Source organism: Oncorhynchus nerka, linkage group LG28, assembly GCF_034236695.1.
Source record: "Oncorhynchus nerka isolate Pitt River linkage group LG28, Oner_Uvic_2.0, whole genome shotgun sequence".
In the NCBI taxonomy this organism is placed as follows: Eukaryota; Metazoa; Chordata; class Actinopteri; order Salmoniformes; family Salmonidae; genus Oncorhynchus; species Oncorhynchus nerka.
This window is the reverse complement of record NC_088423.1, coordinates 78,889,850-78,961,938: the sequence shown is the minus strand read 5'-3', so window position 1 is coordinate 78,961,938 and position 72,089 is coordinate 78,889,850. Positions and strand designations below refer to the sequence as shown.

At 44.2% G+C, this 72,089-nt stretch overlaps 1 protein-coding gene across 1 annotated transcript; it reads right to left on the bottom strand.

Moving 5' to 3' along the window:
* Positions 1-45,569: 45,569 nt before the first annotated feature.
* Positions 45,570-47,276, bottom strand: LOC135565520 (elastin-like). The gene has a single exon (XM_065012574.1). It carries the CDS (start codon positions 47,274-47,276, stop codon positions 45,570-45,572), a length of 1,707 nt encoding a protein of 568 aa, XP_064868646.1.
* Positions 47,277-72,089: the final 24,813 nt, after the last annotated feature.

The window sequence follows — 72,089 nt, the reverse complement described above, 5'->3', positions numbered from 1 at the left end:
TTTGCATACCGCTCAAACAGATCCACAGATGATGCAATCGCTATTGCACTCCACTCTGCCCTTTCCCCCTTGGACAAAAGGAACACCTACAGTATGTGAGAATGCTATTCATTGACTACAGCTCAGCGTTCAACACCATAGTACCCTCAAAGCTCATCACTAAGCTAAGGATCCTGGGACTAAACACCTCCCTCTGCAACTGGATCCTAAACGTCCTGACGGTCCTCCCCCAGGTGGTAAGGGTAGGTAACAACACATCCGCCACGCTGATTCTCAACACAGGGGCCTCTCAGGGGTGCATGCTCAGTCCACTCCTACACTCCCTGTTCACCCATGACTGCACGGCCAGGCACAACTCCATCACCATCATAAAGTTTGCTGATGACACAACAGTGGTAGGCCTGATCACCGACAACGATGAGACAGCCTATGGGGAGGAGGTCAGAGACCTGACCGTGTGGTGCAAGAACAACAACCTCTCCCTCAATGTGATCAAGACAAAGGAGATGATTGTGGACTGCAGGAAAAGGAGGACCGAGCACACCCCCATTCTCATCGACAGGGCTGTCGTGGAGCAGGTTGAGAGCATCAATTTCCTTGGCGTCCACATCATCAACAAACTAAAATGGTCCAAGCACACCAAGACAGTCGTGAAAAGGGCACGACAAAACCTAGTCCCACCCTTCCGCTACCCTCAACACCTTCCATCTATCCAGTTTGGATTTCTATTTGCCATCTATTTTTCAACTGTGCCGTGATGTTTCACAAAAGTTCTGAACCTATACATTTCTGGAACACAGTATATCTTACATTAGTTATGTTGTTTTATTTTTAGTCCCTCCTCAGCTCCCCTCAAATCTCTGAACACCCTCCAGTTTTCATTTTTATTCCCATAGTTTCTACAGATTGTAAAGTAAACATTTTTGCTAAGAGTATTATTAAATTATTGATCGATTGACTATGACTTTTCAAATTACCCAGCAGTGCTGTTTGCAGAATTAGCTCCAGGCAAATGTTGCAATTTTTCAGCCATTCCTGAACCTGCGACCAAATACAAGCTACATATGAAGCTACATGTGGACAGTAACAAAACAAATGATCTAATGATTCTGTCTCTTCGCAGCAAAATCTGCAGAGCTGGGATGGTTGTATCACCCGTATATATATCATTCTGATCATTTTAATTGAAAAACTCTACGTTTTGAATCCATGTCATTTTGTGTATAAGTTCATAAACCATGTGCCCTGGAATCATGTGCCAACTTTTTAGAGTTATTGTTAAAGACTTTTTGAGAACACGTATGTCGAGTCCTGGTGCCTTTTACATCCACAAAGACATATGACATGTTAGCTAGCTGGATGTATAGTACTGTGATTGGTTGTCTTTGACGCTAGGGAGATGAGGGTGGACATGCATTGAGACAAGCAGAAAGGGGCCTCTACTGTTTGATATAGTGTACACACCTTACACTTAAGCAGAGACATTTCCATTCTTCCATTATTGTGAGCACAATGCTAAAGTCCAATATTATCAGTCATTACACAGACAAGAAAATAATATTATTTTCACCCAAATTTGAGGCTATGGGATCTGGAGCCATGGTGCTTTCTGGAGTCATGATTGAAATCGACTCAGTAGTGAGTAAGTCAGCGCGCTAATCAGAGCACCAAATCAGACACCAAATCAGAGCAACAAATCAGAACACCAGAAATGGAGGAACATTACCTTCTGAGTATTCTGGAAATTCCCAGTGTTATGACTGGATGGGAATTATAGATGGTTATGATTTTATGGAAGTCTGTAGGTTATTCAAGGTAACAGTGTCTAAAGTACAAACTACAAAATCAATATCCTGAAGACACAATGGATGTACACTAGCCATGCCTCCTGTTAATGTTACAGTGTGAAAAAAATGGATACAACCTCATAATTACTGAGTGAGATGCACAGTACCATTTCGTAAAAGAGCCTTGTAAAATGGATATACAGTATGTGCTAATTGGCACATTTACTGTAAACAGCAATGCTGTCATTTCTCTACCGCAGGATGTCATTAGCTAAATGGACTACAATAAGTCTTCACCTCCATGCCTCACTGTTGGAGAATAGAAAGACCTAAACTGGATCGATCAGTAAAGAAAGCAGAATTAAGTTGCGAGCACTTAAGATAATCACAAATATGATCATTCTGGCTGGCTTGACACTGTTACTGCAGTTTATATTAATGAGGCAAAACATAGACCTATACCATTACTCCATATACAAATGTATACATACAAACATCAATTTACAGACACACACAAACAATGACTACATCTAATCTGCCCAGACCCACATGCTCACACCTCCATCCCAAGTGCCTGCATTATTGTTTGCCACTTGGCCTTAAATTGTTCTAATTTATTTTTCTTGGTCGCCCATGCTATTTTTGAAGGCCTTCAGTTGTTCAACTGACTATGTATCCCCCTATCCCTTTCCCTTTCAAAGTTGAAATAATAAATCATTTGATTTTTCCATTGTGTCAATGATGGCAGGTTGATTGACTTCCAAGTTTTTAATATACGTTTTTTCAAGATGACTGATGAGAAGAGAATCGTCCAGCCTCCCATTGGGTATCTCACTACCCCACCATATGCCATGTCTTGAACAGTGGAGGCTTCTCAAAGAAGGAAGGGGAGGACCAACCTCCTCAGTTCATTTCATTTTTTAAAAAAGTCAAACATTTCAAAAGTTATCATTTTTTTAGATAAAACTATACTAAATATAATCACGTCTCCAAATAACTGATTAAAACACACTATTTTGCAAAGAAGGTCTACAGTTGGCTCATAAGCACTCTGTTGAGTAGCACCATGGTGTAGCCGGAGGACAGCTAGCTTCTGTCCTCCTCTGGGTACATTGACTTCAATACAAAACGTAGGAAGCTTATGGTCCTTCCATAGACTTACACAGTAATTATGACAACTTCCGGAGAACCTCCTCCAGCCTGTCAGAGTTGTTTACCTAATCAAAGGATCAGAGAATTAATCTAGTACTGAAAGCATAAGATACAGCTAGCTAGAACTGCAGTGTATAAAATGTGGTGAGTAGTTGACTCAAAGAGAGAGAAAGACAATAGTTGAACAGTTTGAACAAATTATGTTTTTCCAAAATGAAGGAGAAGAAAGAGAGAAATAGAGAGAGATTTCTTTTTACTTTCAGTTTCACTTACTTAGCTTGCAAATGCAGCTGCTCGAACAGAGGGATGCTATGTTAGCTAGCTGACTATGACTATCCAACACAACACTGGAACTCTTCCAAGTCAAGGTAAGCTTTTGATATGACTAATTTATTGGCACCGGGGCCTGCCGGTGTAACTGTACTGACTGTACACTAACATTACTGACGGATGATTATTATTAAGACGGAGCTGCTCTTCCTCCCGGGGAAGGACTGCCCGTTCCATGATCTCGCCATCACGGTTGACAACTCCATTGTGTCCTCCTCCCAGAGCGCTAAGAACCTTGGCGTGATCCTGGACAACACCCTGTCGTTCTCAACTAACATCAAGGCGGTGGCCCGTTCTTGTAGGTTCATGCTCTACAACATCCGCAGAGTACGACCCTGCCTCACACAGGAAGCAGCGCAGGTCCTAATCCAGGCACTTGTCATCTCCCGTCTGGATTACTGCAACTCGCTGTTGGCTGGGCTCCCTGCCTGTGCCATTAAACCCCTACAACTCATCCAGAACGCCCGCAGCCCGTCTGGTGTAAATTACTGCATGATTGTAGCGAGTTTACTAACATGTTATTTCTATTTGCTATGCTGACTATGACGTTACTTTAGCTAATAGGGTGACAACGATGTATGCTGTGTGCAGCATTTTTCCCCTGGTCACTTAAAGCTGATGTGTGGTGCATTGAAGTCCACAAACAAATGGAGGAGATGAGAGGAGGAGAGGGTATAGATGTGAAAATGTATACAATGTGGCTGCTATGAAAGTGAACTGTGTTTACGCATGATCAGGGGTGTATTCATTCCACCGATTCTGTTGAAAAACTTTTCTTAAACGGAAGCAAACGGAACAAAACGGGGATAAACCTAACTGCATTTGTCAAATAGAAACTCTCATTTGCAACTGTTGGACAAATGATTACACCCTATATCAACTAGATGCAGGCAAGAGTGTACAAGGCAGTATTGTAATAGTCTGTCCATGTGTGGCAGGTAGCCTAGTGGTTAGAGCATTGGACTAGTAACCGTGAAGGTTGCAAGATCAAATCCCCGAGCTGACAAGGTAAAAATCTGTCATTCTGCCCCTGAACAAGGCAGTTAACCTGCTGTTCCTAGGCTGTTATTGAAAATAAGAATGTGTTCTTTACTGACTTGCCTAGTTAAATAAAGGTAAATGTGTTTCTTGACCTGTGTGCATCTACGTTGTAATCTTCATTCATTCATTGTCGCAATCTCATGATGGTTATAGGGACAATTCTAGTATCATGTAGTAGCCTAAACCTATCGCTGTTACATTGAACTGGGTGAATGAGAGTCATTCAATATGCTGTAATATAAATAAGGCCAAGCTCATTAATTTTTTTTGTCCTCCCTCATCTTAAATTACACTGACTGCCACTGGTCTTGAAGTATGCAGACAGACGGATTAAAAGTATGTTTACATTGTAATACTTCTCACAGCGAACTTTCAGACTATTCTCTTTTATCTATTCCTCGAAAGAAAATACCATTGCCTTTAATTGGCACTGTAACAGCAAACACACTTTAGCTTCTGTAATGTCTATGCTGGTCCCTGTGCAACAGTGATCTGTATACCAACATGGATATACTCTATGTCTGTAGTTATAGAGCATACAGCATGGGGTGTTGTAAGATGCCTGTGGCTTTAATAATGTTGACTCAAACATAATTACACCAATGATGAAGAGATGAATGTCTGTGTACTATGGTCAAATATGATTATGTTTGGTCGTGCAGATCTCAGCTATACTGTGTCTTTTAGTCGACACTGAGGTGAAGACAAATTTGTGATAATTGTGTAATCATGTCATCCTGGGCTTGGTGGATAGCCTGACCGCCATACCACATCTCTCACTGCAATCAAGCTGTGTCATCCAACGGTTTCTAGCATACTCTCAGTGATCCCATGGTGCTGTCGAAAAGGAGTCATCCAACAGTTTCTACCATACTCTCAGTGATCCTATGGTGCTGTCGAAAAGGAGTCATCCAACAGTTTCTACCATACTCTCAGTGATCCCATGGTGCTGTCGAAAAGGAGTCATCCAACAGTTTCTACCATACTCTCAGTGATCCCATGGTGCTGTCGAAAAGGAGTCATCCAACGGTTTCTACCATACTCTCAGTGATCCCATGGTGCTGTCGAAAAGGAGTCTTCCAACGGTTTCTACCATACTCTCAGTGATCCCATGGTGCTGTCGAAAAGGAGTCATCCAACGGTTTCTACCATACTCTCAGTGACCCCATGGTGCTGTCGAAAAGGAGTCATCCAACAGTTTCTACCATACTCTCAGTGATCCCATGGTGCTGTCGAAAAGGAGTCATCCAACAGTTTCTACCATACTCTCAGTGATCCCATGGTGCTGTCGAAAAGGAGTCATCCAACAGTTTCTACCATACTCTCAGTGATCCCATGGTGCTGTCGAAAAGGAGTCATCCAACAGTTTCTACCATACTCTCAGTGATCCCATGGTGCTGTCGAAAGGAGTCATCCAACAGTTTCTACCATACTCTCAGTGATCCCATGGTGCTGTCGAAAAGGAGTCATCCAACAGTTTCTACCATACTCTCAGTGATCCCATGGTGCTGTCGAAAAGGAGTTATCCAACAGTTTCTACCATACTCTCAGTGATCCCATGGTGCTGTCGAAAAAGAGTCATCCAACAGTTTCTATCATACTCTCAGTGATCCCATGGTGCTGTCGAAAAGGAGTCATATTAAACAAGTCCTACTTTATTTGTTACAGTATTGATTTGTTTTCTATTTTACGTGGAATAATTGAAACCACAGTTAGCTACTCGAATAATATTCATAACGATATACAAACTCTCTAAACCCAAGTGGTCTTCTTAATGAGTAGGAGTCTGAAGCTGATCAACATAACTGTGTAGTATTGGCTCCTTCAGCTATGCTTCTACATGTATACTGGTTGGCTGTTGATAATTGTTTTGATTGAAGCAGAACATGGTACACATCTCCTAACGAGATCAGAAGAGGAATATATAAAAGTTAATATAAGTAAGCTCCTCTTTCCTGAATGGTACCGAGGGGCAGCTTGGGAGCGAAACTAATTAATTAATTTTTCATGTTGGTATCTGTAACTCGTGTTAATAGAAAATGAAATGGAAACGTTGGCCCAAAACCAGATGACACATTGCTGCCTGGCTACACAAACAGGAACTACATCAATTCCAATGGGTGGTACAAATGTATTTTTTATTTTTTTTATTTAACCTTTATTTAATCAGGTAGGCAAGTTGAGAACAAGTTCTCATCTACAACTGAGACCTGGCCAAGATAAAGCAAAGCAGTTTGACACATACAACAACACAGAGTTACACATGGAGTAAAACAAACATAGAGTCAATAATACAGTTGAAAAATAAGTCTATATACGATGTGAGCAAATGTGAGCAAATGAGGTGAGATAAGGGAGGTAAAGGCAAAAAAAAGGCCATGGTGGCGAAGTAAATACAATATAGTAAGTAAAACACTGGAATGGTAGATTTGCATCCAATTTATTGAGTAGGGTATTGGAGGCTATTTTGTAAATGACATCGCCGAAGTCGAGGATTGGTAGGATGGTCAGTTTTACGAGGGTATGTTTGGCAGCATGAGTGAAGGATGCTTTGTTGCGAAATAGGAAGCCAATTCTAGATTTAACTTTGGATTGGAGATGGTTGATGGGAGTCTGGAAGGAGAGTTTACAGTCTAACCAGACACCTAGGTATTTGTAGTTGTCCACATATTCTAAGTCAGAACCGTCCAGAGTAGTGATACTGGACGGGCGGGCAGGTGCAGGCAGCGATTGGTTGGAGAGCATGCATTTAGTTTTATGTGTATTTAAGAGCAGTTGGAGGCCACGGAAGGAGAGTTGTATGGCATTGAAGCTCGTCTGGAGGGTTGTTAACATAGTGTCCAAAGAAGGGCCAGAAGTATACAGAATGGCGTCGTCTGCGTAGAGGTGGATCAGAGACTCACCAGCAGCAAGAGCAAGTGTATCAGTTGAACATCCAGAAATAAAGTATTGATCTGTTTTCAAATATTTTGTTACTTTTGAGTGTGTAGTCTAAGATGTTAGAGTGAATTATCATGAAAGCTGTAGACACGAAAAGACCGATTTTCACCTATTTACAGCCTGTTTGTCAGTGTCTTCATGGAGAATATACTGTACGTAGGCCTACTTGGGCAAACAAGATGAATAATGAAGTATATTCTTCCTTGTAAAGCCAAAGTATGGGCGCTATGAAAGTGACTAGGAATGTTACGAATTGTTTTCAACGTGTCCCTGTTTCACAGACACATAAAATCATTAATACTTCACCCTTCAATGCTATCAGGGTGACAGCCTACAGTGTAGAATTGCAATCTGTTCAGTGGATAAAATGGGATCGTGTTTTTGATACCATCTTCAACTGAACGCCGCTGAGCCCACACAGAGTGGATATCAACACAAGCCCATGCAACTAAACTGAATGTAATCCCAGTTAAACTAAAGTCTCATCAGACCTGAACTCTACATGGAGGACCTCGCCAAATCACTACCTGTTCAATAAAATCACACACATGTCCATTCCAAACTATAATTGGTTTGTTCAGATTGACTTAAGAAACATTTTTTATTTATTGAAAATGGATTCATGTTGCGATTGTGGCATTGCATCATTGAAATATTGTTCTTAATGTGAAGTTCACACACAATCCTCTGGTTATAGAGCGATTTCCTAGGTTAGCTAGCCAGCTATTGTCGTTCTTTTAACGCAACGTAACGTAATCAACACTGCTAGCTAGCCAGCTAGCCCCGAATAGCAGCACAGTAGAAACTATTACACTCAACGGAACGACTTGATTAGTGTAGTGTCAACAACGCAGCCAATGCCAGCTAGCCTACATAGTCAACAACGCAGCCTCTGCCAGCTAGCCTACTTCAGCAGTACTGTATCATTTTAATCATTTTAGTCAATAAGATTCTTGCTACGTAAGCTTAACTTTCTGAACACTCGAGACGTGTAGTCCACTTGTCATTCCAATCTCCTTTGCATTAGCATAGACTCTTGTGTAGCCTGTCAACTATGTGTCTGTCTATCCCTGTTCTCTCCTCTCTGTACAGACCATACAAACGCTCCACACCGCGTGGCCGCGGCCACCCTAATCTGGTGGTCCCAGCGCGCACGACCCACGTGGAGTTCCAGGTCTCGGGTAGCCTCTGGAACTGCCGATCTGCGGCCAACAAGGCAGAGTTCATCTCAGCCTATGCCTCCCTCCAGTCCCTCGACTTCTTGGCACTGACGGAAACATGGATCACCACAGACAACACTGCTACTCCTACTGCTCTCTCTTCGTCTGCCCACGTGTTCTCGCACACCCCGAGAGCTTCTGGTCAGCGGGGTGGTGGCACCGGGATCCTCATCTCTCCCAAGTGGTCATTCTCTCTTTCTCCCCTTACCCATCTGTCTATCGCCTCCTTTGAATTCCATGCTGTCACAGTTACCAGCCCTTTCAAGCTTAACATCCTTATCATTTATCGCCCTCCAGGTTCCCTCGGAGAGTTCTTCAATGAGCTTGATGCCTTGATAAGCTCCTTTCCTGAGGACGGCTCACCTCTCACAGTTCTGGGCGACTTTAACCTCCCCACGTCTACCTTTGACTCATTCCTCTCTGCCTCCTTCTTTCCACTCCTCTCCTCTTTTGACCTCACCCTCTCACCTTCCCCCCCTACTCACAAGGCAGGAAATACGCTCAACCTCATCTTTACTAGATGCTGTTCTTCCACTAACCTCATTGCAACTCCCTTCCAAGTCTCCGACCACTACCTTGTATCCTTTTCCCTCTCGCTCTCATCCAACACTTCCCACACTGCCCCTACTCGGATGGTATCGCGCCGTCCCAACCTTCGCTCTCTCTCCCCCGCTACTCTCTCCTCTTCCATCCTATCATCTCTTCCCTCTGCTCAAACCTTCTCCAACCTATCTCCTGATTCTGCCTCCTCAACCCTCCTCTCCTCCCTTTCTGCATCCTTTGACTCTCTATGTCCCTTATCCTCCAGGCCGGCTCGGTCCTCCCCTCCCGCTCCGTGGCTCAACGACTCATTGCGAGCTCACAGAACAGGGCTCCGGGCAGCCGAGCGGAAATGGAGGAAAACTCGCCTCCCTGCGGACCTGACATCCTTTCACTCCCTCCTCTCTACATTTTCATCTTCTCTCTCTGCTGCTAAAGCCACTTTCTACCACTCTAAATTCCAAGCATCTGCCTCTAACCCTAGGAAGCTCTTTGCAACCTTCTCCTCCCTCCTGAATCCTCCTCCCCCCTCCCCCTCCTCCCTCTCTGCAGATGACTTCGTCAACCATTTTGAAAAGAAGGTCGACGACATCCGATCCTCGTTTGCTAAGTCAAACGACACCGCTGGTTCTGCTCACACTGCCCTACCCTGTGCTCTGACCTCTTTCTCCCCTCTCTCTCCAGATGAAATCTTGCGTCTTGTGACGGCCGGCCGCCCAACAACCTGCCCGCTTGACCCTATCCCCTCCTCTCTCCTCCAGACCATTTCCGGAGACCTTCTCCCTTACCTCACCTCGCTCATCAACTCATCCCTGACCGCTGGCTACGTCCCTTCCGTCTTCAAGAGAGCGAGAGTTGCACCCCTTCTGAAAAAACCTACACTCGATCCCTCCGATGTCAACAACTACAGACCAGTATCCCTTCTTTCTTTTCTCTCCAAAACTCTTGAACGTGCCGTCCTTGGCCAGCTCTCCCGCTATCTCTCTCAGAATGACCTTCTTGATCAAATCAGTCAGGTTTCAAGACTAGTCATTCAACTGAGACTGCTCTTCTCTGTATCACGGAGGCGCTCCGCACTGCTAAAGCTAACTCTCTCTCCTCTGCTCTCATCCTTCTAGACCTATCGGCTGCCTTCGATACTGTGAACCATCAGATCCTCCTCTCCACCCTCTCCGAGTTGGGCATCTCCGGCGCGGCCCACGCTTGGATTGCGTCCTACCTGACAGGTTTCTCCTACCAGGTGGCGTGGCGAGAATCCGTCTCCACACCACGTGCTCTCACCACTGGTGTCCCCCAGGGCTCTGTTCTAGGCCCTCTCCTATTCTCGCTATACACCAAGTCACTTGGCTCTGTCATAACCTCACATGGTCTCTCCTATCATTGCTATGCAGACGATACACAATTAATCTTCTCCTTTCCCCCTTCTGATGACCAGGTGGCGAATCGCATCTCTGCATGTCTGGCAGACATATCAGTGTGGATGACGGATCACCACCTCAAGCTGAACCTCGGCAAGACGGAGCTGCTCTTCCTCCCGGGGAAGGACTGCCCGTTCCATGATCTCGCCATCACGGTTGACAACTCCATTGTGTCCTCCTCCCAGAGCGCTAAGAACCTTGGCGTGATCCTGGACAACACCCTGTCGTTCTCAACTAACATCAAGGCGGTGGCCCGTTCCTGTAGGTTCATGCTCTACAACATCCGCAGAGTACGACCCTGCCTCACACAGGAAGCGGCGCAGGTCCTAATCCAGGCACTTGTCATCTCCCGTCTGGATTACTGCAACTCGCTGTTGGCTGGGCTCCCTGCCTGTGCCATTAAACCCCTACAACTCATCCAGAACGCCGCAGCCCGTCTGGTGTTCAACCTTCCCAAGTTCTCTCTCACGTCACCCCGCTCCTCCGCTCTCTCCACTGGCTTCCAGTTGAAGCTCGCATCCGCTACAAGACCATGGTGCTTGCCTACGGAGCTGTGAGGGGAACGGCACCTCAGTACCTCCAGGCTCTGATCAGGCCCTACACCCAAACAAGGGCACTGCGTTCATCCACCTCTGGCCTGCTCGCCTCCCTACCACTGAGGAAGTACAGTTCCCGCTCAGCCCAGTCAAAACTGTTCGCTGCTCTGGCCCCCCAATGGTGGAACAAACTCCCTCACGACGCCAGGACAGCGGAGTCAATCACCACCTTCCGGAGACACCTGAAACCCCACCTCTTTAAGGAATACCTAGGATAGGATAAAGTAATCCCTCTCACCCCCCTTAAAAGATTTAGATGCACTACTGTTCCACTGGATGTCATAAGGTGAATGCACCAATTTGTAAGTCGCTCTGGATAAGAGCGTCTGCTAAATGACTTAAATGTAAATGTAAATGTTATTCATATATGCCTATTGTTCGATTAAACCAGATGATCTAAAATAGTGTATAAGAGATCATACAAAATATTTGTGGCTCTTCTGACAATATTTGTGGCTCTTATGTGGGTGATTTTAAAAATATTTGTTGGTCTGATGTGATTTAAAAGAAACATCCAGATGCTGCACTTGATTAATTTATGCACCTGTTAAGAAACTGTTCGGAACTGTTAAGGCTCCATGGATTGATGAGGGATTGAAAAACTGTAAGGCTGAAAGAGATGGGGCAAAAGGAGTGGCTAATAAGTCTGGCTGCACATCTGACTGGTGGACTTACTGCAAATGTAAGAAATTCTGTAACTATACTTAACAAAAAAGAAGAAACTGTATTATGAAGCCAAGATCAATTATATAAAGAATTATGAAAAAAAACATTCAATGAAATTATAGGCAGAAAGACAAATTCAACTCCATCTTTCATCGAATCAGATGGCTTATTCTTCACAAAACCATTTTATGTTGGCAATTATTTGAATGAAAGTGCAAAGTGTGCAAACTTAGGCAGCAAATGCCAACAATGAACAGTGAGCTATTGTAGTCATGTTTAAAAACAATTGTTAAAGTTAGTGTGGGAGAGATGGAATATTTATTTTTACCGATCAATAATGACAAACCTCCTGGCATTGACAACTTAGATCAAAAGTTACTGAGGATGGTAGCTGACTCTATAGCCACTCCTATCTGTCATATCTTGAATCTGAGCCTAGAGGAAAGTCTTTGTCCTCAGGCCTGGAGGGAAGCAAAGTCATTCCACTACCCAAGAGTGGTAAAGCGTCCTTTACTGCAGACCTGTCAGCTTGCTGCCAGCTCTTTGTATACTGTTGGAAAAAATTGTGTTAGACCAAATACAATGCTACTTCTCTGTAAACCAATTAACAACATACTTCCAGCATGCTTATAGAGAAGGGCACTCAACATGTACTACACTGACACAGATGATGGATTTTTGGTTGAAAGAAATTGATAATAAGAATATTACAGGAGCTGTACTGTTAGATTTCAGTGGAGCCTTTGATATTATTGACCATAACCTGTTGTTGAGAAAACATACAGTATGTGATATGGCTTTTCAACCTCTGCCATATTGTGGATTCAGAACTATCTATCTAATAGAACAGAGGGTTTTCTTTAATGGAAGCTTCTCTAATGTCAAACATGTAAAGCGTGGTGGACCGCGGGGCAGCGTAAGTGAAAAGCAAACCTGGTTTAAAAAACAAACAAATAAAGCAACACCTCACAACACAGCACTCTCTCCCATGTGGCCTACTTGTTGTGTGTATGTACTGTGTACCTGATAGATGTACACACACACACACACACACTACACTACATGCAAATTGTAAAGTAAAGTCTTTTGTCTGTAATGTCTTTTACGATATATGCCGGACCCCAGTAAGACTAGCTGTCAACATTGACATTGGCTGATGGGGATCCTAATAAATCAAATCAAAAACCGCAACCAAAAAGGGCATCCCCAATATGACTTATACTGTACACAATCAATTGACAGGACCTTTTTACCAAGACACCTCCATGGTATGTATTTATCTGTCACACCCTGACCATAGTTTGCTTTGTATGTTTCTATGTTTTGTTTGGTCTGGGTGTGATCTGAGTGGGCATTCTATGTTGGATGTCTAGTTTGTCTGTTTCTGTGTTTGGGCCTGATATGGTTCTCAATCAGAGGCAGGTGTTAGTCATTGTCTCTGATTGGGAACCATATTTAGGTAGCCTGTTTTGTGTTGGGTTTTGTGGGTGGTTGTTCCTGTCTTTGTGTTTGTTACACCAGATAGGGCTGTTTTCGGTTTTTCACGTTTCTTGTTTTTGTATATTGTTCTATTGTCATCTTTATTAAAGATGTATCAAAATAACCACGCTGCGTTTTGGTCTGCCTCTCCTTCACCAGAAGAAAACCGTTACAGAACCACCCACCGCAACAAGACCAAGCGGCGTGGTGACAGGCAGCGGAAGCAGGAGCAGCGCAAGGAGGAATGGACATGGGATGATGTATTGGACGGCAAGGGTTGCTACAGATGGGAGGAGATCTTGGTGGGAAAGGATCGCCTTCCATGGGAACAGGTGGAGGCAGCCGGAGAGAGGAGCCAGTGATATGAGGGAACACGGCTGGCAAGGAAGCCCGAGAGGCAGCCCCCAAAATGTTCTTGGGGGAGGCACACAGGAAGTATGGCGAAGCCAGGTAGGAGACCTGCGCCAACTTCCTGTGCTTACCGGAGGGCGAGAGAGACCGGGCAGGCACCTTGTTATGCGGTGGAGCGCACGGTGTCCCCAGTGCGGATGCATAGCCCGGTGCGGTACATACCAGCTCCGCGTTTCGGCCGGGCTAGAGTGAGCATCGAGCCAAGTGCCATGAAGCCGGCTATACGCATCTGGTCTCCAGTGCGTCTCCTTGGGCCGGCTTACATGGCACCAGCCTTGCGCACGGTGTCCCCGGTTCGCCTGCATAGCCCAGTGCGGGCTATTCCACCTCACCGCACTGGCAGGGCGACCGGGAGCATTCAACCAGGTAAGGTTGGGCAGGCTCGGTGCTCAAGAGCTCCAGTGCGCCTGCACGGTCCGGTCTATCCGGTACCACCTCCACGCATCAGCCCTCCGGTGGCAGCTCCCCGCACTCGCCCTGAGGTGCGTGTCCTCGGCCCAGTACCACCAGTGCCGGCACCACGCACCAGGCCTATAGTGCGCTTCGTCTGTCCAGCGCTGCCAGAGCCTTCCTCCTCTCCAGCGCTGCCGGAGTCTCCCGCCTGTCTAGCGCTGCCGGAGTCTCCCGCCTGTCCAGTGCTGCCAGAGCTTTCTTCCTCTCCAGCGCTGCCGGAGTCTCCAGTCTGCCCAGCGCCACCTGAGCTACCCCTCTGCCCAGCGCCATCAGAGCCGCCAGTCTGCAAGGAGCCGCCAGTGCCGCCAGTCTGCAAGGAGCCGCCAGTGCCGCCAGTCTGCAAGGAGCCGCCAGTGCCGCCAGTCTGCAAGGAGCCGCCAGTGCCGCCAGTCTGCAAGGAGCCGCCAGTGCCGCCAGTCTGCCAGGAGCCGCCAGTGCCGCCAGTCTGCCAGGAGCCGCCAGTGCCGCCAGTCTGCCAGGAGCCGCCAGTGCCGCCAGTCTGCAAGGAGCCGCCAGTGCCGCCAGTCTGCAAGGAGCCGCCAGTGCCGCCAGTCTGCAAGGATCCGCCAGAGCCGCCAGTCAGCCAGGATCCGCCAGAGCCGCCAGTCAGCCAGGATCTGCCAGAGCCGCCAGTCAGCCAGGATCTGCCAGAGTCGTCAGCCAGTACGGAGCTGCCCCTCTGTCCCGAGCTGCCCCTCTGTCCCGAGCTGCCCCTCTGTCTCGAGCTGCCCCTCTGTCCAGTGGGGTCATTTAGAAGGGTCACCGTGGTTAGGAGGCCGCGGAAGCGGACAATGAGGCGGACTAAGACTATGGTGAAGTGGGGGCCACGTCCAGGGGGGAGGGGGGTACTGTCACACCCTGACCATAGTTTGCTTTGTATGTTTCTATGTTTTGTTTGGTCGGGGTGTGATCTGAGTGGGCATTCTATGTTGGATGTCTAGTTTCTGTTTCTGTGTTTGGGCCTGATATGGTTCTCAATCAGAGGCAGGTGTTAGTCATTGTCTCTGATTGGGAACCATATTTAGGTAGCCTGTTTTGTGTTGGGTTTTGTGGGTGGTTGTTCCTGTCTTTGTGTTTGTTACACCAGATAGGGCTGTTTTCGGTTTTTCACGTTTCTTGTTTTTGTATATTGTTCTATTGTCATCTTTATTAAAGATGTATCAAAATAACCACGCTGCGTTTTGGTCCGCCTCTCCTTCAACAGAAGAAAGCCGTGACATTATCATTTATTGTTGTGATTGTAAGAGGTTTTATTTATAATATAGCTATACTTAAACAGAGTCTGTAGACCTACAGTCATGACATGTCTCAGTGAGTACCTCACTCCCTTTGCTTTACCAATTGGCTGATCTGAGAATGCGCTCTGAACTCCTGAACCATTAAATTGCAATGACTCATAGTTTGTCCATCATCCTTCAACAATTCATATTCTGATTACCAATAAGCCATGAAATGGAGGAGAATAGACTGTCCATGTACCTTGATCAAATGCACTCTGAGTAGGAGGAACTAGTGTTGCATGAGGAACATGACCTTAACAAGACTTTATTCCTCAAATGGCTTTAAAAAAAATCTTTGCTAGTTGCATTGGATAATCTCATTCTGAATTCAAGGATTAATGGTCCATATCAACCATAAAACATGTATTTTACAAACCAATGAAATAATGCTTAAATTCATTACTAACTGGGGTCGTCCCCATAGCCTTAGGCATTAATGTGTAAAAATTGTAATGGCATGCTCTAAAATGCTCATCACATTTGCGTTAGCTTTACTTCGTGGTAATACTTGTTATCGAAATGCCACAGGGTGCTAGGAGCAAATTACCAGTAAAATGATCTTAAAAAATCCCATCCGAATCATTTACATCCATTGCATACTTAGTCAATTTATGCAGGTTCTGGTTTCGTAGGGGTTAAGAACTGATCATGTTAGAACAAGACATTTGGAGTTACACAATCAGTCTTTATTCTGATTCATGTTCTATAGCATTTAACACACAAAACCTTCAGGATCTGAATATAGATATAAAGTTGAAGTCGGAATTTTACATACACCTTGGCCAAATATATTTAAACTCACAATAAGTTGGGTGAATTTTGGCCCATTCCTCCTGACAGAGTTTGTAGGCCTCCTTGCTCGCACACGCTTTTTCAGTTCTGCCCAAACATTTTCTATAGAATTGAGGTCAGGGCTTTGGAAGTATGCTTGGGGTTATTGTCCATTTGGAAGACCCATTTGCGACCAAGTTTTAACTTCCTGACTGATGTCTTGAGATGTTGCTTGAATATGTCCACATAATTTTCCTGCTCATGATGCCATCTATTTTGAGAAGTGCACCAGGACCTCCTGCAGCAAAGCACCCCCACAACATGATGCTGCCATCCCTGTGCTTCACGGTTGGGATGGTGTTCTTCGGCTTGCAAGCCTCCCCCTTTTTCCTCCAAACATAACGATGGTCATTATGGCCAAACAGTTCTATTTTTGTTTCATCACACCAGAGGATATTTCTCCAAAAAGTACAATCTTTGTCCTCTTTATGGTGGTTTTGGAGCAGTGGCTTCTTCCTTGCTGAGTGGCCTTTCAGGTTATGTCGATATAGGACGAGTTTTACTGTGGATATAGATACTTTTATACCTGTTTCCTCCAGCATCTTCACAAGGTCCTTTGCTTTTGTTCTGGCATTGATTTGCACTTTTTGCACGTTCATCTCTAGGAGAGCGGTATGAAGGCTGCGTGGTCTCATGGTGTTCATACTTGCGTACTATTGTTTGTACAGATGAACGTGGTACCTTCAGGTGTTTGGAAATGGCTCCCAAGGATGAACCAGACTTGTGGAGGTTTACATTTTTTCCTGAAGTCTTGGCTGATTTCTTTTGATTTTCACATGATGTCAAGCAAAGAGGCACTGAGTTTGAAGGTAGGCCTTGAAATACATCCACAGGTACAGCTCCAATTGACTCAAATGATGTCAATTAGCCAATCAGAAGCTTCTAAAGCCGTGACATCATTTTCTGGACTTTTCCAAGCTGTTTAAAGGCACAGTCAACTTAGTGTATGTAAACTTCTGACCCACTGGAATTGTGATACAGTGAATTTTAAGTGAAATAATCTGTCTGTAAACGATTGTTGGAAAAATGACTTGTGTCATGCAGAAAGTAGATGTCCTAACCGACTTGCCAAAACTATACATTTGTGGAGTGGTTGAAAAACGAGTTTTAAATACTCCAACCTAAGTGTATGTAAACTTCCGACTTCAACTGTACATGTCCCAAAGTATGACAGGCTATGTCACCCCATGGGAAAGAAAAACACACAAAAAACAAATGTTTCCTGAGCAGGCGAGGAAGAGCAAGCTGGACATGATTAATCTATTATACGTGTGACACATGAAACAGCCAGGAAATGTTTAGAAGAGGAGAAGCCGAAGAGAATACCCCCATATTCATATAATATCATGTCTCCACTTACTGGAGATGTGGTGTCTCCTTCAACAGTTTCTGACAAATAGTTTCCGTTCATCCAGGCTCTCTGTTTGGATAAAATATATACAAAAGAGCATTTGCAAGTAAATAGCAAGTGTGGTTTCTTTATTGATTTATCATTTTTAACAACACTGATGTTGATCACTTACTAGAAATAATGATAAAAAGACAGATGTTGTTTTCCTCCAAGTTATATGGAAATGTCAGTGGACTAGGAGCAATGTTCTGTCAACCCCACCCAAATGCCCAACATATCACATCATGGCCTTTCAATGACCAGCTAATACAATTACAAAGAATGTGAATGTTACAGACATACTTTTAAAAAATATTGCCTGACCCCACAAAAAAATCTTGACATGACCAAATCATAAGCTTGTGCCACCAATGAAAAACTTAAGGAAAACATTAGTATGGAGCCCCGTGATGCTCTCACACACAGAATATAAAACATGTGAATTATGAGATCTGAATGCTTTCACACTAACCATGTCTGTAAATAGTAATGTTACTACATGTAAATGAAATAATTAGTGGCATATTTTTTAAACATTTTAAAATATGGGTGTTAGAAGTGAATGTGATCCAAATGTAATCAGATACATTTGGATCCCTGCAAATAATCATACATACTTGTTACTAAAAAAATATTATTTTGAACTATTTTACTGTGGAGAGTTAAACACTTAGACAAGGGACTTGTGATTATTTGATTTAGTATCATTTTATTTAAAGAAATGAACACACATTGAATTAGTTTGATGGTTCGAAAACAGTTCAGGCCTAATTGTATAACAGTTGAAATAAGACTCCATTAGTGTGGTTGGTCCCTTAAGTTCTGATGACACTATAACGATTAGGGAAAGATTGGTGCTGCTCAGTAGAACTGTACATACTTGTGGGGTGGACGGCAATAATTCACATTTTCAGTTTCCAGCACTGTTTCTTGCGTCAACTACTTCTCGTCTGTTTTGGAAGTCTTTGCTCAAATACATACACATTTCACTGAGTTCATAAGCACAAGATATACTGCCCTGTTTTGGCTAACAGACAACAATTCTCTCAGGTCTTTCAGGCGAGCTATGGGCATAACTGTCAAATGATCCAGCCATTACTCCTAAAGGAACAGGGACAGTACGGAGGACCAAAACAACATCTGTCCTGCCATCAAGCGACACATGTGCATGGCCAAAGAGCTGTTTTCTTGGCAGCCAACAAATGTAAATGCCTGGAATTTATGAAACAGCATTGGCACTTGGATTGCTTTAGTCACATGACATGAAAATAGAGCTCTTTGGCCATGCACACCAGTGGTGGGTTTGGCGTGGAAATGAGTATGCATGCATGAGCAGAAAATATTTTGCTTCCACTGGTCATGGTGCCCTTGCAGATGTCAGTTGCATCATGAACTTTACCCAGTACAAGGACATTTTTGCTAAAAACCTGAAACTTGACCGCAAGTGGATCTTCCAGCGAGACAGTAACCTCAAGCAGACATCAACATCTACAAATAATTGGGCACAATATCAACATTTTGCAATGGCCATCTCAGTTGAAACCCATTAAAAACCTGTGGTTTGAATTGAAGAGGGCAGTTCATAAGTGCAGACGAAGGACATCATTGATCTGTATGGATTCTGTATGGAAGAATGGTCTAAGATCCCTCCCAATGTGTTCAACTCATAAAACATTTTAGAGAAAGGCTCAGTGCCATTATCCTCGCAAGGTGAGGATATTGAAAACAGGGGTGTCAACCCACTACCTTTTTGAGAGAAAAAAGTATTACTTGTTAAACAACATCTCTTTCTTTGAGCAATAGTATAAGAACAAAAATAAAACAATTTCCATTTTTTTTGCGTACAATACAGCTTAGTATTTGTATTAATGAATTTATACAGTAATTTTTGCTCATCTTTATCTAGGGTGTCAATCATTTCAGACCCCACTGTGTATAGCAAGACGTAGGGTTGATTTCCTCACGGATCTATAGATTCTAAGAATGAAGTTTTGGGTGCACACCGTCTACACACCACTAGTCCGGCTCGCTCTGCTGAACATATAAATATAAAGTCAGGAGCATCACTCAGCCAGGATACTGAAAAGAGACTATTCCCATACATTATTCATCCACCCTTAGACTGAGATAGAAACGCAAAAATCAAATCAAATCAAATTGATTTATATAGCCCTTCTTACATCAGCTGATATATCAAAGTGCTGTACAGAAACCCAGCCTAAAACCCCAAACAGCAAGCAATGCAGGTGTAGAAGCACAGTGGCCAGAAAAACTCCCTAGAAAGGCCAAAACCCAGGAAGAAACCTAGAGTGGAACCAGGCTATGAGGGGTGGCCAGTCTTCTTCTGGCTGTGCCGGGTGGAGATTATAACAGAACATGGCTAAGATGTTCAAATGTTCATAAATGACAATGATGGTCAAATAATAATAATCACAGTAGTTGACAAGGGTGCAGCAAGTCAGCACCTCAGGAGTAAATGTCAGTTGGCTTTTCATAGCCGATCATTAAGAGTATCTCTACCGCTCCTGCTGCCTCTAGAGAGTTGAAACCAGCAGGTCTGGGACAGGTAGCACGTCTGGTGAACAGGTCAGGGTTCCATAGCCGCAGGCAGAACAGTTGAAACTGGAGCAGCAGCACGGCCAGGTGGACTGGGGACAGCAAGGAGTCATCATGCCAGGTAGTCCTGAGGCATGGTCCTAGGACTCAGGTCCTCCGAGAGAAAGAAAGAAAGAGAGGAAGAGAAAATTAGAGAGAGCATACTTAAATTCACACAGGACACCAGATAAGACAGGAGAAGTACTCCAGATATAACAAACTGACCCTAGCCCCCCGACACAAAAACTACTGCAGCATAAATACTGGAGGCTGAGACAGGAGGGGTCAAGAGACACTATGGCCCCATCTGATGATACCCCCAGACAGGGCCAAACAGGAAGAATATTACCCCACCCACTTTGCCAAAGCACAGCCCCCACACCACTAGAGGGATATCTTCAAGCACCAACTTACCATCCTGAGACAAAGCCGAGTATAGCCCACAAAGATCTCCACCACGGCACAGCCCAAAGGGGGGATGCCAACCCAGACAGGAAGATCACGTCAGTGACTCAACCCACTCAAGTGACGCACCCCTCCTAGGGACGGCATGAAAGAGCACCAGTAAGCCAGTGACTCACCCCCTGTAATAGGGTTAGAGGCAGAGAATCCCAGTGGAGAGAGGGGAACCAGCCAAAAGAGAGATCAGGGTCCAGAGTAACGCCGAGGTCCTTCACAGTTTTATTTGAGAGGACTGTAATAACCATCAAGATTAATTGTCACATTCAACAGAAGATATTTTCGTTTCTTGGGACCTAGAACAAGCATCTCTGTTTTGTATGAGTTTAAAAGTAGAACGTTTGCAGCAATCCACTTCCTTATGTCTGAAACACAGGCTTCTAGCGAGGGCAATTTTGGGGCTTCACCATGTTTCATTGAAATGTACAGCTGTGTGTCATCCGCATAGCAGTGAAAGTTAACATTATGTTTTCGAATGACATCCCCAAGAGGTAAAATATATAGTGAAAACAATAGTGGTCCTAAAATGGAACCTTGAGGAACACCGAAATTTACAGTTGATTTGTCAGAGTACAAACCATTCACAGCGACAAACTGATATCTTTCCGACAGATAAGATCTAAACCAGGCCAGAACTTGTCCGTGTAGATCAATTTGGGTTTCCAATCTCATCAAAAGAATGTGGTGATCGATGGTATCAAAAGCAGCACTAAGGTCTAGGAGCACGAGGACAGATGCAGAGCCTCGTTCTGATGCCATTAAAAGGTAATATACCACCTTCACAAGTGCAGTCTCAGTGCTATGATGGGGTCTAAAACCAGACTGAAGCATTTCATGTACATTTGTCTTCAGGAAGGCAGTGAGTTGCTGCGCAATAGCTTTTTCTAACATTTTTGAGAGGAATGGAAGATTCGATTTAGGTCGATAGTTTTTTATATTTTCTGGGTCAAGATTTGGCTTTTTCAAGAGAGGCTTTATTACTGCCACTTTTAGTGAGTTTGGTACACATCCGGTGGATAGAGAGCCATTTATTATGTTCAACATAGGAGGGCCAAGCACAGGAAGCAGCTCTTTCAGTAGTTTAGTTGGAATAGGGTCCAGTATGCAGCTTGAAGGTTTAGAGGCCATGATTATTTTCATCATTGTGTCAAGAGATATAGTACTAAAACACTTGAGTGTATCTCTTGATCCTAGGTCCTGGCAGAGTTGTGCAGACTCAGGACAACTGAGCTTTGGAGGAATACGCAGATTTAAAGAGGAGTCCGTAATTTGCTTTCTAATGATTATGTGCTTTTCCTCAAAGAAGTTCATGAATTTATTACTGATAAAGTGAAAGCCATCCTCTCTTGGGGAATGAAGCTTTTTAGTTAGCTTTGCGACAGTATCAAAAATACATTTTGGATTGTTCCTAATTTCCTCAATTAAGTTGGAAAAATAGGAAGATCGAGCAGCAGTGAGGGCTCTTCGATACTGCACGGTACTGTCTTTCCAAGCTAGTCAGAAGACTTTTCCGTTCCAATTTTCTGGAAGCTTGCTTCGGAGCTCTGGTATTTTCTATGTACCAGGGAGCTAGTTTCTTATGACAAATGTTTTTAGTTTTTAGCGGTTCAACTGCACCTAGGGTATTGTGCAAGTTTAAATTGAGTTCCTCAGTTAGGTGGTTAACTGATTCTTGTCCTCTGACATCATTTGGTAGGCAGAGGGAGTCTGGAAGGGCATCAAGGAATATTTGGGGCCTCCCGGGTGGCGCAGTGGTTAAGGGCGCTGTACTGCAGCGCCAGCTCTGCCATCAGAGTCCCTGGGTTCACGCCCAGGCTCTGTTCTAACCGGCCGCAACCGGGAGGTCCGTGGGGCGACGCACAATTGGCCTAGCGTCGTCCGGGTTAGGGAGGGCTTGGTCGGTAGGGATGTCCTTGTCTCATCGCACACCAGCGACTCCTGTGGTGGACCGGGCGCAGTGAGCGCCACAGTGTACCCTCCGACACATTGGTGCGGCTGGCTTCCGGGTTGGATGCGCGCTGTGTTAAGAAGCAGTACGGCTGGAGCTACTACAACAATTGGGGAGAAAAAAGGGGTCTTTGGGATGTCTGAGAATTTATAGCACGACTTTTGATGCTCCTTGTTTGGGGTCTGAGCAGATTATTTGTTGCGATTGCAAACGTAATAAAATGGTGGTCCGATAGTCCAGGAATATGAGGAAAAACATTAAGATCCACAACATTTATTCCATGGTACAAAACTAGGTCCAGAGTATGACCGTGACAGTGAATAGGTCCAGAGACATGTTGGACAAAACCCACTGAGTCGACGATGGCTCCGAAAGCCTTTTGGAGTGGGTCTGTGGACTTTTCCATGTGAATATTAAAATCACCAAAAATTAGAATATTATCTGCTATGACTACAAGGTCCGATAGGAATTCAGGGAACTCAGTGAGGAAAGCTGTATATGGCCCAGGAGGCCTGGAAACAATAGCTATAAAAAGTGATTGAGTAGGCTGCATAGATTTCATGACTAGAAGCTCAAAAGGCGAAAACATAGTTTTTCTTTTGTATATTGAAATTTGCGACGGGGGATATGGTCACTATTGTAACCAGGAGGTGAGGCCTCATTTAACACAGTAAATTCATCAGGCTTAAGAGATGTTTCAGTCAGGCCAATCACATCAAGATTATTATCAGTGATTAGTTAATTGACTATAACTGCCTTTGAAGTGAGGGATCTAACATTAAGTAGCCCTGTTTTGAGATGTGATTTATCACGATCTCGTTCATTAATGGCAGGAATGGAGGAGGTCTTTATTCTAGTGAGTGTGCTAAGGCGAATACCGCCATATTTAGTTTTGCCAAACCGAGGTCGAGTCACAGACACTGTCTCAATGGGGATAGCTGAGCTGACTACACTGACCGTGGTAGTGGCAGACTCCACTAAGCTGGCAGGCTGGCTAACTGCCTGCTGCCTGGCCTGCACCCTATTTCATTGCGGAGCTAGAGGAGTTAGAGCCCTGTCTATGTTGGTAGATAAGATGAGAACACTCCTCCAGCTAGGATGGAGTCCGTCACTCCTCAACAGGCCAGGCTTGGTCCTGTTTGTGGGTGAGTCCCAGAAAGAGAGACAATTATCTACAAATTCTATCTTTTGGGAGGGGCAGAAAACAGTTTTCTACCAGCGATTGAGTTGTGAGACTCTGCTGTAGAGCTCATCACTCCCCCTAACTGGGAGAGGGCCAGAGACAATTACTCAATTCCGACACACCTTTCTAGCTGATTTACACTCTGAAGCTATGTTGCGCTTGGTGACCTCTGACTGTTTCATGCTAACATCGTTGGTGCCGACGTGGATAACAATATCCATATACTCTTATCGTGTCTTTGGCTATGCCGGATTAATTGATAAGACATGCTATTCTATAAAATAATTTCTCCATAATTAATATCACCTGATTGAGCTAATCATGTAAATGTAATTAACTAGAGAGTCGGGCACCACAAAATAATATTTATAGAGCTGTTATCTTCCGAATAAATTCTTAAAGAACTAGTAATATTTTACATCAATAGCAGTCAACATTAATCTTCATTTTACTTCAGTCTCATAATCTGAAAGTTGTAAATTATTTTATCTGCAAGAACCCTGGCTAACAATTTGAATCAGCAATACAAAATTGGGTTTAATTAATTATTTACTAAATACCTAACTAATCACACAGAATTCACATACACACAATTAATCATAACTTGATTACAAGTTACGTCATAAAGGAAAACGTCCCTAGCGGGCGGAACAGATATGACGGCTTGTTACACAAAGGAAAAGGGGCTGGGTTGAGTGAAAGAGCGGGAAGACAGGAACAAAGGCGAAGCTGTGCTATCGTAAATACAGTATCTTATGCATTCTAAATTACCACCCATTTGGAAAAGGAAAATGCAATAAATATTTACCCTGAGCTGCGCTTCAGTAGGTTGGTGGTAGATGGAAGGCCGTGTTGCCAAACCGAGTCCTCTGTCCTTTGAAGAATGTCTATGGTTGTCAATTGGATACGTTGTAGTAACGTCGTTGTGTGATAGATGGGATACTCTGTCTGTTCCTTCCTAACCTGCGTTTGCAGCTGGGGTCGCTAACTCAACAGCTAGGAGGTATCACTTCTGTAGTGAATAAGAGTTCAAAAGTTCATACCATTCGCAACCAAAGCTCATGCTGATGTTGGCTTTGCTCTGTAGTTATTATCTGAACCATTCTGACATTCGCCCTCATACCCTCGGAACAGGAAGTTATGTTGTCGTCAAGGTCTTATATAGGAAGGGAGAGGAGGGTGTGTTTGAAAAGTTTTATAGCCCTTTTCCCTTCACAGGGGAGGGCCACTGATTGAGCAGCCCTATATTATGAAAACCCAAATGTCACATTTTAGAAGTTAAAATCACATTTCATCCCATCACAAATAATTTCATATTCAAACATCTGAATTGAACAACAATTCCATGTGAATCCAATAACTCTGATGTGTAGACTTTCCACTGTAGAGTTTATGTCATCTTATCATTGATGAGAATGTCTCAGATGACAACCGAACTGACATCATATTCATTAAGTACCACCGCATATGTTCAATTGTTCGGATTACCAGAATATAGTTAATTTCCCCCCACATTCTGATGTTCCCAGAATCTCTATGTTAACCAAGGGTTTTGCAATTGTAACCGTAGTAGTGTAGAGAGAGGAAAAAGGAGGGAAGATGTATTTATGACTGTCATAAACCAACCCCCCAGGCCAACGTCATGACACTCTCTACACTCGCCATTTTTAGCTTTAGCCAGCACCATGTTCAGATTAGCCTTAACGTCGGTAGCCCTGCCCCCCGGTAAACAGTGTATGATCACTGGATGATTCATTTTAAGTCTAATACTGCAGGTAATGGAGTCGCCAATGACTTGGGTTTTCAATTTGTCAGAGCTAATGGTGAGAAGCTTCTGCGTCTCAGACCCCGTAACGGGAGGAGTGGAGACCTACGAAGGCTCGGCCTCAGACTCCGACTCGCTGCTTAATGGGGACACAGACGCTGTTTCATCCTTTCCTACACTGAAATTACCCTTGCCTAACGATTGCGTCTGAAGCTGGGCTTGCAGCACAGCTATCCTCGCCGTAAGGCGATCGTTCTCCTGTATATTATGAGTACAGCGACTGCGATTAGAAGGCATCATGTTAATGTTACTACTTAGCTTCGGCTGTTGGAAGTCCTGACGAACCATATCCAGATAAAACGTCCAGAGTGAAAAACAGTTGAGTGAGGGAAAAACAAAAAAATAGAAATGGTAATTAAAAAGTAAAAACAAGTCTGCAAGTTGTGCAGACCACTGCCAGAGAGGTTTTCCTCTCTTATCTATCAATTGAATTAATCCATAAAGGCTTGTGAAACATAATGTAAGATCCTCAATTTTGTGTCTCATTAACTAAATATTTAACTAGGGCTAATAAAGTTTTTCCATCACTTGTAATATACAGATATCGTCACATAGCAAACTACTGTTGATTCAAATCAGAAGAATATGAGTCTTACACATCAGTGAACTCTTAGTGCAGGACAGGTCATTTGGGGGGCTGGCTATGTTGTTTTACCAGGGCAGCTTCAGGTTGGGCAGGAAGCTAGGCCCCGAGACCCACTATCTGTGAAACAGAATGTGGAGGGCTCTCCAGTGAGCAGAGAAGAATTAGTGGGGAAAATACTGGGTTGGTGAGGAAGACCATTAGACAGGGCAGCCATTCCCTCTCCTCTCTAGAAAACCCAATACCAATGCGCCCATGCTTGGTCAGCTGGATAATGGGTCTTATTATGATAATAGCAGCAGTTTCCTCCTCATGTTAGGAGTAATTCTGCTGTGACGAGAGCAAGTCCCTTTGTGGAAGGGTGCCACTTGCATAGACACATTCAAGCATGTTTGCTTTAGCAATTCCATGGCACTTCAGTGATGATTTGTTTTTGTATTTTACATGCCGCTACAAATCAGGTGCTAAAAATGGAAAGAGTAGTTCAACGTTGTTGAAGTAAAACAAACCATGTCTTGTGAATACCTATGCCACAATATAGAGCCATTTGTTTTGTTCTCCATGTCGACGTATTGATCATCATGAAGAAGATTGTTCAAAAATGTGTTTGATTCCTCTAATAGTCAACACAAACGACCCCTGTCTTAGTTGATTGGTCAGAGTTACTCACAGGGACCCAGAGCTGGTGAATGAGAGTAGCTGTGTGTGAAAGCAGCACCAGTGATAATGAAGGAGGAGGTGGTGGATGTTACAGCTTGTTCCCAGACCCAGAGGAGCTGTACAAGGAGCTTCTTGCCTATCTCTGTGTCTGTCTGGGGAGCAGCATCTGTCACAATACCCTCATCAACAGACTACATGACAACTGGATGTCTAGGGAGCGAGTTTGTACAATATTCAATTAGTTTCAATACATCCTTAGTTCAGGCTAGCTGTTCAACCAAGAGTTGTTCAACTGACTATCAAGGGTCATAGCGAATTGATTGGACTGCTGGAGGCTGAGAAGTTGAACAGAGAGTAGTCTGGGGGGAAGTTTAGAGTCTTCTTCTGTGGGCGAGTGGGATATGATCCACACATTGCTGTGCGTCACAACTGACGCTGACATTATCAAAGGTCTCCCAGAACATGACTTGAGACTGACCCACCATGTCACCGATGATGCACCCAGTACACAGTCCAACACGGACTGGACCCTTGGAATTATCTTCCTCCCCCTCCCTCTAAAGTTATTACCTGATTATATTACCTGATTATATTACCATTTAACACATATACACAGAATAGGTTTTAAACATGTTTATCAAATGAAAACTGTGTGAGAAATGATTTTCTTCCAGAAGCGTTGTTTCACTTTTGTTAAACTGCATTCCTAGGATGTGTATTTCTACTCTGACGCCCACATGCTTGTCCTCTCTGTTCATTGCGCCTCATTTTCAGAAACCACACTGCAAAGCCCACAGTTTCCCACCTCTCATCCCTCTTTCAAACGCTATACTGCATCGCCACCATGTGGCTTAAACAGGGTAGTGTTAAAGTCATGCCCTTTGTCACACACTTTGTCAAGCTCTCTTGACAAATGACACGTCACAGTGATAGAAGACAGGGTGTCACCAATATGAGATAAGACATAAACCCTTTATAAGACAGCTCCTCATACAGGTTGTGGGATGAGGTTTAGACATAACCCTTTATAAGACAGCTCCTCATACAGGTTGTGGGATGAGGTTTAGACATAAACCCTTTATAAGACAGCTCCTCATACAGGTTGTGGGATGAGGTTGAGACATAACCCTTTATAAGACAGCTCCTCATACAGGTTGTGGGATGAGGTTTAGACATAAACCCTTTATAAGACAGCTCCTCATACAGGTTGTGGGATGAGGTTTAGACATAACCCTTTATAAGACAGCTCCTCATACAGGTTGTGGGATGAGGTTTAGACATAACCCTTTATAAGACAGCTCCTCATACAGGTTGTGGGATGAGGTTTAGACATAAACCCTTTATAAGACAGCTCCTCATACAGGTTGTGGGATGAGGTTTAGACATAACCCTTCATAAGACAGCTCCTCATACAGGTTGTGGGATGAGGTTTAGACATAACCCTTTATAAGACAGCTCCTCATACAGGTTGTGGGATGAGGTTTAGACATAACCCTTTATAAGACAGCTCCTCATACAGGTTGTGGGATGAGGTTGAGACATAACCCTTTATAAGACAGCTCCTCATACAGGTTGTGGGATGAGGTTTAGACATAAACCCTTTATAAGACAGCTCCTCATACAGGTTGTGGGATGAGGTTTAGACATAACCCTTTATAAGACAGCTCCTCATACAGGTTGTAGGATGAGGTTTAGACATAACCCTTTATAAGACAGCTCCTCATACAGGTTGTGGGATGAAGTTTAGACATAAACCCTTTATAAGACAGCTCCTCATACAGGTTGTGGGATGAGGTTTAGACATAACCCTTTATAAGACAGCTCCTCATACAGGTTGTGGGATGAGGTTTAGACATAACCCTTTATAAGACAGCTCCTCATACAGGTTGTGGGATGACGTTTAGACATAACCCTTTATAAGACAGCTCCTCATACAGGTTGTGGGATGAGGTTTAGACATAAACCCTTTATAAGACAGCTCCTCATACAGGTTGTGGGATGAGGTTTAGACATAAACCCCTCGAAAGCCAAGTCAACAAACAGGTCACTGACCATCTCGAATCCCACCGTACCTTCTCCGCTATGCAATCTGGTTTCCGAGCCGGTCACGGGTGCACCTCAGCCACACTCAAGGTACTAAACGACATCATAACCGCCATCGATAAAAGACAGTACTGTGCAGCCGTCTTCATCGACCTTGCCAAGGCTTTCGACTCTGTCAATCACCATATTCTTATCGGCAGACTCAGTAGCCTCGGCTTCTCGGATGACTGCCTTGCCTGGTTCACCAATTACTTTGCAGACAGAGTTCAGTGTGTCAAATCGGAGGGCATGTTGTCCGGTCCTCTGGCAGTCTCTATGGGGGTGCCACAGGGTTCAATTCTCGGGCCGACTCTTTTCTCTGTGTATATCAATGATGTTGCTCTTGCTGCGGGCGATTCCCTGATCCACCTCTACGCAGACGACACCATTCTATACACTTTCGGCCCGTCATTGGACACTGTGCTATCTAACCTCCAATCGAGCTTCAATGCCATACAACACTCCTTCCGTGGCCTCCAACTGCTCTTAAACGCTAGTAAAACCAAATGCATGCTTTTCAACCGATCGCTGCCTGCACCCGCTTGCCCGACTAGCATCACCACACTGGATGGTTCCGACCTTGAATATGTGGACACCTATAAGTACCTAGGTGTCTGGCTAGACTGCAAACTCTCCTTCCAGACCCATATCAAACATCTCCAATCGAAAATCAAATCAAGAGTCGGCTTTCTATTCCGCAACAAAGCCTCCTTCACTCACGCTGCCAAGCTTACCCTTGTAAAACTGACTATCCTACCGATCCTCGACTTCGGCGATGTCATCTACAAAATGGCTTCCAACACTCTTCTCAGCAAACTGGATGCAGTTTGTCACAGTGCCATCCGTTTTGTCACTAAAGCACCTTATACTACCCACCACTGCGACTTGTATGCTCTAGTCGGTTGGCCCTCGCTACATATTCGTCGCCAGACCCACTGGCTCCAGGTCATCTACAAGGCCATGCTAGGCAAAGCTCCGCCTTATCTCAGCTCACTGGTCACGATGGCAACACCCATCCGTAGCACGCGCTCCAGCAGGTGTATCTCATTGAGCATCCCCAAAGCCAACACCTCATTCGGCCGCCTTTCGTTCCAGTACTCTGCTGCCTGTGACTGGAACGATTTGCAAAAATCGCTGAAGTTGGAGACTTTTATCTCCCTCACCAACTTCAAACATCAGCTATCTGAGCAGCTAACCGATCGCTGCAGCTGTACATAATCTATTGGTAAATAGCCCACCCATTCTCACCTACCTCATCCCCACAGTTTTTATTTATTTACCTTTCTGCTCTTTTGCACACAAATATCTCTACCTGTACATGATCATCTGATCATTTATCACTCCAGTGTTAATCTGCAATATTGTAATTATTCACCTACCTCCTCATGCCTTTTGCACACATTGTATATAGACTCCCCTTTTTTTCTCTACTGTGTTATTGACTTGTTAATTGTTTACTCCATGTGTAACTCTGTGTTGTCTGTTCACTCTGCTATGCTTTATCTTGGCCAGGTTGCAGTTAAAAATGAGAACCTGTTCTCAACTAGCCTACCTGGTTAAATAAAGGTGAAATAAAAATAAAAATAAAATAAATAAGACAGCTCCTCATACAGGTTGTGGGATGAGGTTTAGACATAAACCCTTTATAAGACAGCTCCTCATACAGGTTGTGGGATGAGGTTTAGACATAACCCTTTATAAGACAGCTCCTCATACAGGTTGTGGGATGAGGTTTAGACATAAACCCTTTATAAGACAGCTCCTCATACAGGTTGTGGGATGAGGTTTAGACATAAACCCTTTATAAGACAGCTCCTCATACAGGTTGTGGGATGAGGTTTAGACATAAACCCTTTATAAGACAGCTCCTCATACAGGTTGTGGGATGAGGTTTAGACATAACCCTTTATAAGACAGCTCCTCATACAGGTTGTGGGATGAGGTTTAGACATAACCCTTTATAAGACAGCTCCTCATACAGGTTGTGAGATGAGGTTTAGACATAAACCCTTTATAAGACAGCTCCTCATACAGGTTGTGGGATGAGGTTTAGACATAACCCTTTATAAGACAGCTCCTCATACAGGTTGTGGGATGAGGTTTAGACATAACCCTTTATAAGACAGCTCCTCATACAGGTTGTGGGATGAGGTTTAGACATAAACCCTTTATAAGACAGCTCCTCATACTGTCAGGATTTGGCCAGGGTTGTTCCGGTTTTTGGTCACTAGATGCCCCCATTGTGCCTTTTGACCTTTTGTTTTTCCTTGATCCCCATTATTATTTGCACCTGTGCCTCGTTTCCCCTGATTGTATTTAAACCCTTTGTTTTCCTCAGTCCTTTGCTCTGTGTTTGTATGTTAGCACCCAGCCCTAGTACTCTGTGAACTCTTGTTGATCCCGGTGGACTCTCTTGTGGAATTCTGTTTTTTGTTCTTGTTTGTTTGTTTTTGAGTATTTTTTTAGGCTTTTTGTGCTATACCTTCCACCTTGTGGATTTACCTTTTTGTCTTGGAGGATTACCTTTGTTCTTGTGGAATTCCTTTTGAGGTTGTGGAGTTACATGTTTTCCTGAAGAACTTCATTTTTTACTTCATTAAATACATCGTCTCAAGTACTGCTGTGTCTGCCTCATCTTCTGGGTTCTGCCAACTATTCGTGGCTCAGTTGGTTAAGTGACGGTTTCTCACTCCGGAGACCCGGGTTCGTAACCGGATCCTGACAGAAACACAGAGCCAAAAAATGAACCCAGAGGCAGCCAGTTCCCAGGACCTTGTTGCCAGGCTGTTCCACCACCAGGAGACTGTCCAACGCCACGAAGCTGCCCTGGTTCAGCAAGAGGCCTTAATGGCTAGACATTCTCATCTTCTGTCGGAGATGCTGACTTCCATAAAGCAGATATCTGATCGACTTACCTCGGCAACAGTTCCCGTCCCAGTACCTCAGATTCACGTACTCATGGCAGTTAACCCTCTGGCTGAACCTCGTCTTTCACCTCCCCAACGGTTCTCAGGTGATCCAAGTGCTTGTAAAGGGTTTCTCACCCAATGTTCTCTCTCCTTCGAGCTGCAACCCTCGTCGTTCCCCACCGACCGGTCTAAGATCGCATATATCATCACCCTGCTGTCGGAAAAAGCCCTGGCCTGGGCTACTGCTGTGTGGGATGCCCATAGTTCCTGCTGTGCCAGCTACTCTGCCTTTGCTGAGGAATTCAAACGAGTGTTTCAAGGCCCAAGCAGTGGTCCTGACTCAGCCAAACAGCTCCTGACTCTCCACCAAGGTCGGCGCAGCGTGACGGACTATGCCATCCAGTTCCGCACGGTGGCAGCAGCGAGTGGCTGGAACAACGAGGCGCTCACTGTGTGCTTTCTGAAAGGCCTTTCCGACACTATCCAAGATGGACTGGCCACTCGGGAACCACCGGACAATCTAGTCCCTGATCAAGTTGGCCTCACGCATTGACCAGCGTCTGAGAGAGAGAGAACTCAACCGTAGACCTCTAGCCCCTATCAGTCCCAGCTCCGAGTCCCCACCTTTATCCTCGCTGGCTCCACCGGAACCCATGCAGATTGGACGCATCTCCCAGGCTGAGAGAGACCGCCGGATGAGGGAGCGACGCTGTCTATATTGCGGCAAACCGGGCCATTTCCGTTCCACGTGTCCCGGGCTCCAGGGAAACTCTCTGTCCCGTACAGACCGGGGGGAACTGTAACGGGAAACATAACCTCCTCCCATCCGTCCAACTCCCGTCTGCTCATTCCAGTCACCCTTTCCTGGGACAACCACAAGCTTCACCTTCAAGCCTTGGTAGACTCTGGAGCCGCAGGTAACTTCATGGATGGTGTCTGGGCGAAGGAGAATGGCGTTCCCTCTGAACCTCTAAGTGACCCCATGAGGGTTACTACATTGGATGGAGGCCCTTTGGGATCTGGACTTGTCACTCATGTCACTACCTCCTTGCGACTTTCAGTTTCACAACACAAGGAATTGATGAACTTTCATTTGATCTCCTGTTCCGAGTTCCCTCTCGTCCTTGGATACCCCTGGCTTCACAGCCATAACCCTCACATCAACTGGTCTGTGGGCACTATCAAGCAGTGGGGTCCTACGTGCCAAGCTACATGTATTTTCCCGAATTCCCCGAGTTCTACTCCCGAGTCTTTAGAATCCATCGACCTGACCCGAGTTCCCGAGTGTTACCATGACCTCAAACTGGTATTTAGCAAACAGAGGGCCACCATGCTACCACCCCATAGACCTTATGATTGCCCCATCGAACTGTTTCCGGGCACTTGCCCCCCCAGGGGTCGGATTTTTTCCCTATCTCCACCCGAACGAGCTGCTATGGATACCTACATCAAGGACGCTCTGGAAGCAGGCCTCATGCGTCCATCCACCTCCCCGGCGGGAGCAGGGTTTTTCTTTGTGGCCAAGAAGAAGACGGTGGATTACGTCCTTGCATCGACTACCGGGGACTCAATGCCATAACCGTCCGTAACCGTTACCCGCTACACCTTATGGCCACAGCCTTCGAGCTGCTCCAGGAAGCAGTTGTTTTCACTAAGCTTGACCTGCGGAACGCATACCATCTTGTGCGGATCAGACCTGGTGACGAGTGGAAGACCGCGTTCAACACGCCTACTGGTCACTATGAATACTTGGTGATGCCCTTCGGCCTGACCAACGCCCCAGCGGTGTTCCAAGCGCTCATAAACGATGTGCTTAGGGATATGCTTAACATATTTGTGTTTGTTTACTTGGATGACATCCTCATCTCTTCGAGCTCTCTTCAAGAACACACAAAGCATGTCAGACAAGTACTCAAACGCCTCCTAGACAGCCATCTGTACGTTAAGCCGGAAAAATGTGAATTCCATTCATCCCAAGTACAATTCCTGGGATTTGTAGTGGAACCCGGTCGAGTCCAAATGGACCCCAGGAAGGTAGGGGCGGTAGCGGATTGGCCCACCCCCAAATCCGTTAAGGAAGTTCAGCGTTTCCTGGGCTTCACAAACTTTTACCGCAAGTTCATCAAGAACTTCAGCTTGGTGGCAGCCCCTCTCTCAGCTTTAACCAAGGGTGGCAATGCAAGGTTTTTGTGGGGAAGAGAAGCTGAGACGGCCTTCCAAGGACTCAAGCAGCGCGTCCTCTCTGCTCCCATCCTGATACTACCGACTACGGATGAACCGTTTGTGGTGGAGGTAGACGCCTCAGAGGTTGGTGTTGGAGCTGTCCTGTCTCAGAGGGTGAAGACAAGAAGCTTCATCCGTGCGCTTTCTTCTCACACCGGCTTACCCCGGCTGAGAGGAACTACGATGTGGGGGATCGTGAACTCCTAGCGGTTAAGATGGCATTGAAGGAATGGAGACACTGGCTCGAGGGGGCTTCTCACCCGTTTCAAGTGCTTAGGGACCACAAAAATCTGGAGTATATCCAGCAGGCGAAGCGGTTGAACTCTAGACAAGCTAGATGGTCTCTTTTCTTCAATCGATTCCAGTTTATCCTCACCTATCGGCCCGGGTCGAAGAATCTCAAACCGGATGCCCTGTCCCGAGTCTACGCTCCTGCCATTCGAGATGACACGGACATGCCTGTCCTTCCTGCTGCTAAGATCGTGGCTCCGATTTCGTGGCAAGTTGAGGATACCGTGAGACGAGCTCAAGCTATCGAACCGTACCCGAAAGGGGGTCCTGCCAATCGGTTGTTTGTCCCCAAGGCAGTGAGGACTCAGGTCCTTCTGTGGGGGCACTCCTCTCGCCTCACCTGTCACCCGGGCGTAGGTCGCACCTTGGAGTTCATCCAGCGTAAGTTCTGGTGGCCTACCATAAGAGAAGACGTTGCCTCTTTCGTCAATGCCTGCCCCGTGTGCTGCCAGGGCAAATCTTCTCACCTCCGCCCTCAAGGACTCCTTCACCCTTTACCTATTCCCCACAGACCCTGGTCCCATATCTCGTTGGACTTTATTACTGGCCTTCCTCCATCCCATGGCAATACTACTATCCTAGTCATAATCGACAGGTTTTCAAAGGCGGCCAGGTTCGTCCCTCTGACTAAGTTACCTTCTGCCAAGGAGACGGCTGAGTTGGTAATTAATCATGTGTTCGAGTCTTCGGCATTCCTCAAGATATGGTTTCTGACAGAGGTCCCCAGTTCGCCTCAAGGTTTTGGAAGGCCTTCTGCCAACTCATGGGTGCTTCTGCCAGTCTATCTTCAGGGTACCATCCGGAGTCCAACGGCCAAACAGAGGATGAATCAAGAGCTGGAAGCCACCCTCCGATGTATGACTCGTAACAACCCGTCCACATGGTCGTCCTTCATTGTTTGGGCCGAATACGCGCACAACACCTTGCGCTCCTCCTCCACTGGTATGTCCCCGCACGAGTGTCAGTTTGGCTATGCCCCTCCATTGTTCCCGGACCAGGAGGCAGAAGTCAGAGTGCCTTCAGCCTTGAAGTTCGTCAGACGCTGTCGGCTTATGTGGAGGAAGACCCGTCTTAATCTTATGCGTTCCTCACAGAGGTACCAACAACAAGCCAACAGACGTCGCCGTCCCGGGCCTACCCTGCGCCCCGGCCAGAGAGTCTGGCTCTCCACAAGAGACTTACCACTACGGGTGGAGTCTCGCAAGCTGTCCCAAAAATACATCGGCCCCTTTAAGGTTGCCAGGAGAGTTAACCCAGTTTCTTATCGCCTACACTTACCCAGATCCCTTAAGATTAATCCCACATTTCACATTTCCTTATTAAAACCTGTTGTTTTTTTCTCCCCTTGTCCCCGCAGACAGACCTCCGCCTCGTGTCATTGGAGGCCAGCCTGCTTATACCGTCCATCGGATACTGGATTCCCGCCGGGTGCAGCGGTCCTGGCAGTATCTGGTGGACTGGGAAGGCTACGGTCCCGAGGAGCGCTCCTGGGTTCCTGCCAAAGACATACTGGACCCTGACCTCATTCGTCAGTTCAGGGCTCTCCACCCTGAGAGAGCTGGTAGGAACGTCAGGAGCCGTTCCTAGGGGGGGGATTCTGTCAGGATTTGGCCAGGGTTGTTCCGGTTTTTGGTCACTAGATGCCCCCATTGTGCCTTTTGACCTTTTGTTTTTCCTTGATCCCCATTATTATTTGCACCTGTGCCTCGTTTCCCCTGATTGTATTTTAAACCCTTTGTTTTCCTCAGTCCTTTGCTCTGTGTTTGTATGTTAGCACCCAGCCCTAGTACTCTGTGAACTCTTGTTGATCCCGGTGGACTCTCTTGTGGAATTCTGTTTTTTGTTCTTGTTTGTTTTTGAGTATTTTTTGAGGCTTTTTGTGCTATACCTTCCACCTTGTGGATTTACCTTTTTGTCTTGGAGGATTACCTTTGTTCTTGTGGAATTCCTTTTGAGGTTGTGGAGTTACATGTTTTCCTGAAGAACTTCATTTTTTACTTCATTAAATACATCGTCTCAAGTACTGCTGTGTCTGCCTCATCTTCTGGGTTCTGCCAACTATTCGTGGCTCAGTTGGTTAAGTGACGGTTTCTCACTCCGGAGACCCGGGTTCATAACCTGGTCCTGACACATACAGGTTGTGGGATGAGGTTTAGTATGGAGGTGGTGGATCATCAATCACTATGACACATTGTCCTGCTCTCCCTGGCTGCCCATCCTCTGACGTACACAATTACAATCAATAAGACCGAAAATAAGAGGAGGGCACTCTGCCAGGCTTGAGCCTTGTTGAGTAAGTTATTATAAAAGCGCTGAGGTCAGTGGTTTCCCTGCACTATAAAAGAGCTTCAATTACATTAAACTGCTAGTTGAAGCTAAATGTATCATGAGGTGATTAAAGACATTGGGCCTGAGCCAAAATAGTGTCGAGAAAGCAAATTCAGTTTGACCAAGTCTGTGGTAGGTGAGAAAGGGCTACTGTATGCATATAAACTGTAAGCAGAGGCCTCTCTATAGACATTATCTGAAAGTGTAGACCTGCAACACACAGTGGCATATATGCGTACTGTGCAGTGCACACATATAGTATTACACAACTGTTTTAATCTTGCTAAAATATTCTGCTTAGAATTGATTGAATAAATGGGCAGGGTTAATTCAAATGAACTATGTTACTTAGGAAGTTTCCCATCTCTCTAGTCATCCATTGACCAAAGGTAAGACCATAAAATATTACCATACGAACATAGCTTTCACACTTTTTAAAACTCAAAACACATCGTCTCTCTGCTCTGTCCGCCTCCATTCCACCTACAAGAAGAAGCTATTCAATAATACAACGCATTCATATTATATTCATAATGCACCATGATGAACATTGGAGTCTGCTGGGTTTCATTTCATGGCCTAATTTGCCTTCCTGCATGTCAGTGCTGAATGAAACTGTTGTATTTTATCTGGATATCCTCCAATTGGAGTTTCCAAAGACTTTCAAGATTTTTAAGATGAACTCTGAAATTGCTGCGCATGGCATTGAACTTACAATAATCATAACCCATTGGATTTAATTGTGCCCCGATAAAATGAGGATTTCTATATCAAAAGAGAGGAGTGAGATGAAGAGCTACACAATTTGTCTTCAAATTGTGCATTAGTGACCGGTTTGGTACTGTGAGGGCCAAGGGCATTTTCTCAAAATCTATTATCACATATACTCAATTCCAAATGACCCTCATCCATAGTGAATGTACACACCATTACTTAGCCATGTTTCACTGTCTCAAATGTAATGTCAGATCCAGCTATTCCACAAGGAGAGAGTGAGATGATGGCCATATTCAATGGAAATACATTTGAAATAAGAGAAGGCTCAGTGACAGTGATATAACACTCAGAGCCCAAACATGTGATACCCGTCAAACCCCTCAGGGTGGCAGCAAAGAGCCATGCATCTCCAAAATTTCACCCTACATAAGACCACAAATCAAGTCAGTGTTGTTAAGGAACTATTTGTTAGTTTTTCCTTTTGCTACATTACCAGCTTTATTACGTAATTTTTTTATAGAAGGTTAATCTTCTTAAGATAAGTTAAAAAAACTTCCAGTATGAGGGTTACTGAGGTAAGAGCCCTAAGACGCTTTGGAATCACAGAAAATCACTAAGGTGTGATGACACTACTGTGTGTATTTTTCTGCTTTACAGGTGAGGATGCTTTGATTTGTTTGATTGGTATGTGTCGTCTTGCAGTAAAAATACTTTTACACTGTGTTGGAATGACCAGCGAAGACGCCTTTTACACTGTGTTGAAATGACCAGCGAAGAGGCCTTTTACACTGTGTTGGAATGACCAGCGAAGACGCCTTTTACACTGTGTTGTAATGACCAGGGAAGAGGCCTTTTACACTGTGTTGTAATGACCAGGGAAGAGGCCTTTTACACTGTGTTGGAATGACCAGGGAAGAGGCCTTTTACACTGTGTTGGAATGACCAGGGAAGAGGACTTTTACACTGTGTTGGAATGACCAGGGAAGAGGCCTTTTACACTGTGTTGGAATGACCAGGGAAGAGGCCTTTTACACTGTGTTGGAATGACCAGGGAAGAGGCCTTTTACACTGTGTTGGAATGACCAGGGAAGAGGCCTTTTACACTGTGTTGTAATGACGAGGGAAGAGGCCTTTTACACTGTGTTGAAATGACCAGGGAAGAGGCCTTTTACACTGCGTTGGAATGACCAGGGAAGAGGACTTTTACACTGTGTTGTAATGACCAGGGAAGAGGCCTTTTACACTGTGTTGTAATGACCAGGGAAGAGACCTTTTACACTGCGTTGGAATGACCAGGGAAGAGGACTTTTACACTGTGTTGGAATGACCAGGGAAGAGGCCTTTTACACTGTGTTGTAATGACCAGGTAAGAGGCCTTTTACACTGTGTTGTAATGACCAGGGAAGAGGCCTTTTACACTGTGTTGTAATGACCAGGGAAGAGGCCTTTTACACTGTGTTGGAATGACCAGGGAAGAGGCCTTTTACACTGTGTTGGAATGACCAGGGAAGAGGCCTTTTACACTGTGTTGTAATGACCAGGGAAGAGGCCTTTTACACTGTGTTGTAATGACCAGGGAAGAGGCCTTTTACACTGTGTTGTAATGACCAGGGAAGAGGCCTTTTACACTGTGTTGGAATGACCAGGGAAGATGCCTTTTACACTGTGTTGAAATGACCAGGGAAGAGGCCTTTTACACTGTGTTGAAATGACCAGCGAAGACGCCTTTTACACTGCGTTGGAATGACCAGGGAAGAGGCCTTTTACACTGTGTTGTAATGACCAGGGAAGAGGCCTTTTACACTGTGTTGTAATGACCAGGGAAGAGGCCTTTTACACTGTGTTGAAATGACCAGGGAAGAGGCCTTTTACACTGCGTTGGAATGACCAGGGAAGAGGACTTTTACACTGTGTTGTAATGACCAGGGAAGAGGCCTTTTACACTGTGTTGTAATGACCAGGGAAGAGGCCTTTTACACTGCGTTGGAATGACCAGGGAAGAGGACTTTTACACTGTGTTGGAATGACCAGGGAAGAGGCCTTTTACACTGTGTTGTAATGACCAGGTAAGAGGCCTTTTACACTGTGTTGTAATGACCAGGGAAGAGGCCTTTTACACTGTGTTGTAATGACCAGGGAAGAGGCCTTTTACACTGTGTTGTAATGACCAGGGAAGAGGCCTTTTACACTGTGTTGGAATGACCAGGGAAGAGGCCTTTTACACTGTGTTGTAATGACCAGGGAAGAGGCCTTTTACACTGTGTTGGAATGACCAGGGAAGAGGCCTTTTACACTGTGTTGGAATGACCAGGGAAGAGGCCTTTTACACTGCGTTGGAATGACCAGGGAAGAGGACTTTTACACTGTGTTGGAATGACCAGGGAAGAGGCCTTTTACACTGCGTTGGAATGACCAGGGAAGAGGACTTTTACACTGCGTTGAAATGACCAGGGAAGAGGACTTTTACACTGCGTTGGAATGACCAGGGAAGAGGACTTTTTCTCACCATTACCAGTTCATCAGCTGGTAATGTCTAACTAAACTCGTCGACAGACCTTCTCGGATTAATTCTCATGTGCAACCCAACAAGCTGATAACCTAGGAAGTCTTTGTTGCTCAGTCCAATTTTGTTGTCATGATTATTTTATAAAGTTTGGCATATGAAAGTGAACTATGCAAAGAAATCCCGCAACTTTTACGCAAATATTTAGAAATGAATGGCAACCTCCCCATCAGTAAAATAGACTGTTAAATTATACATCAACAACACAGATGTATCAACCTAGATGTATCATTTAATTGAATAAACTCTCCCTACCAACCAGGCCCCTTGGCACTGAGAAGTGGCTGTACGTATGTCTGTGTGCCAGTGGTTGTTGTCGTACAACAGCCCTCGCCATATGTCTCCAACACCACACCCCTCACAGTACAGCGGCCTGGTCAACCATGGTGACGTCACACCCCCAGGCCCACCCAGCCATCCCAGACCCACAGGGACCCATTTATCATGTTGAATGGATATCCTAAAGACAACATTAAACAGACTTCCCAAGGCCGGCGTTGTGCTGCTCTGATTTGAAGGCCCCCTTTGTACAAATCGTCGGAATGCCCTGTGTACTCCGTAGTGTAAAGCAGGCATGTGTTCACATATGCATACTGTATATACATTCCAGAAGGGCCATCATCACTGAGGCCTAATTGTAATTGACAGACAAAGCTTGTACCAGTATGTTTGATAAAGAGGAGCATCTTGATGTGCTCTTAAAGGTGATGTGCTGCACGAGGGTTTCATTGTCAGATAACTCATTAGCGCGGAGTTCGAGGGATCTCCATGGGTAATAAACTGGTTGGCACTGGTTGGCAGAGCCTCTTATTGTGGGAACATGCGTCTTGTGATCACACATGTATTAAGGTCACAATAAGGTTTTATGTGGAGCCAGTATTCACAGAGTGTGTATGGTCGTTGGTTGATTCTACCTTCCTATGTAAGTAATTGTGGCTTTGCATTTCTGGATAGTCCAGGTAATATCATCCAGCCAGTAATACAACCACCTGACCACACTGCTTATCATATTCCTGCTGTAGACATATACAGTTCACATGAAAACATCACATAGTTTCATACACCCAGTAGTTTGTTTGGTTCTGCTGTTACCTTAGTGCTGAGGACAGTTCTTCCCATTAGTGTGTATAGTCCACTAGGTAGTGTACACAGCAACACAGAGGCTTTGCTTTGCTGAGCACAGTGAGGCAGAGCACCATTAGCATGGTTCTACCTTCCCTCAGACACCATCCCCACCAAAGACACAGAGGGTCACATGCTTCCAGTATATTGTCTTCCAGCCACACTTTCAAGATCAAAGCCCTGCTCAGCCTTGTGTCTCTGGAGAAATGGAGGCACCACAAGCTGCCTTCCTGAGCCAGGGCCTCTGTTCTCTGCTTTGACATGGTTAACTATTACCGTAGGCTAGAGAAAGCACCTCCCCGCCCCTCGTTCTACACCGTAACGGGCTTCCTGTAGCACCACACACCACCCTGCCTTGTGCCTCTCTCTCCCCACAAACAGAGGTGCACTTGTGTGGCTCATCACAAGGATGCACTTGTTGAGAAAACTGTACATTTAATGAATGAACGCTATAGGTTATGTTTCAAATAGGCGAGCCGTGTGCTGCTGAGGTATATCTTGGTTGAGTTCAGTGGACAGATTTAAACAGTGGAAGCTCAATGAATTCCTCACATGTACTCAAGCAAACGAAAGGGTGAGAGAAGGGAATGCTTCACCAATCATAAAACAGGTTCATTGCCTTGGAGAGAAACAACATCACAGGGAATGAACATTTCAATGGAAAGTATGATGCAGTAGAATCTCAGACGAACTTTCTGTATTCTGTTTGCAGACAAAATGTAGATTTGTCCAGGTCTGCAGCAGCAGTATCATCCCTGTGCTTTCTGAAAGGTGCTGTGTTGCTCAAAGGAACAATGTGGTGGGTTTACTTTAATATGAACAAAGCCTTTGTCTGAGGCACACACACTGAGAGAGGTCCAAAGGTCCAGCAGCAGCTTTGAACTACCAGGTCAAAGACATCACAGAACCGGCGGGCCGCGCTTCGCATTCATGTGTTACCTCACACAGGATTCCCGTCACATTTGTCCTTTTGATTGTCATCCATTTCTTTAAAGACCTGGCTGGAACCATAGGTCAGCAGTAGTCTTTTATGTGGAGAAACCAACCCTGTCTTCTCACTCTCCTTCTGCCCTTCAGGGTAACAACTGCACAGGGAACTACACAGGGGCACAGGCTTCCACTAGTTAGTAGGGTTCCCTGCTAGTTCTACTGTAAAGAAATGATTGAAATTCTACACAGTGGTCAAACAAGAGGTTGAACCTCAAAAAAGAGATTCCCTTTCATTAAAATACATTTGTAACCAGGTTTCTGCTCATATCAATAGAGAGAGGAGCATGGATCTGAACCCGACTGCCATAAAATATGCAAAGCCAACCCACCACACAGAATAGCTGAAAACACAGGCTCTTTTGATGTTAAGTCCTTTGGTTGTGCACGTCTTCATTCAAGTAGCCTGTGGATGTTTTAACCTTCTGTAAAACTCGCTCCAGTGTGGCTCTCTCCCTCTCCACATCAGAGCAGTGTAGTGCCGCAGTCCTGCCCATGATTTTTATTTCTTGAGTGCCACATCTCTCCTCTCCGTGGTTCACCATGCATGACCACCGCAGCGATACGCTGTCCTCCACCTTCCTCACAGGGGCCCTTGGTGGCCCTCGTCTCTCCATCTGGGTCACAGTAGAAATGGGCAAAAAATACCTCCCTGTACTCCTCTTTAGAGGTGGAGACCTCAGACATAAACAGCTGACTTTAGTCTGTGTCATCTGTCCTCTAAGAAGGCAGATTGTTCATGATTAACAAAGGGCTGTTTTAATGCCTGATGGAGTAACCCTGAATTGAACCATGGAGTAACCGTTTAATATCACCTAGATATACAGGTATATAGGTAAAGGCAGGCACAGTAAAAGCAGCCTTTGGATTTATATGTAGGGTTTTACATTGCACCGGTTATCAGGGTATCTGTACATTTCTATTTCCCACTCAACAACTCACCTATAGACAGGAAGGTGTTAAAGCAGGCTTTCTGAGCAGATCCTGGAGGTGAAGGACTGTTTTGATGAGGCCTGTTCCACTATTTGTGTTAATTCAGGACTCACATTGTGCCTTTGGCAAGGTTCACTGCTTTTCTATAGTCTCCCTCAGCTCCATCATGGAGAATTACAGCTTTAAAGCACTCATGTCCTTCACCAAAGTCAAATATTAACTTGTGGGGAGCGTTAGGTTTTCTTTATACTAAAAGAGAGGGAGATGTTATAACAAACACACACACAGGGGTGCACACACACACACACAAACACACAAGATGCACATGAGAGTACTAATCAATCTAACCTGGAACACAAATAGCCTGTGACTGGAGGCTACCAGCGCCTAGGAGAATGTTTGTTGTGCTGTGTTGACTGTCAAAAGGTTTTTGATTCTCAGACGAGAGAAAGCAAAGCCCCGTTCCTCAGAAAACAAGAACACACAATGTGTGAAGTAGTGTAGGAGGAGAGTCAGAGAGGTGAGCAGAGGAATACGTTTGACCAATTCCCATGAGTCAAATAGAAAGGATCTCGCTGGGAATTAAGAACTCTGCACTTCCGTGGAAGTAAACAGAGATGGAATATTAGCCTACTTCGGTCAAAAGAGGAGGGAAACCACACTCTCCATACTAGTATACAGGGCTGAGATGGAGAATGGTGTGTTTTTTCTTTGTCTCTCTGGGTTGTATAGGGCAACAGACAGGGCTGAGGTGGGCACACACAGAGTAGAGTGGGGGCTGTTGGGTGTCCTTCATGTTGGAGATGTTACACTGACAGGAGCCTCTCTGTATTAGTATTCACTGGTCATAACAAGCCTTTGATGTGCCCGCTGTTCTCTTCACCCACCAACCCGCGGCATCAACATTTAATGAAACCTGATATCTGGCTTTTTAAAAGACGTGAATATTTCAGACAAAAGCAAATTGCATTCACTATACCAACAGACCATCGAGGGTGGACAGGGTTGGTTTCAGTGCCACCTGTGTGTTGTTGGGCATGATGCATCCTTCTGTGTGTAATGGGACATGTTCATTAAACAGACCTCTATACACCCTGCACGTCACGCCTGCCTGATACTGCCTGAAGGGAAACACTGATGCATCATTTATAACTGCAGGTCAGGCTGTGCATATTATCTCAACAAAGATTGCAATACTCCCCATCGCTTTTTATTAGTAAACATGTCTTGATCTCTAATACTTTATAACAATGATAGCATTTTTGAAAAATGTTGCCCACAAATATCAACCCAATCCAAAATATGTCTCAGAGACAAACAGCACCTATTCTAATGACACTTGAATCTCCACCCATTTTTCTCTTTAGAATGCCTGGTATTGGATTGAATGGTCACTGGAATCCACATCAGTGACACCCTCCTTCCTGGCAGTGTTCCGGGTCACTAGAAGTGAGGAGCGGGGACACTGTGCAGGTGTTTAAACTGCCATGATGTAATTGGCCACTGGGGGGAAGGAGACAAGAGCTCCACAGTCACTGATTTGATCCCTTGGTTATTGATTTCTCAGTCTGGTTCTAACAGAAATAATTGCCACATGTAATGTATTATTCAATTACAAGACACTGCTCTCAAGTTCTGGTTTGATGGTCCTTTTTGATTCACTGAGGCCTATAGATAATTCAACACTGTCACCCCATTAAGACGCTGATATTAAAAAGCATTCGTTAATGCGGCCTATTTATTAGCGCCTGTGCCTTTCGCCAGCCTCAAACTTTCCTATCTCTGGCCTTTGTATAGTTCAGGGAAGTTAGATTAACTTTGAGCGAGTACATTACATCTTTTACATATTTACTGTACACCTCTTGTATTTCTGGTTAGTCAAGTGTGTGGTGAAGTTACAGGCCAAACTACCTGTGGGTGCAATAGAATGATATGGGGGTCTGAGATAATCTACCTTTCAGAATTTACCAAGGCTGGCAAGGTCTGGTAAAAAATGGGCCTCAGCACTGAGGGAAATAGACTTTTCTTTGGTATGTAATGATAGAGTATGTGACGTGGACATACTGCAAAGTAAAAGACTAAAACTGTGCTGCGATCCAAAGTCAAAATGACAACAGTTTAGCAGCTGGATCCATCATGTTGCTCCTCCTATTTGATGTGCTCTGGCAAAGTTCTGCCCAAACTCTCCACGGTACCCTTGTAGAGTGTCAGAGGGCCTTCAGTGCTGTTGAAACGCTGTTGAACAAGTTCATTGGAGCTGACAAGACATTTTAGATATGTAGTTTGAAGGGAGCTGTTTTCTCCCTCTTAATAGAACCTTTATGTTCAGATCCTCACTGTAATTGATCTTTCTTAGGGGATCATTACATCTAAACCCTTAGGAGAGAGAATAGTCCATTAACACTCCTCCCAGTCCAATCCTCCCAGTAGATTGATACAAGTTTATGGGTCTGCAGTCTCTGTTGTCAGAGAGAAGTATTGAAATACAGTCAGCAACCTTCCTCAGAGGACAAAAGCTGACCCAGAACCTGTCGGGAACATCCATTAATGATCCACTGTTCAGGTCTAACTGACTCGTTGGCATGTGCACATCATGCATGCTTGTACCACTGCTCACTAAAGAGAGATTACACTGTGATGATTTGTTGATGCTCTGGAGCCGTGACTCCACTGTTTGCTTCCATACCCAAGCCTGTGAACCCACTGTCTGCCTCCATACCCAAGCCCGTGACCCCACTGTCTGCCTCCATACCCAAGCCCGTGACCCCACTGTCTACCTCCATACCCAAGCCCGTGACCCCACTGTCTACCTCCATACCCAAGCCCGTGACCCCACTGTCTACCTCCATACCCAAGCCCGTGACCCCACTGTCTACCTCCATACCCAAGCCCGTGACCCCACTGTCTACCTCCATACCCAAGCCCGTGACCCCACTGTCTGCCTCCATACCCAAGCCCGTGACCCCACTGTCTGCCTCCATACCCAAGCCCGTGACCCCACTGTCTACCTCCATACCCAAGCCCGTGACCCCACTGTCTACCTCCATACCCAAGCCCGTGACCCCACTGTCTGCCTCTATACCCAAGCCCGTGACCCCACTGTCTACCTCCATACCCAAGCCCGTGACCCCACTGTCTACCTCCATACCCAAGCCCGTGACCCCACTGTCTACCTCCATACCCAAGCCCGTGACCCCACTGTCTACCTCCATACCCAAGCCCGTGACCCCACTGTCTACCTCCATACCCAAGCCCGTGACCCCACTGTCTGCCTCCATACCCAAGCCCGTGACCCCACTGTCTGCCTCCATACCCAAGCCCGTGACCCCACTGTCTACCTCCATACCCAAGCCCGTGACCCCACTGTCTACCTCCATACCCAAGCCCGTGAACCCACTGTCTACCTCCATACCCAAGCCTGTGACCCCACTGTCTGCCTCCATACCCAAGCCTGTGACCCCACTGTCTGCATCCATACTCAAGCCCATGACCCCACTGTCTGCCTCCATACCCAAGCCCGTGACTCCACTGTCTACCTCCATACCCAAGCCCGTGACCCCACTGTCTACCTCCATACCCAAGCCCGTGACCCCACTGTCTGCCTCCATACCCAAGCCCGTGACCCCACTGTCTGCCTCCATACCCAAGCCCGTGACCCCACTGTCTACCTCCATACCCAAGCCTGTGACCCCACTGTCTGCCTCCATACCCAAGCCTGTGACCCCACTGTCTGCATCCATACCCAAGCCTGTGACCCCACTGTCTGCCTCCATACCCAAGCCTGTGACCCCACTGTCTGCCTCCATACCCAAGCCCGTGACCCCACTGTTTGCCTCCATACCCAAGCCTGTGACTCCACTGTCTGCCTCCATACCCAAGCCTGTGACCCCACTGTGTGCCTCCATACCCAAGCCTGTGACCCCACTGTTTGCCTCCATACCCAAGCCTGTGACCCCACTGTCTGCCTCCATACCCAAGCCTGTGACCCCACTGTCTGCCTCCATACCCAAGCCCGTGACCCCACTGTTTGCCTCCATACCCAAGCCTGTGACTCCACTGTCTGCCTCCATACCCAAGCCTGTGACCCCACTGTGTGCCTCCATACCCAAGCCTGTGACCCCACTGTTTGCCTCCATACCCAAGCCTGTGACCCCACTGTCTGCCTCCATACCCAAGCCTGTGACCCCACTGTCTGCCTCCATACCCAAACCTGTGATCCCACTGTCTGCCTCCATACCCAAGCCTGTGACTCCACTGTGTGCCTCCATACCCAAGCCTGTGACCCCACTGTCTGCCTCCATACCCAAGCCTGTGACTCTACTGTCTGCATCCATACCCAAGCCCGTGTTCAAAGATGTTGTGAAAACACTTTGGGCCTCCCGTGAGGAAGCTAACCCTATGTGTTCATGATGTACAGACACAATTTTAGAGGCCACTTCTAAAACGCTTCTCTTGTTTCCCATCATGTTTCCACTGGAGGAGTGAGAGGTGAAACACAACAAGGTGACTTACATCGCAAAGAAGAACTGCTACTAGAGTAGGGTAAATGAAGAACATTTTGACCTTTGAAAATATCTATGCATACAAAATCAATTTTAATTTATTACTATCACAATCTGCAACCAGAAATTCTGAATTGTCAGGACCCTTTACTTGCAAATAATAGTGGAACCTTTGACATGGCTCCTGCAATATTCACACAAAGGTAGCCTGTATCTATTCATATCTAAACTCTTAAAAGTGATACCAGTGCCTTGTTCAATCCCACAGACAGATCCATTCTAGTGATTTGTATAAATCTCTATCATTGCTCTGCAACACTGTCACACAGTTTTAATGATGAGGCATTCACATACACTTGTTTTCAGCTTGGCTTTCCAGTCATGGTGTCTCAATACCCACTAGTGTTCATATTTATCATCAGTCTTAATTGGTTTGATGTCGCTACACATGTTCAGTGGGCTGGCTATGTTGAGCTGGACTTGGTGTTGTTTCGTAGTTTTTATTATCATGACTGTTGAGAACTGTTCATTAAAGTTTCACATTCCATTTTCATTAGGATGAAACTCATTCTGTAAATGAACGGGATGCTGTGGAAGAGTCAAACCCTGCGAGCGATCACAGGGGATCCACTGAGTCTGTATTAATTATCAGGAATATGAGCTCGATCGAAGATGTTAATTGCACCGATGGTTGGTTATGTAGGGAATTGGCATGCATTTTATGCAGGGATATTAAAAATGAATTTTTAAACAAAGGGATCTTAAAATAATATCTAATCTACAGAGAATATCCACATCAAAAGCATAACTCAAAGCTTTGAAATGTATCTTTGTGGTCCGAAATGTTAAATACGAGCCCTGCCGAATGTTTCACTCGATTCAAGTTTGTCGAGGGGAAAAACAAAACATGAGTGTAGTTAATTAACAGTTATTAAAAGCCTTTTCAACTTTAATTTGACTTTCAAATATTAGCATTTCTACATAAACTATGCTGCTGGCATCTGCAAATGAGCTCTGGTATAGCTCTGCCAATTGGTGCTCATTGTGCTCCCGTGTCACCTTTGATAATCTGCACAATGAGATTAATAACTCATCCATATTAGATTACATTAGGGTTTCAGTGTGCTAGCCTCACTTGTATTCTACAGTACATGTATGATATCTTATATTGCATATAGTTTTCTCTATATTTGTCTTTCTGACAGTGATAACAAACAGTAATTGTGAACAGTAATAATTGGAGAGTGTTTTAATGACTTTCAGAGGGAATTAAGATTTTTTACAGTACTGAATAAAACCCATCTCTAATTAGGTATGCTAGGGCACTGTCTTCTTACAGTATGCTAGGGCACTGTCTTCTTACGGTATACAGTACATTTGGATAGTATTCAGACCCCTTCCTTTTTTTCTACATTTAGTTACTTTACAACCTTACTCTAAAATGGATTAAATAAAATAAAATCCTCATCAATGTAGACACAATACCCCATAACGACAGTGAAAATGAGTTTTCAGCATTTATTAAAATGTATTAACAAAAGCAGAAATACCTTATTTACATAAGTATTCAGACCCTTTGCTATGAGACTCGAAATTGAGCTCAGGTGCATCCTGTTTCCATTGATCATTCTTGAGATGTTTCTAAGACTTGATTGGAGACCACCTGTGGTAAATTCAATTGATTGGACATGAATTGGAAAGGCACCCACCTGTCTATATACTGTAAGGTCACACAGTTGACAGTGCACGTCAGAGCAAAAACCAAGCCATGAGGTCAAATTGTTCGTAGATCCCCGAGACAGGATTGTTTTGAGGCACAGGGAAGGGTACCAACAAATTTCTGCAGCATTGAAGGTCCCAGCATTGAACACAGTGGCCTCCATCATTCTTAACCCTTGTGTGGTGTTCGGGTCTGTGGGACCCATTTTCAATGTGTCTAAAAGAAAAATGATACAATGATACTTTTTTCAACCTGAGACTCATTGGTCTTGGCTCATTTTCGGTGAAGAACATGTAAAAAAACAAATTTTCATTGAGTGCACGCTGTGCAGCCCCTACACATTTATATTACATATGTGGTGTTCGGGTCCACTGGGCCCGAGGGTAACAAAAGAGTGGAAAAGTGTGTGTGTAGGTGAAAACAAGTAAAAAGTAAACAAAAAGGTTTGCTGTGTGCCTTCACTCTGTCTTCCTCCTCCGTGGGCCTGCTGTTTCAACACACCAAGAACCCTGCCTGTCTGCCTGTCTCCCCCCTTTTCTCGTACTCTTTACCCTTTGTAGTATGTAAAACTGCACAATGTCTTGCGGGAACCTGCACAATGTTATTGTAATACATTATTTCGATACATTGTCAAAAATGCATTATTTTCCAACACTCTACCCCAGCCAGGTGCAAATTGGGGGAGGGACACAACAAATAAATAGCTTTGTATCTGTGCCTTCTTACCACAATCAATCAGTATTTAAAAAATAATCTCTGCTCAGAGGGCCTTGGAAATCATTTTTGCAGAGAGAGAAGCTAATGTGGAAAGAGGTTCTTCCAACCGGCCGCGACCGGGAGGTCCGTGGGGCGATGCACAATTGGCCTAGCGTCGTCCGGGTTAGGGAGGGCTTGGTCGGTAGGGATGTCCTTGTCTCATCGCGCACCAGCGACTCCTGTGGCGGGCCAGGCGCTGGCTTCCGGGTTGGATGCGCACTGTGTTAAGAAGCAGTACGGCTGGCTGGGTTGTGTATCGGAGGACGCATGACTTTCAACCTTTGTCTCTCCCGAGCCCGTACGGGAGTTGTAGCGAAGAGACAAGATAGTAGCTACTACAACAATTGGATACCACGAAATTGGGGAGAAAAAAGGGGTACAATTTTTAAAAAATAACACAAAAAAAAAAGAGAAAGAGGTTCTTCCACTTTGGAAGATTTTTCTGAATATGAGGATCATGTCTCTGTCAATTCGGAGTCTGACGGTGAGTTGGAAGAAGAGGATGAGATTGACCCTCAGTCAGCCACAGGACCAGCCCGTCAGCAACCAGCTCATCAGAAGCCTGCAAAAGGAGAAAAATGGATGTCAACATTTTTTAAAATTGAATGATCTTCTTGCCCAAGGAATGAGCCACATTGCATGGCTACCAATGTGATAAGGATGCAACCAGGGCTGTTGTAGATGGCGGTTACTCATGAGCAGGACATAAAGTCTTTTCAACTGGTCATCCCAGACACCATCCAGAAAACCATTCTGGACTGTACTAATATGGAGAGAAGGCATGTTTTTAAGGAGAGATGGAAGGAGATGGACCAAACGAAGCCTATTCCCCCTCAGGAGATTGAAGGATTTGGAATAGGTCCTTATATCCTCGAAAGGTTCTACAGCTGCACCATCGAGAGCACTGGTTGCATCACTGCCTGGTATGGCAACTGCTCAGCCTCCGATTGCAAGGCACTACATAGGGTAGTGTGTACGGCCCAGTACATCACTGGGGCCAAGCTCCCTGCCATCCAGGACCTCTATACCAGGTGGTGTTAGAGGAAGGCCCTAAAAATTAGTCATAGACTGTTCTCTCTGCTACAACACGGCAAGCAGTACCGGAGCGCCAAGCCTAGGTCCAAGAGGCTTTTTAACAGCTTCTACCGCCAAGCGATAAGTCTCCTGAACACCTAATCAAAGGGCTACCCAGACCCCTATTTTACACTGCTGCTACTCTCTGTTAATTATCTTTGCATAGTCACTTTAACTCCACCTACATGTACATATTAACTCAATTACCTCGAAAAAGCTGTGCCCCTGCACATTGACTCTGTGACGGTACCCCCTGTATTTAGCCTTGCTATTGTTATTTTACTGCTGCTGTTTAATTATTTGTTACTTTTATTTGCTATTTTTTTCTTTTTTTAAATCTTCTTAAAGAATTGTTGGTTAAGGGCTTGTAAGTAAGCATTTTACTGTAAGGTTTACACCTGTTGTATTCGGCGCATGTTACAAATAAAAAATGTATTTCACTTGATTTGAACTGGCAGAGAACTTTTCCGTTCAACAATGTCTCTGGAAAACTTCCACATTATTTCCAGGATTATCCGCTTCGATAACCGAGGTACCAGACCAGCTCTGCGGCAGAGAGACAAGCTAGCTGCAATCAGGTCAGTGCAGAGAGACAAGCTAGCTTCAATCAGGTCAGTGCAGAGAGACAAGCTAGCTGCAATCAGGTCAGTGCAGAGAGACAAGCTAGCTGCAATCAGGTCAGTGCAGAGAGACAAGCTAGCTGCAATCAGGTCAGTGCAGAGAGACAAGCTAGCTGCAATCAGGTCAGTGCAGAGAGACAAGCTAGCTGCAATCAGGTCAGTGCAGAGAGACAAGCTAGCTGCAATCAGGTCAGTGCAGAGAGACAAGCTAGCTGCAATCAGGTCAGTGCAGAGAGACAAGCTAGCTTCAATCAGGTCAGTGCAGAGAGACAAGCTAGCTTCAATCAGGTCAGTGCAGAGAGACAAGCTAGCTTCAATCAGGTCAGTGCAGAGAGACAAGCTAGCTTCAATCAGGTCAGTGTGGGACAAGTGGGTGAACCGCCTTCCCCTGTTTTACAACCCAGGGCCCAACGTTACTGTTGATGAGAATCTTATGCCATTTAGGGGCCGCTGCCCCTTCAGGCAGTACATACCGTGTAAACCCGCAAAATATGGAATCAAGATCTGGGCCGCCTGTGATGCTGCTTCATCATATGCAAGGAACTTGCAAGTGTATACGAGGAAGCCAGATGGAGGAGCCCCTGAGAAGAACCAAGGGATGCAGGTTGTCCTGGACATGACACAGGGACTACGTGGCCACAACATCACATGCAATAACTTTTTTACTTCACACAAGCTGGGACACGAAAAAACAAGCCAGAGCTTCCACCTCAGCTGTTGAATACACGGAACAGGCCTATCAATTCCTCTAAGTTTGTTTTCCCTAGTGTCCTACGTGCCAAAGAAAGGCAAAAATGTGGTACTCATGAGTACGCTTCATAGGAATGGGAGAATCTGTGGCCAGGAACATCAAAAAACAGAAATCGTAATGGATTACAATGTTACAAAAGGAGGGGTGGACCATGTAGACAAGCTGGTGACTGGCTACAGCTGCAAAAGAAGAACCTTACGCTGGGCACTTGTGATATTCTTTAACATTTTGGACATATAACGCGTTTGTCATCTGGATGGCGTTGAACCCAGATCGGAACAGAGGGAAGTTCCAGAGGAACTCGAGGCACTGGGCAAGGCATTGGTAAGACCTCAAATCCACCGGAGGCAACATTTCCCAAGGACCCCAGCCTCTGCAGCCATCTTGAGGAGGATTCAGGAGGAGGATGCTGGTGCCCCATCCGCCCGACCCACAGGACCAACAACTCCAATACCGGAAGTAAGTGTGAGTGATATTGTTGCATGTGTGTGTGTCTGACTCTCCTACCTTGGTCTGCTGTAACTATATATGTTAGTGAGATGTTAGTAAAATTCCTGAACTAAGTGTTTACATCATTCTAGATTGCAGTCGGTAGCAACAAGAAGAAGCAATGTGAAATGTGTGGACCCAAGAAGGACAGGAAGACACAGTACACATGCATCAAGTGCAATAAATACATATTCAACACACACATAGTAAAACTCTGTCCCTCATGTGGTGTGTAGACTGGCCTTAATTTGTTTTCAATGGGGCTCATTTACAATTTCCATAAAATACTGCATGTAAAATGTGTCCTTCCAATTTGTTCAGTTCAAAGCGATAAACATCAATAGTGATGAAAACCTTGTTTCATTCATATGTGTTTAAGATAAACATGATTTATTCTGCCCATGTCTTGATTATAATCGATTTCAGTTTACTATAAATCACATTTTATTTAAAAAAACAAATAGTGCTTTTATTGATAAATGTTATCTAGCAGAGGTAAATGGCAACTATTAATTGATATGAGTCAACATCTAAGTATTAAGTATTACGTATGCTTACATAAATTATTATGGCTGTATTGTTTTAAAATCCCTCATAAGGTTGTGGGTCCATCAGACCCGCTAACATTGGGTGAATAACAAAAACATGAACACCACACAAGGTTAAATGGAAGAAGTTTGGAACCACCAAGACTCTTCCTAGAGCTGGCCACCCGGCCAAACTGAGCAATTGGGGGAGAAGGGTCTTGGTCAGGGAGGTGACCAAGAACTCAATCGTCACTCTGACAGGGCTCCAGTTCCTCTGTGGAGATGGGAGAACCTTCCAGAAGGACAACCATCTCTGCAGCACTCCACCAATCAGGTCTTTATGGTACATTAGAGTGACCAGATTGAAGCCACTCCTCAGTAAAAGGCACATGACAGCCCGCCTGGAGTTTGCTAAAAGGCACATAAAGGACTATGAAAAACAAGATTCTCTGGTCTGATGAAACCAAGATTGAACTATTTGGCCTGAATGCCAAGCGTCACGTCTGGAGGAAGCCTGGCACATCCCTACGGTGAAGCATGGTGGTGACAGCATCATGCTGTGTGGATGTTTTTCAGTGGCAGGGACTGGGAGACCAGTAAGAATAGAGGGAAAGATTAACGGAGCAAAGTACATCTGGCTATCCTGCTCCAGATCGCTCAGGTCGTCAGACTGGGGCGAAGGTTCACCTTCCAACAGGAGAATGACCCTAAGCACATAGCCAAGACAACGCAGAAGTGGCTTCGGGACAAGCCTCTGAATGTCCTTGAGTGTCCTAGCCAGAGCCCGGACTTGAACCCGATTTAACATTTCTGGAGAGACCTGAAAATAGCTGTGCAGCGACGCACCCCATCCAACCTGACAGAGCTTGAGAGGATCTGCAGAGAAGAATGAATAGGGCTGTAACGTAACAAAATGTGGAAAAAGTCAAGGGGTCTGAATACTTTCCGAATGCACTGTACTAGTGCACTGTCTTGTTACGGTATGCTAGGGCACTGTCGTTTTACATTATACTAGGGTACTGTCATTTTACAGTATGCTAGGGCACTGTCATTTTACGGTATGCTAGGGCACTGTCGTTTTACATTATGCTAGGGTACTGTCATTTTACAGTATGCTAGGGCACTGTCATTTTACGGTATGTTAGGGTACTGTTATTTTACAGTATGCTAGGGCACTGTCATTTTACAGTATGCTAGGGCACTGTCGTTTTACATTATGCTAGGGTACTGTCATTTTACGGTATGCTAGGGCACTGTCATTTTACGGTATGTTAGGGTACTGTAATTTTACAGTATGCTAGGGTACTGTCATTTTACGGTATGCTAGGGCATTGTTATTTTACGGTATGCTAGGGCATTGTTATTTTACGGTATGTTAGGGTACTGTCATTTTACGGTATGTTAGGGTACTGTTATTTTACGGTATGTTAGGGTACTGTTATTTTACGGTATTTTAGGGTACTGTTATTTTACGGTATGTTAGGGTACTGTTATTTTACGGTATGTTAGGGTACTGTCATTTTACAGTATGCTAGAGCACTGTCATTTTGCAGTATGCTAGGGCACTGTCATTTTACGGTATGCTAGGGCATTGTTATTTTACGGTATGTTAGGGTACTGTCATTTTACGGTATGTTAGGGTACTGTTATTTTACGGTATGTTAGGGTACTGTTATTTTACGGTATGTTAGGGCACTGTCATTTTACGGTATGTTAGGGTACTGTTATTTTACAGTATGTTAGGGTACTGTTATTTTACGGTATTTTAGGGTACTGTTATTTTACTGTATGTTAGGGTACTGTTATTTTACAGTATGTTAGGGTACTGTTATTTCACGGTATGTTAGGGCACTGCCATTTTACGGTATGTTAGGGTACTGTCATTTTACGGTATGTTAGGGTACTGTCATTTTACGGTATGTTAGGGCACTGTCATTTTACGGTATGTTAGGGTACTGTTATTTTACGGTATGTTAGGGCACTGTCATTTTACGGTATGTTAGGGTACTGTTATTTTACGCTATGTTAGGGTACTGTCATTTTACGGTATGTTAGGGTACTGTCATTTTACGGTATGTTAGGGTACTGTTATTTTACGCTATGTTAGGGTACTGTCATTTTACGGTATGTTAGGGTACTGTCATTTTACAGTATGTTAGGGTACTGTTATTTTACGGTATGTTAGGGCACTGTCATTTTACGGTATGTTAGGGTACTGTCATTTTACAGTATGCTAGAGCACTGTCATTTTACAGTATGCTAGGGCACTGTCATTTTACGGTATGCTAGGGCATTGTTATTTTACGGTATGTTAGGGTACTGTCATTTTACGGTATGTTAGGGTACTGTTATTTTACGGTATGTTAGGGTACTGTTATTGTACAGTATGTTAGGGTACTGTTATTTTACGGTATGTTAGGGTACTGTCATTTTACGGTATGTTAGGGCACTGTCATTTTACGGTATGCTAGGGCACTGTCATTTTACGGTATGCTAGGGCACTGTCGTTTTACATTATGCTAGGGTACTGTCATTTTACGGTATGTTAGGGTACTGTTATTTTACAGTATGCTAGGGCACTGTCATTTTACAGTATGCTAGGGCACTGTCGTTTTACATTATGCTAGGGTACTGTCATTTTACGGTATGCTAGGGCACTGTCATTTTACGGTATGTTAGGGTACTGTAATTTTACAGTATGCTAGGGTACTGTCATTTTACGGTATGCTAGGGCATTGTTATTTTACGGTATGCTAGGGCATTGTTATTTTACGGTATGTTAGGGTACTGTCATTTTACGGTATGTTAGGGTACTGTTATTTTACGGTATGTTAGGGTACTGTTATTTTACGGTATTTTACGGTACTGTTATTTTACGGTATGTTAGGGTACTGTTATTTTACGGTATGTTAGGGTACTGTCATTTTACAGTATGCTAGAGCACTGTCATTTTGCAGTATGCTAGGGCACTGTCATTTTACGGTATGCTAGGGCATTGTTATTTTACGGTATGTTAGGGTACTGTCATTTTACGGTATGTTAGGGTACTGTTATTTTACGGTATGTTAGGGTACTGTTATTTTACGGTATGTTAGGGCACTGTCATTTTACGGTATGTTAGGGTACTGTTATTTTACAGTATGTTAGGGTACTGTTATTTTACGGTATTTTAGGGTACTGTTATTTTACTGTATGTTAGGGTACTGTTATTTTACAGTATGTTAGGGTACTGTTATTTCACGGTATGTTAGGGCACTGCCATTTTACGGTATGTTAGGGTACTGTCATTTTACGGTATGTTAGGGCACTGTCATTTTACGGTATGTTAGGGCACTGTCATTTTACGGTATGTTAGGGTACTGTTATTTTACGGTATGTTAGGGCACTGTCATTTTACGGTATGTTAGGGTACTGTTATTTTACGCTATGTTAGGGTACTGTCATTTTACGGTATGTTAGGGTACTGTCATTTTACGGTATGTTAGGGTACTGTTATTTTACGCTATGTTAGGGTACTGTCATTTTACGGTATGTTAGGGTACTGTCATTTTACAGTATGTTAGGGTACTGTTATTTTACGGTATGTTAGGGCACTGTCATTTTACGGTATGTTAGGGTACTGGTTTTACAGTATGCTAGAGCACTGTCATTTTACAGTATGCTAGGGCACTGTCATTTTACGGTATGCTAGGGCATTGTTATTTTACGGTATGTTAGGGTACTGTCATTTTACGGTATGTTAGGGTACTGTTATTTTACGGTATGTTAGGGTACTGTTATTGTACAGTATGTTAGGGTACTGTTATTTTACGGTATGTTAGGGTACTGTCATTTTACGGTATGTTAGGGTACTGTTATTTTACGGTATGTTAGGGCACTGTCATTTTACGGTATGTTAGGGTACTGTTATTTTACGGTATGTTAGGGCACTGTCATTTTACGGTATTTTAGGGTACTGTTATTTTACGCTATGTTAGGGTACTGTCATTTTACGCTATGTTAGGGTACTGTCATTTTACGGTATGTTAGGGTACTGTTATTTTACGCTATGTTAGGGTACTGTCATTTTACGGTATGTTAGGGTACTGTCATTTTACAGTATGTTAGGGTACTGTTATTTTACGGTATGTTAGGGCACTGTCATTTTACGGTATGTTAGGGTACTGTTATTTTACGCCATGTTAGGGTACTGTCATTTTACGGTATGTTAGGGTACTGTTATTTTACGGTATGTTAGGGTACTGTTATTTTACGGTATGTTAGGGTACTGTTATTTTACGGTATGTTAGGGTACTGTTATTTTACGGTATGCCCTTTAACCTGCAGAATAATATTCTGAATTTGAGGTTGTTTCTTATTGGAATCAAAACATGCAGTCAATATCAATATAACTGTGCTTTTATTTGTTTTCTCAAGTGCTAATTTAGAAATCTTCCTCAAATTCATTTAGATTGACAGTAAATGCAGGTAATCTGAAATTAACTCATTAACATTAATATTTTCTTTGTAGCCCAGGCCTACTTTTATCTGTTAAAATATCTAAATTGACCAACTGAGTCAAAGTCTACCCCCTCTCCAGTTCTTTCCTCCACCCCTTGCCTTTCCACCTCCCTCCCCCTGCCATCCCACCCTGTCAACAGTGATGTCGCCTAATGCCACTGATCAAACGCACCTGCCATGCCCCGCCAACATTCCCAAGCATGTTAGCTAATTACCCTCAAAGCCTCCCAGACTCTACACTTAATGGGGATTAACATCCTGACACAGAGGGGCAGGCTAGCACTACAATATAATGCTTTTATTTACTCTTTGGGGGGAAATCTCCTGGGATACAGCAGATCATAAATTATTTAAGGAGTTGAAAACTTCCAATTTCCACTTGGCTCGTGTTGCACTGTTTTGTGTATCCTGTGGCTTATTGCACCCCTCTTTATTCAGCGACTTTGTTATGGTAAATAATGGTGGTTAAAAATGGGTGGTGGGCGACATTGTCATAATCACTTCTTGCCACTGAGTGGAAATGCTTATGAATTACATGTAAGTTAATGACACTTTATTATGTGAAGGCATGAAGGCAAGAACAACAAAGCCAAGCACTCATTATCCTCTTGTTTCAATGCAATTATACAAATGAGCCTTTAATCGTGCACTTAGGGGAGAACTGAGATATTAAGTACCTTACAAATTGCCAATTACTTTGATGTTTAAAACAGTGTTGTGTGAAAGAATTGTATGGGGAAAACAAGGCAGACTGGTGGTATGCTAGCTGGTGTGCTTGGTGCTCTCACTTTCACTATTAATTTGAATTGAAATGTACTTCTATGGCTGTGTTTACATAGCCACCCTAAGAACCCAAATCTGATTTTATTTCTATATCCAATATTTTCTGACTGTGCACACTCAGTTTTACATGTGACCAATATTAGATTTGCAAATTCACACTGATGTAGCCTCTGAAGTAGTACACAAATGCAATGCTCTGTCACTGTTGCTTTAAATATTGGGTTGGTTGTCATGGTACAGGAAGGTCATGCTCATAAAAAAACACTTCAGAGCAAAATGATCTGATCTGGCGGTCCAGACAGAGGTCGCATATGGAGGATCGGGTTTGTATCAGGAATCAGATCCACATATGGAAGTGGTATACAGTGCCTTTAGAAAGTATGAACTCTCCTTGACTTATTCCACATTTTCACATACTGGAATCCAAAATGGATTAAATAAAATAAAAACACACAATACCCCATAATGACAAAGTGAAAACATGTTTTTAGACATCTTTGCAAATGTATTGTAAATTAAGTACATAAATATCTAATTTACATAAGTATTTACACCACTGAGTCAATAAGTGTTAGAATCACCTTTGGCAGTGATTACAGCTGTAAGTCTTTGTGGGTAAGTCTCTAAGAGCTTGCAACACAACACCTACATTGTACAATATTTACAGATGATTATTTTTAACATTCTTTAACTCTGCCAAGTCTTGCCATAGATTTTCAAGCCAATTTAAGTCAAAACTGTAACTAGGCCACTCAGGAACATTCAATGCTAGCTTGTGTGAGCGGACCTAGTAATTGGGCGTCACTCTAAAGCGGTGGAACAGGACATCTGTTTGTCCTGGGAATGGAGAGAATATTCGACCAAAGTTTATAATCAGCTTGTCTAGCTGTCTTGACTGCTCCGGCAGGAGAGTTTGGCCACGGCGCACCTGTGGTAGAGCCTCCTTTTTTCCTTTGCCCTCCAGGGCCATCAAAGCCAACTCCTCCTCTCATCCATGGTACGTCTTCAACAGGTTTATGTGATAGAGTTGGACCATCTTCCTCCTGTCAGGTTGCTTGATGAGGTAATTGACCGGTGAGACCCTTTTCATTACCTCCTAGGGCCCCCTCCACTGCGTCAGCACGCGATGTTCGGCCGTGGGCACGAGCACCATCACTTTCTCTCCCACGGTGAACTCACGGGGGGTAGCGGACTTATCATAGGCCCGGCCTTGGATCCTTTGTGCCTTCTCCATATGCTCCTTGACTATGGGCCACACTGCTGACAGGCGGTCTCTCATCAGGGTAATATGTTCTATTGTGGATCGAAAGGGGCATGGTTGGGTCTCCCAGGTCTCCTTGGCTAAGTCGAGGATCCCTCGACAGGGTCTGCCATAGAGCAATTCAAACGGAGAGAATCCAGTGGATGCCTGGGCTACTTCTCGCAGGGAAAACATTAAGTGTGGGAGAAGCATGTCCCAGTTTTTCCCATCTCGGGACACCACTCTTTTCAACAATCGTGTTGTTCAAGCGTTCACTCAACCAGTCTGTTTGAGGGTGGAATATGCTTGTACATATATGTTGAACCTGATATAACCGACACAAGTCCTTCATCAACCGGGACATGAATGGGGTTCCCTGATCGGTTAAGATCGTCTTGGGGAGGCCCACATGAGAGAACATCATGAATAAGTCCTTGGCAATTCCCTTTGACGACATGTTACGCAGGGGTATGGCCTCTGGGAACTTGGTAGCGTAATCTATAACCACTAGGATGTACTCGTGTCCTCTGGCGGATTTTGGGAGGGGTCATACGAGGTCCATAGCTATGCGTTCAAAGGGAGTCTCTATGATGGGGAGAGGAATCAAAGGGTTACGTAGGTGTGGCCGTGGAGCTGTATGTTGACATTGATCACACGTCCTACAATACCTGGCCACATCCCGGGTGACCCGGGGCCAATAGAATCTCTACATGATTCTGTCAATAGTCTTGTCTCGTGCCAGGTGTCCTCCTAGGACGTGGGAATGGGCTAACTGTAGAACTGTATCCCTGTATGGTCTAGGCACCATTAGTAATTCCTGGTTTTCCCCCCTTCGCCGTACGACCCAGTATAAGAGACCCCGCCTGATTGCATAGTAAGGAAGAGGGGGCTCACCTGATCCATCGACGTTCCTCCCATCGATCACCTTCACCTTCCTCATGGCCTCCCTTAGGTCTGGGTCTCTATGCTGCGAGGTGCCGAACTGTCCCTTTAATTCCTGGGGCAGGTCGACCTTGGTAGAGGGATGTGGAGGTTGTTCCCCATCCCCATCAGGGGTGACCGAGGAGAAACCCTTCCAGGTTCCCTCCTCAGATGGAGCTTCAAATATATCCCTTAGCGCCTGGTTGCTCCTTCCTTCCTGCGTTGTGTATAACCCTTCACAGGTGTCTTCATCGGTGGTTTCCTGGAATATCTGTCGTAAACGTTGGGTCGCTATTTCTTCCTCTGCTGCAGAGGACGAGGACGCGGCTATGTCTCCTTGTAGGACTACTACCTCGGACTTGGATTTTCTCTTCTTTCCTGTCCCCCTTCTTCCCGTGCATAACGTCATCTGCCGAAGCTCCTTATATAGGAGACAGTCTCTCCCGATCAATAATGGCACCTTCAGCTGGGGAAATTTCCCTGCCCTGACTGTACACCTTCCTTTTGGAGTGAGAATAGGCAGATTCACAGTGGGGTAATAGTGTGTGTCTCCATGGATACAGGATACGGCTACTTTGTCTGGTAGCAGTGTTGCGGAGGTCACCATCCGCTCCTCTACTAACGTAACCATACTTCCCGAGTCGAGAATGGCTACCACATCTTGTCCTTCGACTTGAACCGGAATCACTGGGGTTGGGGCTATCTCTGCTAACCAACCTGCTGTGCCGTGATCAATTGTTGTAGCAGGGCGTTATCCATCGTTCTTGAATGGTTCCTCCGGGTCTACTGGAAGAATCTTGATTTACTCACTTATCTTTGTGTCACTCGTCCACCTAATGCCCGCATTCTCCACCAATGTGAGCGGACCAAGTAATTGGGCGTTACTCTAAAGCGGGAAGGTGGAATAAACGAGTCAGGAGTAGGTTTTCCTTATTGAACACAGTTCTCTATTGAGGGCATTTGGTCAACACAAACACTCCAACATAATCAATGAAAATCTCCCAAGGAAAAACACATCTTCTTCTCCAGATGAAACAGGAACACAATACGATTATCTTTAAACTACAAGAAAAGTCACAGAATTGTCACCGTCTTAGTGGTTCTTCATGGATAGCTCCTCTGTCTCGGTGGCCATCTTCCAGAGATAGTCCCCCCCCCCCCTTTCTGCTGGTTCCATACTCTCTCTTATAGGGGAAGGAGAATATGTCATTAGTACCGTCAGCTGTGCTTAATTGCCTCTGGTTACCTTGTCTCCCATGCCTTGTTGGGCTACTATCCGTGAGCCCAGCCTGCCCTCTGGTGGTCCTTCCACACTTGGCAAGCAATTCCAGTCTATATTCGGCCTTCTATTTTAGGTTATTGTCCTTCTGAAAAGTGAATTTGTCTCCCAGTATATATTGGAAAGCAGACAGAACCAGGTTTTCCTCTAGGAGTTTACCTAGCTTAGCTCTATTCCGCTTATTTCTATTCCCCCCAAAAAACTCCATAGTCCTTGCCAATGACAACCATACCAATAACAGGATGCAGCCACCACCATGCTTGAAATTATGATGAGTGGTACTCAGTGATGTGTTGTGTTGGATTTGCCCCACACATAACACTTTGTATTCAGGACATGAACTTAATTTCTTTGAGACATTTGTTGCAGTTTTACTTTAGCGCCTTATTGCAAACCAGATGCATGTTTTTGAATATTTGTATTCTGTGTAGGCTTCCTTATTTCCACTCAGTCAATTAGGTTAGTATTGTGGAGTAACTACAATGTTGTTGATCCATCATTTTCTCCTATCACAGCTGTTAGCAGATGATTCACTTGAGTGGGTTGAGTCAGTCACTGATGTGATCTTCCTGTCTGGGTTGCCCCCCCCCCCCTTGGGTTGTGCCGTGGCGGAGGTCTTGCTGTGCTTTGGCAAAGTGGGTGAGGATATATCCTTCCTGTTTGGCCCTGTCCGGGGTATCATCGGATGGGGCCACAGTGTCTCCTGACCCCTCCTGTCTCAGCCTCCAGTATTTATGCTGCAGTAGTTTATGTGTCGGGGGGCTAGGGTCAGTTTGTTATATCTGGAGTACTTCTCCTGTCTTATCCAGTGTCCTGTGTGAATTTAAGTATGCTCTCTCTAATTCTCTCTTTCTCTCTTTCTTTCTCTCTCTCTGAGGACCTGAGCCCTAGGACCATGCCTCAGGACTACCTGGCATGATGACTCTTTGCTGTCCCCAGTCCACCTGGCCGTGTTGCTGCTCCAATTTCAACTGTTCTGCCTGCGGCTATGGAACCCTGACCTGTTCACCGGATGTGCTACCTGTCCCCGACCTGCTGTTTTCAACTCTCTAGAGACAACAGGAGCGGTAGAGATACTCTTAATGATCAGCCATGAAAAGCCAACTGACATTTACTCCTGAGGTGCTGACTTGCTGCACCCTCGACAACTACTGTGATTATTATTATTTGACCATGCTGGTCATTTATGAACATTTGGACATCTTGGCCATGTTCTGTAATAATCTCCACCCGGCACAGCCAGAAGAGGACTGGCCACCCCTCATAGCCTGGTTCCTTTCTATGTTTCTTCCTAGGTTTTGGCCTTTCTAGGGAGTTTTTCCTAGCCACTGTACTTCTACATCTGCATTGCTTGCTGTTTGGGGTTTTAGGCTGGGTTTCTGTACAGCACTTTCAGATATCAGCTGCTGTAAGAAGGGCTATATAAATACATTTGATTTGATTTGATGTTATTCTTCAATATCACAAATCCCAGAGAAAACCAGGGGGAGAAAAATAGATTTATTTGAGAAGGACAAATCATAGATGTTATGCTGGGAGGTAGGTGTTCAGTCTCCCCTGTCCTCAGCTTTTCTCCACAGAACAAAGGAACAGGATGCCATTTATAACCCTCCACCCTAGCCTGGGGTTGACCAACCAGAAGTCCTTGCAGTACAACTGGGCCAATAGCCAAATAACAAGTATCCTGCTCCAGACTCAATGTACAGACCAATGAAAATATGCCATATGTAGCTCTGAGTCCAGGACTGACATCCCACAGATTCTAAACAGATGTTGAACTGAAAACCAACTCCTATTGATCGTTAATTCTAGTCCTCTCATCCCCTGCGTTGAGTATTTATGTTCAACATATTCTTATATTCCCCCCTAGACCATTTAAAAAAATAAATATACTTAAAATCTATTTTTAGAAAACAATAGAAAACATGAAAGAATAGACAGAATAAAACATTAGCAGTAGGCATAAAATCATTCACATTAAACATCTTGCAAATCAATAAGAAATTGATTTCACACAAAGTTATAGAAAAGAGGTCTTAACAGGTGTGATACCACACCTGGGAGAGCATGGTTTGTTACAGCAATGGGATATTGTTTTGTGCAAGGTGGGGCAACACTTGTCAAGCACACTGGTTCCATATCCTAAGTTCCACACTCATTTTTCTTCACAGTCCAAATACCATGGTTCTGAACTATAGATTTCTGCATCAATCTTCATTGGACCAATAGAAATTGATAACGGTTTGGTTTGTTTCATATCCGTCTTCCCCCCTATCCTGTTGCTCTCAGGTTCTTTCCCATGTATTGAGGACATATGTGTTTTGCATAAGATATGGAAAATACAGTGACTTCAGCACTTGTATCTACAAAAAAAATCTACCGTAATTGCTGGACTATTAAGCACACCTGAATATAAACCGCACCCACTGAATTATTAAATGGAATCAAGACAACAGCATAAATCCTTTAGACGGACCCTGCTTCTCCTGACCACTTCTCATAAAATCACGTTTTCTTTTCCTACATTGTCGTTGCCAGTGACCAGAAATCCCGCAATAATGACACCAGGTTTCTCTTTGACTGATTGAATAATGTTGTTGGTTTCACTCGGAACCTGCATAACTCTGCTTAAACGTTTTCAACCATTCATCCAGCTGTTTTGGAGATGCTGATTTATGTGTGATTACTGTCACTAGAAGTTTGTCTTTACTTCCTTTTACAGCCTGTGTTCTGGTTGGCCTAAGACATCGTTCGTCATTGCTGTCAGAATCTGTTGACTCAAAGCCAGGCAGTGCTGACCAGATGCTTGAAACCTGATCTGCCTTGCACAACTCAGTGAGAGGATCGATAGAGGGAACAGAGAGACCACAAGTGGGGGTCACGTCTGACTTTTTCACCCGTGTCTCCTCCTCTACTTTGAAATGGTTCTTTATATCACTAGACAGTGAATTTAACATCTCTTTCATGTTCACATCCGGAAGACCTGTTCTGCCGTTTTCCAGAGTGGTTTTCTCACTTAACAATGACATTACAGTAATGTCAAAAGTTGTATAATATATATCTCTGTTTATATACAGTTGAAGTCGGAAGTTTACATACACTTACGATGGAGTCATTAAAACTAGTTTTTCAACCACTCCACAAATTTTTTGTTAACAAACTATAGTTTTGGCAAGTCGGTTAGGACATCTACGCTGTGCATGACACAAGTAATTCTCCCAACAATTGTTTACAGACAGATTACTTCACTTGTGTCTCACAATTCCAATGGGTCAGAAGTTTACATACACTAAGTTGACTGTGCCTTCAAACAGCTTGGAAAATTCCATAAAAGGATGTCATGGCTGTAGAAGCTTCTGATAGACTAGTTGACATAATTTGAGTCAATTGTGGGTGTACCTGTGGATGTACTTCAAGGCCTACCTTCAAACTCAGTGCTTCTTTGCTTGACATCATAGGAAAATCAAAAGAAATCAGCCAAGACCTCAGAAAACACACAGCTGATACGTTTTTATTTTTGTTGTTGAGACCAATTCATCCCGGTCACAACACCAAGTGTTAGCAGTTGATGTTATTCTTCAATAACACAAACTCCAGAGCAAATCAGGGGGAGAAAAAAAGATTTATTTGAGAAGGACAAATCATAGATGTTATGCTGGGAGGTAGATGTTCAGTCTCCCCTGTCCTCAGCTTTTCTCCACCGAACAAAGGAACAGGATGCCATTTATAACCCCCACCCTAGCCCGGAGTTAACCAATCAGAAGTCCTTGCAGTACAACTGGGCCAATGACCAAATAACAAGTATCCTGCTCCAGACTCAATGTACTCAATGTACAGACCAATGAAAATGTGGCACATGTAGCTCCAGGAGTCCAGGACGACATCCCACAGATTCTAAACAGATGTTGAACTGAAAACCAACTCCTATTGATTGTTAATTCTACTCCTCTCGTCCTCTGCGTTGTGTATTTACAGTGGCTTGCGAAAGTATCCACCCCTCTTGGCATTTTTCATTTTTCGTTGCCTTACAACTTGGATTTAAAATGATTTTTTGGGGGTTTGTGTCATTTGATTTACACAACATGCCTACCACTTTGACGATACAAAATATGTTTTATTGTGAGGCAAACAATAAATTATTTGAACAATTTGAGCCTGCATAACTATTCACCCCCCCAAAGTCAATACTTTGTAGAGCTACCTTTTGCAGCAATTACGGCTGCAAGTCTCTTGGGGTATGTCTCCATGAGCTTGGCACATCTAGCCACTGGAATTTCTGCTTATTCTTTAAGGCAAAACTGCTCCAGCTCCTTCAAATTGGATGGGTTCCGCTGGTGTACAGCAATCTTTAAGTCATACCACAGATTTTCAAATGGATTGAGGTCTGTGCTTTGACTAGGCCATTCCATCACATTAAATGTTTCCCCTTAAACCACTCGAGTGTTGCTTTAGCAGTATGCTTAGTGTCATTGTCCTGCCGGAAGGGGAACCTCCGTCCCAGTCTCAAATCTCTGGAAGACAGAAACAGGTTTCCCACAAGGATTTCCCTGTATTTAGCACCATCCATCATTTCTTAAATTCTGACCAGTTTCCCAGTTCCTGCCAATGAAAAACATCCCCACAGCATGATGCTGCCACCAACATGCTCCGCCGTGGGGATGGTGTTCTCGGGGTGATGTGAGGTGTTGGGTTTGTGCCAGACATTTTGTGCGTTTTCCTTGATGGCCAAAAAGCAACATTTTAGTCTCATCTGACCAGAGAACCTTCTTCCATATGTTTGGGGAGTCTCCCAGTTACCTTTTGGCGAACACCAAATGTGTTTGCTTATTGTTTTCTTAAGCAATGGCTTTTTTCTGGCCACTCTTCTGTAAAGCCCAGCTCTGTGGAGTGTACGGCTTAAAGTGGTCCTATGGACAGATAATCCAATCTCCGCTGTGGAGATTTACAGCTCCTTCAGGGTTATATTTTGTCTCTTTGTTGCCTCTTTGATTAATGCCCTCCTTGTCTGGTCTGTGAGTTTTGGTGGGTGGCCCTCTCTTGGCAGGTTTGTTGTGGTGCCATATTCTTTCCATTTTTTAATAATGGATTTAATGGTTCTCCGTGGTGTCATGACGTAGCCCTCGTTGGGTATAGCTAGTGGCTTCCACCTTTCTTCTCTCCGACACCCAGGTTCTGTTATCTCAGGTCGTAAATCCCTGAAGGAGACCCCTGGCCATGCAGAAAGAGACACATAGAGAGAACAAAGGAACTTCTTCTACATCACACAACTTTGTCCCTGACCTGTTTGGACAGCTCCTTGGTCTTCATGGTTCCCATTGCTTTGTGGTGTTGCAGACTCTGGGGCCTTTCAGAACAGATGTATATATACCGAGATCCTTTGACAGATCATATGACAATTTGCACACAGATGGACTTTATTTATCTAATTATGTGACTTCTAAAGGTAATTGGTTGCACCAGATGTTATTTAGGGGCTTTATAGCAAAGGGGGTGAATACATATGCACGCACCACTTTTCTTTTCTGGGGTGGGGGGGTGAAAAAAATAATAATAATTCACTTCACCAATTTATTTTGTGTATGTCCATTACATGAAACCCAAACAAAATCCATTTAAGTTACAAGTTGCAATGTTACAAAATACATAGTGCAAGGCACTGTATCTTCAAAATATTATTTTCCAGCCATTAAACTCTAACTGTTTAACGCCAGCATTGGCCTCTTGGGGAAATTCCTAGGCAGTTTCCTTCCTCTCCGTCAACTGAGATAGAAAGGACACCTGTATCTTTGTAGTGACTAGGTGTATTGACACAACATTCAAAGTGTAATTAATACACCATACACTTCACCAGGCTCAAAGGGATATTCAATGTCTGCCTCTTTTTTTACCCATCTACCAATAGAGTTGAAGTCGGAAATTTACATACACCTTAGCCAAATACATTTAAACTCAGTTTTTCACAATTCCTGACATTTAATCCTAGTAAAAATGCCCTGTCTTAGGTCAGATAGGATCACCACTTTATTTTAAGAATGTGAAATGTCAGAATAATAGTAGAGAGAGAATCATTTATTTCACCTTTTAATTATTCCATCACATTCCCAGTGGGTCAGAAGTTTACATACACTGAATTAGTATCTGGTAGCATTGCCTTTAAATTGTTTAACTTGGATAAAATGTTTTGGGTAGCCTTTCACAAGCTTCCCACAATAGGTTGGGTGAATTTTGGCCCATTCCTCCTGACAGAGCTGGTGTGACTGAGTTAGGTTTGTAGGCCTCCTTGCTCGCACACGCTTTTTCAGTTCTGCCCACACATTTTCTATGGGATTGAGGTCAGAGCTTTGTGATGGGCACTCCAATACCTTGACCTTGTTGTCCTTAACTTCTTCGAGATAGGGGGCGCGCTCTTTTAATTTTTGGATAAAAAACGTTCCTGTTTTAATTAAACAAGATATTTTGTCACGAAAAGATGCTCGACTATGCATGTAATTGACAGCTTTGGAAAGAAAAAACTCTGACGTTTCCAAAACTGCAAAGATATTATCTGTGAGTGCCCCAGAACTAATGCTACAGGCGAAACCAAGATGAAATTTCATACAGGAAATGGTCCAGATTTTGAATGCCCTGTGTTCCAATGTCTCCTTATATGGCTGTGAATGCGCCAGGAATGAGCCTGCACTTTCTGTCGTTTCCCCAAGGTGTCTGCAGCATTGTGACGTATTTGTAGGCATATCATTGGAAGATTGACCATAAGAGACTACATTTACCAGGTGTCCGCCAGGTGTCCTGCGTCGAAATTATTGCGTAATCTCCAGGTCCATGCGGGTTCCATTTCTTCAGAGGAGAAACCAAACTGCCACGAATGATTTATCATCGATAGATATGTGAAAAACACCTTGAGGATTGATTCTAAACAACGTTTTCCATGTTTCTGTCGATATTATGGAGTTAATTTGGAAAAAAGTTTGCGTTGTAATGACTTAATCTTTGTTTTTTTTCTTACCTAAACGTGATGAACAAAACGGAGCGATTTGTCCTTCACAAATAATCTTTTTGGAAAAACTGAACATTTGCTATCTAACTGAGAGTCTCCTCATTGAAAACATCTGAAGTTCTTCAAAGGTAAATGATTTTATTTGAATGCTTTTCTTGTTTTTGTGAAAATGTTGCATGCTGAATGCCAGGCTTAATGCTATGCTAGGCTATCAATACTCTTACACAAATGCTTGTTTAGCTATGGTTCAAAAGCATATTTTGACACATATTCACAAAAACCAGCAAAGGAATCAAATAAAATAATTTACCTTTGAAGAACTTCAGATGTTTCAATGAGGAGACTCTCAGTTACATAGCAGATGTCCAGTTTTTCCTGAAAGATTCTTTGTGTAGGACAAATCGCTCCGTTTTGTTACTATGCATTTGGCTACCGAAACTAACCGAAAATTCAGTCACCTACACGTCGAACTTTTTTCCGAATTAACTCCATAATATCGACTGAAACATGGCAAACGTTGTTTGAATCAATCCTCAAGGTGTTTTGTCATATATCTCTTCATTGAAATGCCGTTCGTGGAAGCATGCTTTCTTGTCAGAATCCCATGGAAAAATACCAGTAGCTGAGTTTTGCGCACCAATTTCCACGCAGGACACCGTGCGGACACTTGGCAATTGTAGTCTCTTATGGTCAATCTTCCAATGATACGCCTGCAAATACGTCACAATGCTGCAGACACCTTGGGGAAACGACAGAAAGTGCAGGCTCATTCCTGGCGCATTCACAGCCATATAAGGAGATCATGGAAAACGTAGCTTCGGAAATCCTGTTCATTTCCTGGTTGCTGAAACATCTTGGTTTTGCCTGAAGGTTTTGTTCTAGGGCACTCACAGTGAAAATCTTTGCAGTTCTGGAAACGTCAGAGTGTTTTCTTTCCAAAGCTATCAATTCCATGCATAGTCGAGCATCTTTTCGTGACAAAATATTGCGCTTAAAACGGGCACGTCTTTTTATCCAAAAATGAAATACTGCCCCTAGAGTCTTAAGAGGTTAACAAAAGGCTAAGCTTGAGAGCTAATATATTTATTTAATTTCATTTGCGATTTTCAGGAATAGTTAACGTTGCGTTATGCTAATGAGCTTGCAGAGATAATTACACTCCTGGATACAGGTTTTTTTCGTAGCCAAACGTGATGAAGAAAACAGAGCGATTTGTCCTACACAAATAATATTTTTGGAAAAACTGAACATTTGCTATCTAACTGAGAGTCTCCTCATTGAAAACATCTGAAGTTTTTCAAAGGTAAATTATTTTATTTGAATGCTTTTCTTGTTTTTGTGAAAATGTTGCATGCTGAATGCTAGGCTTAATGCTATGCTAGGCCATCAATACTCGTACACAAATGCTTGTTTAGCTATGGTTCAAAAGCATATTTTGAAAATCTGAGATGACAGTGTTGTTAATTAACAAAAGGCTAAGCTTGAGAGCAAATATATTTATTTCATTTCATTTGCGATTTTCATGAATAGTTAACGTTGCGTTATGGTAATGAGCTTGAGGCTATAAATAGGATCCTGGATACGGGATTGCTCGTCGCAACAGGTTAAGCTATTTTGCCACAACTTTGGTATGCTTGGGGTCATTGTCCATTTGGAAGACCCATTTGCGACCAAGCATTAACTTCCTTTCTCATAATGCATCTATTTTGTGAAGTGCACCAGTCCCTCCTGCAGCAAAGCACCCCCACAACATGATGTTGCCACCCCTGTGCATCACAGTTGGGATGGTGTTCTTCGGCTTGCAAGCCTCCCCTTTTTCCTCCAAAAATAACGATGTTCATTATGGCCAAACAGTTATATTTTTGTTTCATCAGACCAGAGGACATTTCTCCAAAAAGTAGAATCTTAGTCCCCATGTGCAGTTGCAAACCATAATCTGGCTTTTTTATGGCGGTTTTTGAGCAATGGCTTCTTCCTTGCTATGCGGCCTTTCAGGTTATGTCGATATAGGACTCGCTTTACTGTGAATATAGATACTTTTGTACCTGTTTCCTCCAGCATCTTCACAAGGTCCTTTGCTGTTGTTCTGGGATTGATTTGCACTTTTCGCACCAAAGTATGTTCATCTCTAGGAGACAGAGCGCGTCTCCTTCTTGAGCGGTATGACGGCTGCATGGTCCCATGGTGTTTATACTTGCGTACTATTGTTTGTACAGATGAATGTGGTACCTTCAGGTGTTTGGAAATTGCTCCCAAGGATGAACCAGACTTGGGGAGGTCTACATTTTTTTTCTGATGTCTTGGCTGATTTCTTTTGATTTTCCCATGATGTCAAGCAAAGAGGCACTGAGTTTGAAGATAGGCCTTGAAATACATCCACAGGTACAACGATGTCAACTAGCCTATCAGAAGCTTCTAAAGCCATGACATCATTTTATGGAATTTTCCAAGCTGTTTAAAGGCACAGTCAACTTAGTGTATGTAAACTTCTGACCCACTGGAATTGTGATTCAGTGAATTATAAGTGAAATAATCTGTCTGTAAACAATTGTTGGAAAAATTACCTGAGTTATGCATAGTAAATGTCCTAACCGACTTGCCAAAACTATAGTTTGTTAACAAGAAATTTGTGGAGTGGTTGAAAAACGTGTTTTAATGACCAACCTAAGTGTATGTAAACTTCCGACTTCAACTGTCTTTCCCCATCTTTGCAAAGCATTGGAAAATATCCCTGGTCTGAAATTCATTGCTCGGCTGAGGGACCTTATAGATACTTGTATGTATGGGGTACAGAGATGAGGTAGTCATTAAAAAAAATTCAACACTATTATTGCACACAGAGTGAGTCCATACAACTTATTATGTGACTTGTTAATTAAGCAATGTTTTACTCCTGAGCTTATTTAGGCTTGCTATAACAAAGGGGTTGAATACTTATTGACTCAAGACATTTCAGCTTTTCATTTGAACTTCATTTGTAAACATTTCTAA

Coding starts and splice junctions, on each gene's coding strand:
- LOC135565520 (XM_065012574.1), bottom strand. CDS start 47,276: ATGGATGCAGACAGTAGAGTCACAGGCTTGGGTATGGAGGCAGACAGT.